The 72,089-nt window shown below is 41.2% G+C and overlaps 2 protein-coding genes across 3 annotated transcripts in view; one reads left to right on the top strand and one right to left on the bottom strand.

Annotated features, from left to right (window-relative positions):
* Window positions 1-9,155, bottom strand: part of ccdc86 (coiled-coil domain containing 86) — an 11,926-nt gene extending 2,771 nt beyond the window's left edge. Inside the window, exons 1-2 of the mRNA XM_039767763.1 lie at window positions 8,462-9,155; window positions 4,350-4,479 (exon numbers count right to left, since the gene is read on the bottom strand). Coding sequence (XP_039623697.1) covers window positions 4,350-4,479; window positions 8,462-9,081 — 750 coding nt within the window. The 5' untranslated portion in view covers window positions 9,082-9,155. The remainder of the gene's footprint in view (window positions 1-4,349; window positions 4,480-8,461) is intronic.
* A 2,832-nt stretch (window positions 9,156-11,987) lies between these two features.
* On the top strand, window positions 11,988-33,740 carry cldnd1b (claudin domain containing 1b). Of its 2 annotated transcripts, none has more exons than XM_039767423.1 (5): window positions 11,988-12,058; window positions 21,543-22,304; window positions 23,666-23,773; window positions 24,984-25,121; window positions 32,490-33,740. In XM_039767423.1, the coding sequence occupies exons 2-5, from the start codon at window positions 22,019-22,021 to the stop codon at window positions 32,708-32,710; spliced, it is 753 nt and encodes a 250-aa protein (XP_039623357.1). In that variant the 5' UTR covers window positions 11,988-12,058; window positions 21,543-22,018; the 3' UTR covers window positions 32,711-33,740. The 2 variants fall into 2 exon arrangements, with proteins under 2 accessions (XP_039623357.1, XP_039623358.1); XM_039767424.1 differs by lacking the exon at window positions 11,988-12,058 and adding an exon at window positions 12,212-12,305.
* Window positions 33,741-72,089: the final 38,349 nt, after the last annotated feature.

Raw genomic sequence — 72,089 nt, forward strand, 5'->3', positions numbered from 1 at the left:
CGTAAACGCATTTAATTTGGTTCAACAATAGTATTGTGGTCAGCTATCAAAAAGTACCTGATTAGAAACCAATGTCCCCAGGCAGTTCTGTACCACCACATTGTGTGTAGATGAGACACTAAATCAAAGCAGTCTGGCTATTCAAAGCAGGTGACTCTTTAGCAAGATAGGTAAATATTTATGTCCTGTAGATAGCCATCAACAATAACCTGTAGCAGAATTTTCCAGAAATTTGGCGTTTTCTTTAAAAACACTGGTTTATAGCCTGTTACACTAAGCAACAGACAGAAATGTCATTTTCTTTAAAACACTGAATTCTAGGCCATTGCACAAGCACACCACTGACAGCGGCTCAGACACTGGCTCTGTGCGGCTGACAGATGGAGCTCTCCATTTGGCACACACTGCAAAGCGCTTGCCTCCGCGCCACAGGATGCAGCGCTCCACTGTGCAAGCCTTCAACCTGAGACGCTTTGTGGCGTTAGTCCACGATAACTCAGCATGTCTGTGCGGGGTTCCTCCCGGTGCTCCTACAGGGGCGTAGTGGCTGCAGGTTTTTGTTCAAACCCGATTACATATTTAGAAATCAGTCCTTGCCAATGACGTATCTTATTTTACTTTATGGTTTGTGTGGCGAGCGGATGGGGGCAGTACCCTGTCAATGCCTGGAAGAGGGACTACACATCCTCCGGACCACAAGAGGGCAGCCGCCCTGGTTGGTATGGGGACCACGGGAACAGAGCATGGAAGCTCAACCCTATAGGGGCCCCGTGGTCACCGCCATGGGGCACCTAGATGCCTGAAAAACCTTGGTCATCAGCACTTCCGCCACACCGGAGGTGCTGGGGGAAGGATTACCAGCGACACCCGGAATGCTTCCGGGTGCTCAGCCAGCACTTCCGCCACATCAGGAAGTGCCGGTAGAATTTTGTCGGGAGGCACCTGGAGCACGTCTGGGTGAACGTAAAAGGGGCCGCCTTACTCCATTCGGAGAGCTGGAGTCGGGTGGAACAGGACGAAGCCTGGAGGAGTGGCACTGTTTAAGGCCTGGACTTGAGGGTGACTGGTGCTGGGGCACTGGGTTGTGTGCTAGTGGACATTGTCTATAGTAGTAATGTTTAATAAAGGCGTGTGTGGTGGTAAACCATCGGTGTCTGCCCGTCTGTGTCTGGGCTGTTCCCCACACTTGTTAGTGAATTTATTCTGCCATGTTAGGTCATTCTTTTATCATACATTTTTTTTTTCTTTCCAAGCACATCATCCGACTGATTTGTAGTCTAAAGTGGATTAGACTTTTAGTTTTCCTCTGCAGTTTCCTTCTAATTATTTCATTAAACCAGACAGTGAATACACACAAGTGCAAGTGGAAACCAATGAGATGGAGAACTGCTGGTTTCTTTGTCATTTGCAACTTAATTCTAATTATGATAAATTAAAGACCTGTAATTGCAGTTATTTAGGCCTAAAAGAAGCAATTAAAATGTAGGGAATGTTAACATACAAGACAACAAAAAGGAAACCTAAAAATGTTGCTCGAGGAACAAGTGCTTCATCAGAAATAACTGACTCCACATTAAGAAACTGGATTGGAACAAAAACCTTCAGCCACCCCACCAAGACCAACTTTGCCCACTTCTGGTCCAAATACATATCGGTTAGGTGGACTGGCATTGCTAACGTGTGTGTACTTCCTTCTGGCCATTACTGAACTTTAGGAATGCCAGTACCCTGCAAGCCAAATGAATAGAACAACAGGTTTCAGTGGTGCTAATGCGATGACAAAGGTTTCTCTAATAACCAATTAGCATTTAAAATGAATAATTAAAGGATAGGCTAAGGGAGTTGACCACTAGGACACTAAAAATGAGGCTTGGCCATCATATGTGAATAATGGAGAGAGAAAAAAAAATCATAATAGACATTACAAATAGTAGCTGTGTCTTGGATGTGTTGTTAAATCAGTTTAATGGTATCTTGATAAGAAAAAGTTATCGATTTCAATCAAAAATATAAAAGTTTCTGGGTATACCCAGACTCTCGACTCTTCTCTTGTTTATTCCTCACAATCACATATGTCTGTTTGCTTTCCATTGCTTTTGTATACTGTTTCTGTGATTACCATATAGCACACTAGCCTTAATAAGTTCAGATGCTAAATAACAGTAAATTAAAAATTAAATTAACTTGACAGTTTGCAGCTCTACCCAACATTGATTTTTCTTTCTAGTACGTTCATTGATTTACATGACACCTGTGGTTCCCAAACCGGCTCCTGGAGACCCAACTGTGGCTGCCAGTTTTTTTGTTCCAACCAGATGCACAATCGGTGATAATAATCGATAACAACTCATCTCATTTAATAAGCTGGTCTTTCTTTACTCTTTTCTTATTCTGCATTCAGAAAAACACAACAGTATGGTTTTTACATTTATAAGACAGGAAATGTAAACGGACGGCAGTGAAACCTCCCCTTTATTCAAAAGCTAAACATCGACCTCAAAACTGAAACGTAATAAGTTCCAATTGTACGTATGTATCTCTATAATATTCCAATTTCTGTACATATCTATATATTTTTTTATCCCAATAAATGTGATGAATTCGTCAAAACACTTCAGTTTTCCTTTGTCATGCCGTCCATTTAATACACATGTACCAACATTTAGAAATATTTCTGTTTTTTTCTAAAGCTATAAATGCTTAACTCTCTTTTGTTGTCTTCCTACTATTTTCCCCTTTTCCGTTGTAGTTTGCTCCCTTTATTTAACCCTAATCGTGACAATTAACATCCAGCACGGCAGACACCCGGGATGATGAAAGCAGCAACGACTCGTGTCAGACCCGCTAATCTTTATATGGAATACGCTACCGTGGCTGTCCGTTTGTCTTTCCAAGATTTTAAATCACGTGTGGCTCACAAACCGTTTGACCTATCGACCTGAGATTTGGTACACACATACTACGTGATGTCTACTATCCACTTCCGGGGTGATAGACCTCCAAGGTTATTCCTCTTTTTATTTTTATTTTATTTTACTGTAGAATCAGCTCTCAGCAGCGACCAGCTGGGCAATCATGTGGCGAATACGTATAAGGTGTCCCTACCACCTTCGTCGTCACTTCCCCTACCTCTTCATATCTTAAATCATTGTTGAGGCAGATTGAAGACTTAGGTGCCAGCTTAAGAGGAAAAATTAAGGAAAACGTACTAAGTAATTGCAACACAAACACTGACTTAAATCAGTTTTATGCAAAAAGATGCCAACAAAAGAAGAGAAGAATCGGGCCGTTAAGGTGGAGAAAAGAAGAGCTGATCAAGAAGGAGGAAGAGCATCAACCTCTGACCAAACAAATGCTAAACGTACAGAGAAAGAGGATAAAAACTAGGAATGATCAAGTCCGCCGTTAATGGTCTTTAGATAGAATACACTACCATGGCTGTCTGTCTGTCTGTCTGTCCAGGATTTTAAATCACCTGTAGCTCTCAAACCATTTGAGCTATTGACCTGAAATTTGGTAGACATATACTACGTGAAGTCTACTGTCCACTTTCAGGGTGATGATTGGCCTCCAAGGTTATTCCTCTTTATTTTATTGTAAAATCAACCCTCGGCAGCGGCCAGCAGGGCGGCGCATGTGTAAGGGTGCCATTCTCCTCCCTACCACCTTCACCGTCCCTTCCCGTACCTCTTAGTATCTTAAATCATTCTTGAGGCAGATTGAAGACTTAGGTGCCAGCTTAAGTGAAAAATTAAGGAAAACGTACGAAGTAATTGCAACAAAAACACGAACTTAAATCAGTTTTAATGCGAAAAGATGCCAACGAAAGAAGAGAAGAAGCAGGCCTTACGGTGGAGAAAAGAAGAGCTGCTCTGGAAGTAGCAAGCGCATCAACCTCTGAGCAAACGAACGCTAAACGTACAGAGAAAGAGGAGAAAACTAGGAATGATCAAGTCAAGTGGATTCACTGCACGTTATCGTTACTGGTTAGTAAATAATCAATTAAATAACCAGAAGACCTGGACAAGCAGAATGAAAATTAGGTTGAAAATACTGTTAACATCTTAAAAATCAAACTACATATTCCCCATATAACTGCTAAGTACATTTTAATAAAAAATCTACCAAACTTTGTTTGCAATTTCTACACTGACCCCAAAACACCTAAACTGGGAAATAGCAGCTCAATTAATTAGGCTAAGAGTCCAATGAAAAACGGAAGTTGGTTGGAACAAAAACCTGCAGCCACAGGGGGTCCCCAGGACCAAGTTTGGGACCCACTGCATTACACAGATGCAATTTAATGCTACCATCATAACTGCCCAGCTACTCCAAATACAATCACGAACCTCTTTCGCTTTGGCTTTGTCTTCTTGCAACTGCCTGGCCAAAAGTTTCATCATCTTTGTCTCTTGTTTCTCTTGCATCTTCTTTTCCCAGGAGGTGCAGAGCGACTTGGTCTTCAGCATACTCGAAAACCTAAGGTGAGACATTGAAAAATGCCAAGTGAATGCACTGAAAGGTGAAAAACGGTTAAAACTTTGATACGTGCATGTAAAGCTCACGGCCGTATCACCAAAACACCCGAGAGAACACGAGCAGTTGGGCAAAGAAGAATTGGGGAAAAAATGACAGAGCTGATGGAGAGGGAGACCTGTGCACACAAACTCCAATCTGTCATGGCTGTCAGTTACCATGCATTGGCTTGAAGGGTGTGGACGCGTATGCGGCCTATTATCTTTTATATTTGTAATTCATTTAGAGAGTGATTCGTTTTCACTTTGCATTAAAAGGGTCTTTTTCTGCTGACCCATGTAAAAAAGCTAAACTGTGATTCAATGCTGCATAATAATAACATGTGAAAAGTTTTCTATTCTTTATTATGTAAAGCACTTTGAGCTACTGTTTGTATGAAAATGTGCTATAGAAATAAATGTTGTTGTTGTTGTCATATTCAGGACGTTGTCACATATCCCTTGCATGCAAGGACTGCTTGAAGTTTGCATTTACAAGCTCAAGTTGGGATGCGCCAGAGCTCACCGAGTATACAGCGCCGGTCGCTTGCATTACAGGCTGTGACGATGTGGGTTCGGCGCCACACTCCCATCTGCTGTTTGGAAGTCCTTGAACCCAACACCGTCGATAATGTCACCGAGATGAGCTAGACAGTGGAGGCAATAGCAATTGAGCAAGTGGATGGTACAAACGTGCACAATGCTTTTATTAAAATAGTCAAAAAAAAAGTGTTCAATAAAGTGCAATTCTTTCAAAGTTGAATAAATAATCCATAAGAAACTCGTGGAGGTTTAAAAAATAAACAAAAAAATCAATCCTTTTAAAACGAGGTTAAAATGTTCATACAGGAAGCAGTTTTTTAAAACAAATGACAATGCCAAGCTCGGTGCTTCTTTCCTGTTAGCATTAGCGTCTCACCTGCTTCTCCCATACGGGCCCCTTCAACAGGCAAGACGCTCTCTCTGCAGCTGCCCTTTTCTCCTACATCATCCACACGAGACTGGAGACCTCCCGATCCCTGGCACTCATCCCAGTCCCAAAGCTTGGTTCATACCCAACAGCCAGGACGCTCATGTTGGGTAATCAACCACCAAGCCTCCCGACTCCCGCTGCCTTTCCGGCCTTCTGCGGCCAGTCGCCTTTCCCTGATCGCTCAGCGGGAGCCACTTCAACTACGACTCCTGGGCATCGGCCTAACACCCAGGCTTCCTCGCAGCTGCCCATGAGCGCTCGTTCACCCACACACTCTGTGTGTCTCTCTCTTGCACCGACTTGCTCCCTGTAACCTCCTTCCTGTCTTTTCCTTTTTTTCTCTCCTCCCTTTCTCAACCGACTCGCACTTCTTTTTATATTGCGAGGGGCCATAGCAGCTGCAGCACATTAGCCACGGGAACAATCACGGATGTGGGCAGCTCCTCACCTCTGCACCAGGTGAGAAACGCCCACACCGCAGATCGCCCCGCGGCTTGCTATGGCCCAACGCCCCCTCACTAAGCTGCCATGAGTGCGGAGATTATTTTAAAAACGGCCTTTGCTGAGCGAGCTGTGGACCCAATACACCACACAGGCTCCGTGGGTGTGAGTTACTCGTCGTGACCAAAGCTCGGGAGAGACAGAGAGAGAGATGAAGAGCTCAGGGTATTGTGGTGTGATTTGGTATTTCATAGCTGTTTGGAACTGCTGTTTAATTTGTTTATCCTAATTACTGCTACTTTGTGGCCATGCGTTGAATACTAGCTGTGTAAGCCCATGCAGTAAACAGCCCAGGGTCCTAGAAACTATTGGAATCGTCAAAAGAAAAAAAAAAAACATTAACGATCGATCTTTACTTGTCCCCAGGGTGAAATCTGGTGTACATTTTGAAACGAACAATGGAAATTTTCCTTGTTTTTAAATGTTGGTTGAGAAGGAAAGAACCCAAAATCAAATACTTACTACACATTTTTTGCTCTCAATCTACAACTTTATTTTCTATTTTCTTACTCTTTCCCTGACGAACCCAGAATCAACAATACTCTGCTCAATGCTTGTATGGACTGGGTGTAGGGCAGGGTCGTGGGGGTCCAGCGGCTGTGGGGCATCTGTTGGGGAAGAAAGATTCACAGATCTTGACTTTGCTGACGATGCTGTGATCTTCACAGACTCACTGGAGGCTCTGATCGGGGCGCTCAAGAGACTGAGTGAGGGGTCCGAGTGTCTTGGCTTGTGAGGGTCCTGATAAAAAACAACGGCCAGGCCGTTAATGACCTCTTGGGCACGGCCATCAGTGTGCCTGTCTGCAGAGAGTGTCGACCTCGTTCATGTCTCTGGTGACTCTTCCTATAATAATAATAATCATAATAATAATAATTCTTTGCATTTAAATAGCGCTTTTCTCACTACTCAAAGCGCTCAGCAATCGCAGGTTAAGGGCCTTGCTCAAGGGCTCAACATAGCAAAGTCCCTTTTGGCATGTTACGGGATTCGAACCAGCAACCTTTCAATTGCCAGTGCAAATCCCTAGCCTCACAGCTAGCCTATGAAGTCAGTATACGGAGTGGGAAATCATATCATGAGGTCGCTGGAAAGGGGTGTGTGGCACTCCCGATATTTATGCAAAAGGACGAAGGTCCAAGTCTTTACAGTCCTGGTGCTCCCTGTTTGTGAGACATGGCCGCTATCCAGTGACCTGAGACGAAGACTGGACTCCTTTTGTACTGTGTGACTCTCCGGAAAATCCTTGGGTACCGCAGGTTTGACTTTGTGTTGCTCATGGAGTCCCGAATGAGGCACATGACCTGCATTGTGAGGGAGCGTCAGTTACGGCACTACGGTCATGTGGCTTGTAAGATCCTCATTGTTGGGGACCAGAGTGGCTGGACCAGGCCAAGGGGTCGCCCACGTAACACATGGCTGCGACAGATAGAGGGTCATTTCCGGAGGGTGTGACTGGACCATGTGTCTGCCTGAGGGATTGGCAATCGGGATCCCGAGTTGTTTCGTCATGTACTGGGTACGGCAACACACTGTACCAGTGCATGCTCCCCAACTTGACTTGACTTACTCTTTCAAAATAGCCGGGAATCACCCAGGTTCCTCCCACAGTCCAAAGACATGCAGGTTAGGTGCACTGGTGATCCAAAAATTGTCCCTAGTATGTGCTTGGTGTGTGGGTTTGTGTGTGTGTGCCCTGCGGTGGGCTGGCACCCTACCCTGGGTTTGTTTCCTGCCTTGCGCCCTGTGTTGGCTGGGATTGGCTCCAGCAGACCCCCGTGTCCCTGTAGTTAGGATATAGCGGGTTGGATAATGGATGGATGGATGTTAGAAAGATGTCTTTGTATTGTTCAGAAAAGAGAAAATTGCTTCGTTGGTTTGAACTTTTAAAAAGTTCCACCAGGACATTAGTCAAACGGAGAGACCTTACAGTGGAACGAGGAGTGAGCCCAGGTCAGCAGGCATCTCTTGGCCATTCCACCATGAAGAGGATTATATGGTGGGGTGAAGGGACTACCAGGTGCTCTTTTGTTACAAGTACATAGCCACAGAGCCTATTAAAGACAGGTAATATAATAATTTTAAAAAATGTCTGCCATCTCTTGCCCTACATGTACCCTTTCCTCAGTATCTGCATGTGTCGAACATGCTTAGCTTCAGGTGGGCTGTTCTGAAGTGCACTTTGCACCCGACTGCCAGCCTACTGTAGGAATGAATGATTTGCTTAACCCTCTCGGATTTGAATGGGCTTTCATAATGAAATGACCCCCCAAACACACACACTGCACATGGTGCAGTCACACATCAGCTCAACATGACACGATGACCCTGCATACTCGGCACCAACAGGGCCTCACATCAGGTACTCCTTTATAAAATATGCGTTAGCTCAACTGAAGATCAACCGATGGATTAATTCAGCACGTAAAAGCTGCCCCTTAATGCTATACCCTTGCCAATTACAGATCGTCACCTCTTTTTTGTCCTGTCTTTCCAGACGCGCCCAGACTTCGGCTTCCCCAGCGGAATCGGTACTTGGTTGTTCGTGACGGGTTTGCCGTTGGTCAGCCGGTCCTGCTCCTTTTCACGTGCGGCTTTCGCGTCGTCCTTCTCCATTTTCATCCTTTTTGGCTCCCCGCCGTCCTGTTCCTGTGGGTCAGCCGCCTCATCTTTCTTGTCCTCTTTGGCCAGACAGCCGGGTTCTTCGTTAACCTCTCGATGCGCCTCGCCACTGTAATCGGTCGGTTTCGACTCGACTGCCTCATCTTCGGCTTCTGCGTTTCTCTCCTCTTTGTCTCTCGGGCTTCTGGGCTCTTCGATTGCCGGAGATGTCGCTTCTTCTGTAATCTGTGGTAAAGTTTCCGAATCTTTCGAAGTTGTGTCCTCTACTTCTTCGGACTGAAGCCTCTGCGACTTTCTGGCGGGTCGGCGGCTTGTCTGGGACGTCTGCTGAGCAGCCTCTGTGACCGAAACCGGCTGAGATCGTAATCGGCGGCCACTCCGGGTCTGCAGCGGTTCCTCCAGCTCTAGACTGGGACTCGGATCAGAGGAAGGATTTTCGACAGTTTTAACCTTAACACTCCGCCGAGACATGGTAACTCTACACAAATTACAAGGCAAGTCACACGTGGATCAAGCGTATTTCCGGGAGACGCACGTTGCTCTCCCTTGAAAGATCGCAAATGCAATATCACAGAAAGCGTCTGCTGCCACCTAGCGGCCTGAATGACCAATCTCGGTAATGCAGTTTCAAGAATTACTTTAGGTTAGTTAAATTATATCAGGGTATTTGCGTTAGCGGCTGTTGGTCGTGTTGCAAATAAAATTAGGGTATGCTAAAATGAAGTTTATATTTAAAAAATGGAAACATTTTTCATCATCATTCAGTGCTGTCTTCCATATGAGAGTTCGAATTCACAGCTGAGGATCTTTACCTTTCCTCATAAGTGCGTCACATCTGTCAAAATCAGACCGTTTCTTGATATTCGTCAGTCATCCTATTATTGGTCTGCCACTAATTTCATTTAATTTCTATTTGTCCTTGAAGCAGGCAACTCTGCATATTCTCCCACCTCAAAAGATGGCCACAATATGCAGCTTTCTTCATCTTGATCATGGGGAGTATATATTTCATTGAATTTGCCAAATTTACAACATCCTCATTTTCACTGCCCAAGGTATCTTCATCAGCTTCTATAAAATGCTTCTGTCTTCTTCATGCTTGCTTGATTGAAGGTCCACGTTTCACGGCCATATACTAAAGACTATATCTTAAATTTGATCATTCTCTTTCTGTGTTTAGAATAGTGGACTTTGCTATAAGAATGATGTTCATGCTTTAAATGATCCTCTAGCTATTAAAATTCGTTTGCTACTTTCTTCATTGCATTATCCATCATCTGTTAGTATATGGTCCATGTATATAAATGTTCTAAGTTGTTTCCCCACCATATTCCCCCTGGGGACAAATAAAGTTATAAATAGAGACAAACAAAAATTGACAAATAAACAGATAGTCCATCTGAAGGTAAGCATGTTCAAGCCTGGCTAGTATTTAAATGGGAATACCAACCAGGAAAAAAATGAGGTGTTGGTGAGGCCAGCAGGGGGCGCTTACCCTGTGGTCTGATTTGGATCCCAATGCCCCAGTGCAGTGACATTCCTGGTCATAAAAGACTTTATAAAAAATGGGATGTATCCCAATGTACTGGATAAATTACCCAATGCAAACTGGTTATTTTGTCCCCTAATCATCCCCTGTCTCTAATCTCTTACCCCTTTACCACCTAACAGCCATCGTGTGGTGAGTGTACTGGCGCAAAAATGGCTGCCTGTGGACGCTGCACATGAGTGGTGGTTGAAGTGGCTCCCCACTCACTATTTAGAGTACTTTGAGTAGCGAGAAAAAGTGCTATACAAATGTAAAGAATTATTATTAGTAGTAGTAGCAGTAATAAGTTCTGCATAACGCCCTAAGTAAAACCTTTACATACTTGTCTGAAAAAAAAAAAGTTTTTCGCTCCCATCAAAAATTTTAGGAGCTCTATTTATAGATTTAAAGGTGCTCTATCCAAAACCAGTGTTTGAGAGACAAAGGTTACACATATAACTGTGTTAAATCTATCTATCTATTATATAGCACCTTTCATCTCTCTATTATATTGTGCATTTCACATCTATCTATCTATCTATCTATCTATCATTCTTGTTACTAGCATGTGTCACCACAAGGGGACGCTACTGAACCAGAAAACCCACAGACACTGTAATATACAGTAGAATTCCAGGTTCAAATACATGATTTTATTTGTCATAAATGCCTTCTTTTCCAGAACACCAACAAAAATGCATAATTTACAATTCTCTCCTTCCTCCTCCAAGAATGTTGCCCGCTGCCTCTCGACTCTGACTCGATTGAAGTGAAGTGGCAGGCTTTTTTTTAAACTAGATGTGGGAAATGCTTTCCTTCTCACGTCCAGGTCTCCCTGATACCAGGGCAGTGCTCCCCTGGCAGCGCCCTCTGGTAGTATCCAAAGACCCCCAACAGGGCTACATTTCCAGACTCCAACTCCCATGCCACGCTACAGGTGTCTTAATCTTGTCCAGCCTTGAGGGACACTGCCACCTGCTCTGATGGAGAATTAACTGCTCCCAGTAAGCGCGTTTGCCCAGTTCATCCATTATGGCCTCCTGGCGGGGTATGAATCCATCCTTTATCCCTGCCGGGATGCCCGTCCTTTCTCCCTGACACCTACACATGCTGTTTGTTTTCATTGCATTCATGGCTTTCCCCGCTTCATCAGTAACATTTTAAATCTCCTGCATCTCTGTTTCTATTTCTACCCTCAAAACAGTGTCATCAATATATCAAAATGTATTAAAACTACTCCATCGAGCTTTATTACCTTAAAATGCTGCTGACGATATTTTCAGAATATAAATTGAATCGACATGTTGAAAGAACACATCACTGCCGAACTCATCCTCTCTTAGTCCAAATTTATTGCGATAAACCATCATTCTGTTCGAATAAATTCCTTTTGATTTCAATACAGGAGTTAAGAAATTAATCTCAGATCTTTTCATTTACTATCCAGTTCTTATAAGCAGTTAATTATTTTTCTAATCAATGAAACACAAATGTTATATATTACAAATCTAGGTGCAAGAAAATCATAAGGTAGCAAACGATAGGACTCGTGCTACTGTATTAATTACTGGATAAACTTTCACGTAATTAAAGCTATACTTTGAATCGTCTATGTTCTGCTTCTTATTTTTTAGCGTGACAAAGTTTCTATCAGTATAACAGTTCATTTAAGTGGCTGCGTTGTGTACTTCGCATACTATTCCATAAATAGCTTTAACAAAAATAACAGCACTTGACAGGCAAAGAATATGCGAAAGTGTCGTTTCCCAGGGGCGGAGTTTCGTGGGGGCGGGACGTGACGGGGCGCGGCACCGGTGGCTCAAACCTCGTCCTCGAGGCGCGGTGACGTCAGCCACATTCGCGCGACACAGCCCGCCGGAAGTGGGAGTGGGGCTCTCGATCGGAAACAGATTTAAGGAGGTGAGCGGATATTTACGTTAATTTTTTTAAAACGATAAAAAAAAATCGCGTGTTACTGTTTACAAAGAGCAGTTTGTATGCCGTAACTTTTCAGGCTAGCGCCTCTCGATGCAAGAGGGATATTTCTAGGCTAAACATCATGTAATTTTTCTGCTTGGTGTGCTGACTGAGACGGACGGCTTTGATTTCGTTTGATCAAATAGACGAGCTGTGCGTGAGGTTTGCTGAAACAGAATAAATAAGTGCGGTAATACTCAGATCACGTTCATGGAGGATTGATGTTTGATAGCAAAATTCAAATTCTTTTTCTGTATGCCATCCCGAGACCCGCTGCGTCACCCAACTGAGTTTGCGGCTGTTGCTTGACTTCTCCTTAGGAACTTGTTCAGTTTAATTTTTAATAGCTGGTGTAGTATGAATTTTTCGGAATGCTACGTGTTCTTGCTTTATAAAACTGTTGGATACTGCACGGTGGCGTAGCGGTATGAGCCGTTGAAAGGTAGCTCCACGAGCAAGGGTTCTACTCCTTAATTTCGCGATCTTTATGTCGTATCCAGTAGAATTTCCCGATAAGTAACCTGCTATCAATTGATTCGGCGGGGGTGGAGAGCCTGTTAGGAAAGCTGATTAGTTGATTTATTTATTCGAGAACAGAGATGTGCGAATGCCAGCCGAGTGTAAATCTCAGCAATAATAAGGAAGATGTCAATGTAACCCACTCGTTCATGAAACACAGCCGATACTTTATGGAATATTTTTTATATTTGCCATAGCAATCGTTTATTTACATCTAAGTGCGCTCCGTGGCTCATTAACTCCGGTGATGTTACGTTAAATTCTTCTCACCGTCTTGCCTTATTTCTTTAGGAGTCTCTCGTTTCTGCACATTTTTTGCTTGTAGTTGGATTATCCTTCCTTTTTGTCTGCTAAAAAATGTAGTCTTGAAAGCAGCGTTGGGCTCAATTTATGAATTAACTCTGTAATTTGTTCATTTCATTTCAATGAAATTCTGCCGGCGCATCTGTGTGATTAGTTCGATTTTTTACTATTATTAGGGTTGTCCAGCCTCGATCTTTGAGGGTTACTGCAGCTGCAGGTTTTCATTCTCTCTCTTTGCTTACTCAGTGACCACTTTTTGTTGCTAATTAACGTTATCTTCTCCTTCATTATAATTGACTCAGACCCCTCAATTGTTCCTCTGTTCTTTAATTAGCAGCCAAATAATACCGAGATACAAAACGAGACAACACGTGACCAGCTAACCAGCGTCTGTCATTCATTCATTCATTTGAAAATAGAGAATAGGCTGATCTGCCCAGGTCCACAAATTCCCATGGTGGGCTTAGACAAAAGAAAATTTTAAAAATGTCTGCAGTGGCAGAATGAGAGCACCAACAAGACAAGGAATTAAATGCACGAAAAAACTATAACCCTGTGGTGGGCTGGCACCCTGCCCGGGATTAGTTCCTGCCTTGTGCCCTGTGTTGGCTGGGATTGGTTCCAGCAGACCCCCCGTGACCCTGTGTTCGGATTCAGCGGGTTGGATAATGGATGGATGGAAAAACTATAACCTCCATTTAACTTAAAATAATTAAGGCAGTGATTCACACTTGATATTTTCAACCTGAACCAATATAATTCTTTTTATCTTATCGAACCCACAATTTTTAAGTCGAGGCAAATCATTTAGGGTCATTGGGTGCAATTCACTCTTTTTTTACTGAAGTAAACCTGTTCTTTAAGTTGTTACAATTTAAAATGGTGTATTGGCCGTAACCTGTTTTTATGTTGTTAGAAATATTATGATCATAACACATTCCAATGCTGTACTTTTTACATTTATTTAAAAATCTAGTGCAAATACACCAGCATTTTGCAGTGTAAGTCTTAAATATACAAAAAAAATGATTAAACGTTTCTACAGCTTTCTTGAAAGTATGTTTTATTACGAGTTCTTTAAGCAGTTGAGAAACAGGGATACTCTGTTATAAGTCTGCTGCTGAAAATGACCAGACCTGTATCGCCACGTCCACTCCACACAGGAAAGTGTTCTTCTTTTTTGGCAGTTGGAAAGCCAGCACGCTGGAAAGTTCGACCAGGAGAAAATACAAACGGCTCCTCAAACACAGCACACGAACAACCTAAAATATTAGGTTAACTGAAATAGGACTTTTTATGCTTATTCCCTCCACCATAACTTACTTTGGTACAAACAATTTTTTTTTTTACTTTGATTGAGATCTGAAACCAAAGCTACAACACTGAATGACTAATCTTAAGTTGCTTGAAAGAGAAAATGTACGTTGAATGAACAACATCAATGTTATACTCTTTTCAGTGTGGCGGGTTTAATTAACAAGAATCAATTAGGACACTAGTTGGAGTCTGATGCACCCGTTTCGCCGGTCGTCTGTTCAGTCGTTTTACTTCACGTTTTGTTTTGGCTTCAGTTAAAAAAAAGAAATTATTTAGTGGGCTGAGTACTTAAATGAAGGGAAGTCAATCAACAGCAGAAATTATGAATAAGTAAGAAAGTCACGGGGAGGAAAACCTGCAGCCACTGTGGCCCTCCGTGATCGGAGTTGGGCAAACAAAATGAAAGTTTCAATGTAAGACGTATGAAGACCGGTAAGGTAAATTAAGTAAACTGAGAACCTGAGGTTTTGTATATGCAGCTTATACCAGTACAGGCTTACAAAAATAGCTTTTCTATTTTTATAAGTGTGAGGTACTAAGTAAGGTGGTGTGAATTGGTACTGTCTAGCTTGCTTTAAACCATATAATACAATAGCTGGTAATTTTCACAGATACACTTAACGTTTTCAATGCTATAGCTTTATCTTTATTGCACAGAGCCACCATTACATTCTCAAATTTCACATCATCAAGGCTGAACCTAGTGAGTTCTGGTTGTCCTTAGTATGGAATGGTAGGCTTAGGTGACTTGGTACCTCCTGTGTGGCTGTGGCTGTGGATGGAGCTTTGGTATCCATAAACGTAAAAAGCTTTGTTCTCTTATTTGGGGGTTCAGAACAAACTTGTGTATTTGGAAATGTTGGTAGAGAGTGAATCTTGTTCATTAGTAACTCCTTGATGTTGTGTTTTTCTTCACCCATCCACCAGTAAAGTCTGAATCCTGGGTCCAGGGTGACAACCAGTCCATGTCTTCAAACCTTGCCAGATGTTTTTCAGTAGAAGATTGAGTTGTTGTTACAATTTTGCTTGGTTTCAAGGTGGCCGCTACATGGTGAAGACCTCGGAGCATTATTTACATTAATAACATTTTGCCGAGGAGAAAGAAACTAACGACGCCTGCTGCCTAATCCCCACTAATTCCTTGTATTCATCTGTTATTGGTGCCAGGATACGGTTCAATAGGAGGGCAGCTGGTACTTGTTGAAGTGTGGCATCTGAGTGAGTGTCTGTTATCATAAGAACATAGCAAGCTGGTTACGTTTGCAGATGATACCAAGATAGGTGGATTAGCAGATAATTTGGAATCCGTTATATCATTAAAGAAGGACTTGGATAGCATACAGTATGGGTCGGTTTGTGGACGATGAAATTTAAAGTCAGTAAATGTAAAGAATTACACATAGGAAGTAAAAATGTAAGGTTTGAATACACAATGGCCGGTCGGAAATTCGAGAATACACCTTATGAGAAGGATTTAGGAGTCATAGTGGACTCTAAGCTATCGACTTCCTGACAGTGTTCAGAAGCCATTAAGGAGGCTAACAGAATGGCAGGTTATATAGCGCCTTGATGTATGGAGTACAAGTCACAGGAGGTTCTGCTCAAGCTTTATAACACACTGGTGAGGCCTCACCTGGAGTCCTGTGTGCAGTTTTGGTCCCCAGGCTACAAAAAGGACACAGCAGTGCTAGAAAAAGTCCAGAGAAGAGCGACTAGGCTGATTCAGGGCTACAGGGGATGAGTTATGAGGAAAGATTAAAAGAGCTGAGCCTTTACAGGAGATGAAGAGCAGACCTGAATGAAGTGTTTAAAATTATGAAGTGAATTAGTCCAGTGGATCAAGACTGTGACTTTAAAATGAGTTCATCAAGAACATGGGGACACAGTTGGAAACTTGTTAAGGTTGAATTTCACAGAAACATTAGGAAGTTTTTCTTTACAAAAAGAACGATAGACACCTGGAATAAGCGACCATGTAGTGTGGTAGACAGCAAAACTTTAGGGACTTTCAAAACTCGACTTGATGTTTTTTTGGAAGAAATAAGTGGATAGGACTGGCGAGCTTTGTTGGGCTGAATGGCCTGTTCTCGTCTGGAGTGTTCTAATGATAAGAAATTTGTCCAACGAGAGGAGACCATTCGGTTTATCGAGCTCGTTTGTTTAGCTTACAACTAAACTGTCCCAGTATCTCATCCTGAGTCTTCTTATAAGGCTGTCAATGTTTCTGCTTCAAGATCACGTTTCAGTAGTTTGTGTAAAGAGGAGCTTCCTGGATTCAGTTTTAAACGCTCTTCAACTTTAATTTCCACTGATGTCTTTGAGTATGTGACTCACCCTTAAGCCGAAAGAATGTTGTTGGATTTAATTTATCAATGCCTTTGAGGATTTTAAACACCAGGGTGAGGTCCCCACATAGTCTCATCTGCTCAAGACTAATCAGATTTAATTCTCCGAGTCTGTCACAACAGGACGTGTCCTCAAGCACTGAGATGCACTTGCTTGGTCTCCTCTGCACAGCTTCAGGTGCTGCTATGTCTTTCCTGTAGTGTGACGACCAGAACTGCACACTAAACTCCACATGTGGTCTTGCAGGTGCATGATGAGTAGGTTGAGCGTAACGTCCCCTGACTTAAATTCAACAGTTTTTATGACATAACCCTAACATTTTATTCTATAAATTGCTTGTGATTCAAAGCTTATCCTGGCAGCAAGATAAGGCTGGAAGAAATCCTTGGCATGATCACACACACACACGTATTTAGCCAGCTTTGAATCAGTATTTTTGTCTTGACTTTCAGAAAGCATTTGATAAGATGCCACACAAGAGGTTGGGCATCAAACAAAGAAGTGGGAGTTCATGAAGTTGTTGTTTAGATGGGCACAAAATTGGCTCAGACACAGGAAGCAGAGGGTGACGTTAAGAGTGGTATTTCATAGGGGTCAGTGCGGGGTATACTGCTATTTTTAACCATTTAAATCATATCATAAATCACATAAATGATATAAATCATAAATGATTTGGATAGGAATATAAATAACAAGCTGATTAAGTTTGCTGATGATGACAAGAAGGTGGACTGGCAGATAATCGAAAATCCATGGAGTCATTACAGAGGGACTTGGACAGCAGACAGGCTTGGGCAGATTTGTGGCAGATGAAATTTAATGTCAGTAAATGTAAAGAATTACACGTAGGAAGTAAAATTGTGAGGTTTGAATACACAACAGGAGGTCTGAAAATCGAAAGTACCGTTTATGAGAAGGACTTAGGAGTCGTAGTGGACTCGACACAATCATCTGCCAGACGGTATTCAGAAGACATTAAGAAGACTAACAGAATGTGAGGTTATATAGCGCCTTGATGTGTGGAGTACAAGTCAAAGAAGGGTCTGCTCAAGCTTTATAACGCACTGGTGAAGTCTCATCTGGAGTCCTGAGTACAAAAAGACATAACAGCAGCAGAAAAAGTCCAGAGAAGAGCGACTAGGCTGATTCCAGGACCACAGAGGATGAGTTATGACGAAGGATTAAAAGAGCTGAGCCTTTACAGTTTAATCAAAAGATGATTAAGAGGAGACCTGATTGTAGCATTTAAGATTATGAAGCGAATTAGTCCAGTGGATCAAGACAATGACCGTAAAATTAATTCATCAAGAACACGGGGACATAGTTGGAAACGTAAGGGTAAATTTCACATAAACATTCGGATTGCTTTTCTTTATACAGAGAACCACAGACACTTGGAATAAGCGACCAAGCAGTGTGGTAGACAGGATGAGTTTAGGGACTTTCAAACCTCGATGTTAATTTGGAAGAAGTAGGTGGTCAGGACCAGTGAGGTTTGAGGGCCGAATGGCCTGTTCTCGTCTCGATTCTTTTAACTTAACCTATCTTGTTCATCTTTCGTTATTGAGACGGAAAACCTATGCAGACAAGTACAGAGTGGTCCAGATCTAATTATGCAGATCCAGATCATCTGGATGACTTTGATTTATGCGGGGACAATTCCAGTTCGGTGCAAAGACGATTCTTCATGTCATCAGTTCACACACTTCTCGATGGTCCGGGATTTTTTGGGTGATTTACTATGTAATAAGTTATAGCGTAATGAAAATTGTATAATTAGATCTGGACCACCCTATAGAAAACAAGTAAAATTCATACACACAACATCTGACGAGAGGATGATAGAACCGCAAGGTACACTTGGCCACATCCGGGGAACAGTCTTCCACAATCTACACGGACCTCTAATGTTCTTTTGTGAACTTGATGATACAGGCAGTGATGTTCTTTTTAGACCACATGGTTTTCTTCCTTTCCAGAGATTATGGATATTACTGCTAGTCGGCTTGTATCTTATTGTTATCATCTTATGAACATAGACGTTGAGTTAAAAATAAATCAAGCGATCTGCAAATCTAAAACCATTTGTTCTGGACTGGAACTAGTACTATTTGGTGCTCTCCTGTTTACTTATGTATGCATCTTTGTAGTTGCTAATTTTCAGATTTTACTCCATAAATACACTGCAAATTCTTGTCTGCTCCTTCTCAGTTTGTGGTCATCAGTCTGTGTTCTTGTTTTTTTATGTTTCTGCTGCTGTACGCATTTGAATTTCCCCTTGGGATTACTAAAGTTTTGTCTAATCTAATTTTAGGACAAAGGTGACTGTAATTCTTGTGGCATAAAAGCAACATCTGCGTTAAATTCCTTCACGCGGCATTCATCACGCCTGAGTTAAATACGTTCAAAATGAGGCATTTCTGGTGACCTGGAATGTTCTTCATCACTATTATAAGTTAAAGAGCCATTTTTGTTCACCTAATGGCCTTTTCTGTTCACTTACTTCTGTATTGTAGCGACGTGTTCAAGACATTTGGGCGAACATAAACCAGACGCGGGTGTAGCTATTTGGCTCCGCTAACGACATTCACACTTTTGTTTTGCTTTGATTGTTCAGTTATTTAATTCTGTTATTAATAATTTACCATGCTTGCTTGCACATTTTATTTTGTGCTGTTAATGTAATCCTCTGTCTGAGCTGCCTTTATGCAGCACATAGTTACACACAGCTTACTGCGAGAAGCCAATGTTGGCACAGCATGCAAAGAAGAAAAAAATCACAAAAGCCATTTCAAGTACTGGATTTGTGACAAAAATGCAGCTATAGACCGTATTTCGCTAATTATCTACTTGTGTTAAAGCCAGAAATGAAGTTCCAGAACAGAAAATAAATAGCAAGCACAGGTTGGGTTGCATCTGAGCTCGTATATATTCATATTCGTGTGTTTCTGCATGCATTCGGAGCTTTTGTGTTAAATCAGTTGATACACACGAGGGTTGTACTGAGTGTAATACAGTGCATAACTACTTATTAGCACTATTAGAGACGTGTACAAGCAAAAGGAACCCTTTGTTTGCAACTTGGTACAATTCAAAATTGTCTCCACCCGTCACCACTTCTGAACCCACACCTCAAATCCACTTTGGGAAAAACTGTCTTTGGAAACTCCCTGGTTCGGCATCTGATGGCTTCTTCTACTTTGCCTGTATCATCGAAGCTGTCGGTGGCCATCCGCTCCATGGTTTGTCTTTAGAACTGGTTTTGCCTTCTTTAAACCTTTTCACTCATTTTTGAACATTTGAACAATCTAGACGGGAACGGGCCATTTAGCCCAAAGGGCTTACCAGTCTCACCCACCCAGTTCTTCCAAAATAAGGCCTTTCAGCCCAACAGAGCTTGCTAGTCTTATCTACCCAATTCTTCCAAAATAGGACCATTCAGACCAACAAAGCCCACCTGTCCTATCAACCCAATTCTTCCAGGATAGGACCATTCAGGCCCACCCAATTCTCCCAGAAAAGGACCATTCAGGCCAACAAAGCTACCCTGTCCTATCCACCCAATTCGTCCAGAATAGGACCATTCAGGCCAACAAAGCTCACCTGTCCTATCCACCCAATTCTTCCAAACTAGTAGCTGTTGGCATCAGAGGTAGCCTGCAAAACTGGATCTCCAGTTGGTTAACCGGCAGGAGACAAAGAGTACAGATAAGAAGAGAACACTCCACATAGAGGAAGGTTATCAATGGCGTTCCCTCGGGGTGTATCCTTGGAACTTTTACTTTTTCTGATTTCTATTAATGACATTGATCCTGGTATAGTTAATTAACTTAACGAAATCGATTCAGAAATATGCAGAAGCCATTAAAAAGCAAATAAAATGTGAGATTATATCATAATTTAAATCAAGAGTTGTTATGCTCAAAATATATAATGCACCTGTAAGACCTCATCTGAAGTACTGCGGCTATTTTGAACACCACAGTACAAGAAAGACATAGCAGCACTTGAAGCTGTGCAGTGGAAAGCAACCATGCACATCCCAGGATTTAAGAACTTGTCCTACTGGGCCATAATCAGAATTAAACCTGTTTAGTCTCGAGCAGAGAAGACTGCTGGGGGTCCTAATCCAGGTCTTCAAAACCCTCAAAGGCATTGACAGAGCAGATCCAGCAATGTTCTTTCAGCCTTAGGGTGAATCACATACTCAAGGACATCAATGAAAATTATGGGCAAGTGCCTTTAGTACTGAAGCCAGGAAGCACTTCTTTAGGTGAAGAGTTGTGGGACCCCCGAGACATGGAGTTGAAGCATAAACTGTCGTAGAATAAACTTTGCTCCATCTTCAAAGGTGGCAGCTACAGGGCCCAGATGAGAATGGAGAACATTTCTTTATTTGCACAGAATTCCACACACGTGTCTCAGTCCATGGAGTGAGCAATCAATTAAGCAGTTCATTTATTTGTATACTTTTTCTAATTACCGCCACCTCATCTAATACATCATGTCATCTGACACCCCTTTTGAATTTTAAACACACCCCTTCCCTTCTCTTAGGTTTGCCACACCCCTGTCTTTGAATAGTTGCCGCCCACTTCCACATCTCTCTCTTTGCACATCTCGCCCACCGTACTTTATGAACCTGATAGAAAAATGTGTTCAGGTCTGCCTAGAAAGTTTATAATCAGAATTGTGTCACTTGAGTTTTATACAGTTTACAGTTTAATAATGCAGGCACAGAAATTTAGTGTAAGCTCAAGTCAAGACTCTGACCACAGCAGCATTTTTCACCACAATGTCAAATTCTGTGTCAGAAAATTGAATTTCCTATATCATACTGCTGCAAAGTGTCTTCTGGGTTGTCCGAGTTTCTGAATGCATTCATGACTGACAAATGAAAATACAAACACTAATTATATAAATATATTTTTTTTATTTACAGGGAATCGACCAATGCACCTCACACACAGAGTATGAAAGCAATACGAAAGAAACAGGCAGTGCAACTTCATTATGGAATCAAATAATATTCTCTGGTTGAGGATCTAAGAAGGGGACACCAGAAACTACCCCAGATGCTGAAGAAAAAAGTAACGTTTATGAATACAGGGAACTCGTAGGTGTAGGTCCCCTAATTAAAAGTAATTCAGGGTACCTGCTATATAAATTGGGTTGAATGTTATTTTCAGCAAAGATGAAGATTGTATAAAACGCAGAGCTACTGGACTTTAAAGAAGCACAACTACAAAAGGAAAACTCTGGAAGTTTGATGGATCATAAATGGTGTCTTGTGGAAATGTAAATGTATATTTAAGAGTGTTGCATCAGAGTCTTGCCAGATTTGAGATCATTCAAGTATATCCAATAGAGCGATCAAACTCTTCCAGTATACACCTAACTGAAGCCTAGACTACCAAGATGATGGACAACCGTTTTGCGACGGCCTTAGTGATTGCATGCGTCCTTAGCCTCCTGTCAGCGGTGTACCTCTGTGCTTCAATAGGAACAGACTCCTGGTATGAATACCACAGCCCACCACTAGTGAAAGACAATAGCAGTGTCGATGTTTCCCAGCGCTGGGAAGATTTTAACGAGATGGATGAGAAAGCATATAGTGATGTGCTTTTCCAGATGAATGGGACTGTTGGATTATGGAGAAGGTGCATTTTAATGCCCAGAGACTTTCACTGGTATCAGTCCCCAGGTATGTCTGTATGTCTGTCTTGTAGTCCCTTTTATTATTTAGATTAGAAAGAAAGAAAAAATCTAAAAGACTAAAAACCATTCTTATTAATATATATTAGTGTTTTCTATTAGTAAATCAAATATTTATATCATTGCATATGTTGTATGATGTCTTTCATATCTGTGCCTTTTGTAGCTGTCTATATTGAACCATTAATTCTATATCTGCTCTTCATTTAATAATTTTCATATGTCTCACTGTGTGTGTGTATCTGTTATATAGTGCCTTTCATATCTATCTATTATATAGTGCCTTTCATATCTGTCTGTCTGTCTTCTTTCTCATGGCCATGAGCATCAACAGGTAATTCAAATGAGGCAATTCCCTTATTATAAAGAAATGACATGACAGGGGATCATGTCCACAATCTAAGGGCCGTTCTTCAGTCTCATGAAATAACATTGGCAACCTGCAAATCTTGCTCTTCACCAAAGTCTCATCCTGTGCTTTGACTTCGTAAAGTCCTTCATTGAATGATCACAAAAGCTCAGCTCACCTAGATTGAGACTTGGCTTCCCTGGCGACCAGGATGCTCACGTCAGGGAATTCACCGCCCAAGCCTCCCAACTCCTGCTGCCTTCTCTGCCTTACGTGGTCAGTCGTCCTTTTGCCGGTCACTCCTGTTCCTTCCTACAATGCTCAGCGGGAGCCACCACTTCCAAAAATTCTAGGTGTTGGCCAAACACCCTGGCTAGGGCTCAACTGTCCAGCTGCCTGCCTGCCTGCGAACCTTCGCTCGCTCACACTGGCTCTCTCTCTCTCTCTCTCTTTCTTCTCGCTGCTTCCTGCAACCTCCATTTCTGTAACTTTCTCTTTCTTCTTCCTCCTCCTCCTCGGCCGCCTCGCGCTACTCTTTATAACGGGGACGTGATTCACCTGTGGCAATCGGAGGCTCCCAGAACCAATTACGAATGCGGACGACTCCTCACCTGTGCACCTAAGTGAGACTCGCCCGCACCGCAAATCACCACAGGAATCCCTTCAGCCACACATCACCACGCCCTCTCGCTAAGCCACGAGTGCTGTGATTATTTATTAAAAAATGGCCCTTTGGCATGAGCTGTGGACCTGCTATACCACAGAGAGTCAGTGTGCCATATCAGAGTTTGTTCTGCCCTGGTGTCTCCTGTATAAATGTCTCCGAAAGACCCCCTCATTGGAATATGTGAGTTCCTAAAACTGACTATCCATCTCAATGAATCATTTTAGAATTGTCATTGGTTTGGGATAAGGTTTGCGAGATCTTTACCTTTGCCACATCTAAGAGAGCCCTTCGATTTGGTGTTTAACCTTTTGTGGGTGCCTTGTTCCTTTTTCAGATCCTCAGCTGGTGACGCAGTGTGTGAGCTTCACACTTCCACAGCAGTTCACACCAAAATACAACGAACCTGGTAACCACAACAGTGGAGACGACATGCTAAGAACCTGTAAGTTAATACTGAATTATTTTTCACAATTTATTAAGAAAAGTATATGAAACATGAACACATATTTACATAATTTTTGGGACAAAGTCACATTTTTCCTTGATTTCCCCCACTACTGCACAGTTTAAAATTCAGATGTGAGTAAAGCGCTCATTGCAGTCTTTCATGGAAGGGGATTTGCACACTTTTCTGCCTGGTAATCATATCTGGATTGTTTTATTTGTAATTTTAAACTGTGGCACAGAAGGGGAAATCAAGGACAAAAATTTCTTTGTCCCAAATATTATGGAGGGCTCTGTATCTACACATCTTACTTGTGAACATAACAACCTTGTACTCTTTTAGGGCAAATGGCAAGGGGTAATAATCAGCTGCAGACGTTGGCAAAACTCACCATCACATTTTGGGCAGACCCTCTTTAGATTGATTGACTTGGTATCAACTTTAGCTGATATCCAGGGCAGAGGGGTAATAATCAGCTGCAGACGTTGGCAAAACTCACCATTGCATTACGGGCAGACCCTCTTTGGATTCATTGACTTGACATTGACTTTAGTTGACGTCCAGGGCAGAGGGGTAATAATCAGCTGCAGACGTTGGCAAAACTCACCATCGCGTTACGGGCAGACCCTCTTTAGATTCATTGACTTGACATGTGTGAGGAGCGCAGAGTAAATGACTTCTAGAATGGCACGGATGTCGGGCAAAAGAGCAAAGCGAATGGGCAAAACAAAATACTCTGTGGCCATTGCTGATTTTTTTTGCTTGTTATTGCTTATTATTATCAGACTCTGACTTATCAAACTCCAATCTTGATGCAAGTGATCTGAAAATCAAAAAAGAAAGGCAGGTATCTGTTTTTTTTTTCTCTCCATTAAGTGCCTTTCAGAATATAAATGGTTAGAGAAACAGGTTTGTAGTAAGTATGTAAGCCATGTGACAGCTGATCTTGGAAAGCTACCGTTTCATGTTAAATGCATACAGCGCTTGCTTTGTACAGTATGCTTTTTGGGAAAAATATTTAGACCTGGGAGAAAAGGAAAAACAAAATGAGCCCTGAAAGAGTTAATAGTCCTGTACAATAATTTGAGGAATATGTTAAATTGTCATAATTTCGTAAAATTGGTTGCTTCTGTGCTGTTGTTACTACCGTTTGGGCAGTACAGTAGATTAAGTGTGCCTCACTGCAATTGTCTCTTTGTGTCCACAGACCTTTGGCGCTGCCAGTTTCTCCTTCCATTTGTCAGTCTGGGCCTCATGTTCTTTGGAGCCCTGATTGGTCTGTGTGCTTGCGCTTGTCACAGTTTGTATCCTACTCTTGGGACAGGAGCACTGCATCTATTGGCAGGTAACTATGGTCCTCGATTATGAGAACTGAGAATACAGAAGTGGAGTTGTGGCTGGAAGACATGCATTGTGACATCATCTCACAACATCAAAGCCGTATTGTTTTGATACAAATGACAGTTTTTTTGAGTTCATTAATATCTGATTCCAGCTGCGGTTTAATATACTCTACTGAAATTTGTAGTTTCTTTTAATCTGCTACAATGTGCAGCTTCAGTGTAGAAGACATACAGTCAAAGTAAAAAGTATGTGAACCCCTAGGAATTCTCTATTTATGTCTAATTCCCATATAAGACATGGTCGTATCTTCATGTCAGTCCCAATAATGAGCAAACACAGTCTCCTATAACTAAAGATACACAGATTTTCAGAGAATTTTTGACCATATTGAATGAATCATTCAAACTGTGAAACTCAAGGTTGGAAAAATTAAGTGAACCCTAAGCTAATGACTTTTTAAAAAGCTCATTGCAGTCCGAATTTAGCACACATGGAATCCATTTAATGAAACAAGTTCAGAGGTGTACCCTAGAATGACTTTGATTGATCACAAACACTATAAAGTTTGAGTTGGAGCTTTTGACAAGAAGTATATCCAGATGGGAATCATGCCTCACACAAAAGAGCTGTCTGTGGAGCTAGGGTGGTCCAGATCTAATTATCCAGATCCAGATCATCTGGATGACTTTGATTTATGCGGGGTCGATTCCAGTTCGGCGCAAAGACGATTCTTCATGTCGTCAGTTCGCACACTTCTCGATGGTCCAGGTTGATTTACTATGTAATAAGTTATAGCGTAATGAAAATTGTATAATTAGATCTGCACCACCCTATACATAAGGCTGGAAAGGGTTACAAAGTCATCTCAAAGATTTTAGACATTCATCAGTCTACTGTTAGGCAAGTTGTCTATAAAAGGAGACCTTTTGGTATTGTGGCTACTCTGCCTAGAAGTGGGCCCCTGCCAAGATGACCCCAAGAGCACAACGCAAAGTCAGCAGTGAGGTTAAGAAGAACCCTAGAGTGACAGCAAAGGACTTGAAGGAGTCATTAGAACTGGCTGACATCTCTGTTCATGAGTCAACTATACACAAAGCATTGAACAAGAAAGGAGTCCATGGCAGGACACCAAGAAGGAAGCCACTGCTATCAAAAAAGGGACATTGCTGAATGCCTGAAGTTTGCGAAAGAGCACTTGGACATTTCACAACGGTACTGCGAAAATTTTTTGTGGAGTGATGAAACCAAAATTGAGCTATTTGGGAGGAACAAGCAGAACTTCATTTGGCGTAAAAAGGGCACCGCATATCAACATCAAAACATCATCCCTACAGTAAAGTATGGTGGAGGGAACATCATGATTTGGGCCTGCTTTGCTGCACCAGAGCCTGGACAGCTTGCCATCATGAAGTTTTAAGATAATGTGAGGGTGTCTGTCCGTCAACTTAAGCTCAGAAGAGGCTGGGTGATGCAACAGGACAATGACTCCAAACATCACAGCAAATCCACAGCACAATGGCTTCAGAAGAACAAACTCGGCCTTTTGGAGTGACCCAGTCAGAGCCCAGATCTCAATCCTATTGCTGTGGAATGACTTGAAGAGAGAGAGACATACACAGAAGACTAGCTAAGAATATGGAAGAGATGAGGCAGTTCTGCAGGGAAGAGTGGGCTAAAAGTCCCCCCCACACAATGTGCAGGTCTGATCTGCAGTTACAGGAAGCGCCCGGTTGAGGTCATTGCTGCCAAAGGACGCTCAAACCGTTATTAAATCCCAAGGTTCACTTACTTTTTCCACTACCACTGTGAACGTTGAATGCATTTGCAAAATAAAGACATGAAAGAATGAAAATTTTTTTGGTGTCATTGGCTTAAGCTCATTGTGTAGATCAGTAGCTGTGACTTGGATGAAGATCAGATCACCTTTTATGACCAATTCATGCAGTAAACCAGATCATTCCAAAGGGTTCACATACTTTTTACTTTGACTGTAGATTGCGGATTCCACTAAGCCTTGGGCAGAGTATAGGCTCACTTATTTTAATAGAAGCTATTAAATATGCCTTTCCCTACAGCACTGCTTCCCACTTTCATTTCTTATTCAGATTTGACATCCTCGCCTTCTGGGTGTTTTTAGTTTTCTCTGATTTCAAGCCTTACTTGGAAGAGAGAAACAGTGAAAGTGAACAATTCCTTAACCAGCCATTGTGTTAGAACTGGCAGGCTTCTTTCTGTTTGTTAAAATGGCTTGTGTTGCTTTGCTTTGCATATTCAAATTCAGGGTTGACTTGCGGCTTTCATCATTGTAGTAAAAATCTAATGTAAATTTTATGTTTACAGTGGTGTGAAAAAGTATTCAATCCCCTAAGTTTCTGTATGACAAAAGATTTGTACACATGCTGTATTTATCCATTTAGTATTGTGGAAGATGGCGTGGACACCGATGGTTCAAACACCCACACACGTTTATTATACATATTATATACAATTGGTTCTCACACACAACCCCAAACTCCCCAAAAGTCCAGGCCTCACAATGCCTGTTCTTGGCCTGCCTCCTCTCCTCTCCTCCGAGCTCAGTCCTCTTCCACCCGACTCCAGCCATCGAATGGAGGGAGGCGGCCCCTTTTATACACACCCTGATTAGCTTCCGCCGACACTCCCCAGTGTGGCGGAAATACCGGCTGCGCACCCGGAAGCACTCCAGGTGTCCCTGGTCTTCTTCCCCCCAGTAATTCCTAGTGTGGCAGAAGTGCTGAGAACCAGGGCTCCTCAGGCATTGGGGCGCCCCCTGGCAGTAACCACGGGCCCTTATAGGGTTGAGCTTCTATGCTCTGATCCCATGGTTCCCAAAGCCACCAGGGTGGTCGCCCCCTCGTGGTCAGGAGGAGGCGTAAGCTCTCCTCTGGTCCTCCTGGGCGTCCTGGCTGGGTACCACCCCCAGCCACTCGCCTCAGTATTTTTAATGTGAACTCCTCTTATGCTCTAACATCATATTTCCAGATTCAGAATAAACCATTTTCTGTAGATATTTAATTTTTGTCATGCAGAAAATTAGGATGGCTTTCAAGCAGGGTTAAATATTTTTGCACCCCACTGTAGATGCAGTGAATTCACTTCACTTTCCACACACTTTACCGTGTTGTTGATTTTATTTGAAATGGTTCAATTTGCGATTTATGCCCATCAACCACCTTGTACTCAGTGACCCATAATGACAAAGTGAAAACTTCTTTTCACAAAGGTTTACAAATTTAATAAATAACAAAAACTAAAATCAATCAGTCCTGTGAGTATCCAAAGCCTCCGCCGTGGCATTCCAAATTGTGCTCAGATGCCTATTGTTTGCTTTAATTCTTCTTGAGATGTTCCTAGAATGTGATTGGAGTCCACCTGTGGCAAACTGAATTGATTTAATCATGAATTGATCATTTAGAAAGACGCATGTGTACCTGCGTAGGAGATCCCACAATTCATACTGCCTATCGAGGCAGAAACCATGCCATTAAGTCCAAGGAACTCTCTGTAGACCTTCGTCATCAAATTGTGATGAGGCAAAGATCATGGCAAGGAGATCAGTCCATTTCTAAAGCTTTGAGTATTCCCAGAAGCACAGTGTCCTCCGTAAATGTGAAATAGAAGACATCTGGAACTTTCCTAGAGTAACCAGACGAGATGGGCCAGAACCCAGCGGTCACTCTAACAGATCATCAGAAATCCTCTGCTAAAATGGGAAAACCTGGCAGCACTCAATCAAACAGGTGTTTATGGTAGAGTGGCTAACTCTTGTAGTTTGTAATGTGGCAATTATAGGACTCTTGAGGGCATGAGGATTAAGATTCTCCTGTCTGATGAGCCAAAAATTTAACTTATCCGCATGGTGGTAACAGCAGCATGCTTCTCATTGCCAGGGATGGGAAGGCAGGTCAGAATTGAGCGAAGGAACAATGTAGCCTCAAACTGCAGTGATGGTTCACTTTTCAGCAAGGCAATCACCGAAAATGTCTGACTGTCCTTGAGTGGCCCAGACTTTAAAACTCACAGAACATCTGTGGACAGAATGGACGATGGCAGTTTACAAACTCTTCCCAACATGTCTAACAGAACTTAAGTGGATCTGCCAGGAAGAATGAAATAAACTGCGACAATCCTGATGTACACAGCTGGAAGAGACACCCCGGGAAGACTCTAAGCTGTAATTGATACCAAAGGGGCTGCCACACAGTAGCGAATGAAGGGTGTGAATACTTCTCAGAATGAGAGATTGCAGTTTGTGAGTGTTAATAAATTTTAAAACCTTTCAGACAAAACATGTTTTCACTTTGTCATTATGGTTTATTATTATGTTAATTAAGTGCAGATTGATGGGCAAAAATGTCCACTTAAAATCAAGCCTACAACACAAGAAACGTGTAAGAACTAAAAGGGGTCTGAATGCTTTTGGAATCCTCTTTATAATACAACAGTAGCATATACTATACTATAGTGTAAGAAGGCAGGAGACCAGTCATTCAGATGAAGTGGTTGATATCATTGTACTTATTTGAATGCACCATTTTAGTTATTTGCATGTTGTATGTTTTTTTGTTTGAAGGCAAATAAGAACTTTGAGTTCACGGCTGCCTAATTGAATACGCTTACAAGCTTCATCAAAAAAGCCAAATTAGCCCTGGGGACAAATAAAGATCTGTCTGTATGTCTGTCTCCCTGCCTGCCTGTCAGTCTATTCTGTACTGGCCTTCATATCAATCTACCTGCATGTCCATTTATCTATTATATAGTACCTTTCCTATCGGTCTGTCTGTCTTTCAAGTCTATTATATAGTGTCTTTCATATCTATCAATCTGTCTCTATGTATGTCCGTCCGTATCTCCTTCCAGTTATCTATTATAGTGCTTTTCCATATATATATATATATATATATATATATATATATACTAATAAAAGGCAAAGCCCTCACTGCTGACTCACTCACTGACTCATCACTAATTCTCCAACTTCCCGTGTAGGTAGAAGGCTGAAATTTGGCAGGCTCATTCCTAACCGCTTACTTACACAAGTTGGGCAGGTTTCATTTCGAAATTCTGTGCGTAATGGTCATAAGTGGAAGCTATTTTTCTACATATACTGTAATGGATTTGAGCTCGAAAGCCGTGGGGGGAAGAGTTTCGTGTGGCATCATCACGCCTCCCACGTAATCACGTGAATTGACTGTCAACGCAGTACGTAGAAAACCAGGAAGAGCTCCAAAAAGGGCTGAAGAAAACGTGCAGTATATAATTCAGAAGGCAGCGAAACAATAAGAAGCGAGCGAGTGACATATACAGCCATATTCATGAGTGCTGCTACTTCGGAAACAAAGCACGATGTAAACCTAAAGTTTAAATTAAGTTCATAGACAGGCTGCCGCTCGCGTTTCTCATGCCCACGGGTAATGCGGGATACAACTTTAATGAGAGGACGCAGGATATAAACGAGAGTTTAGATCACTTTGTAACTCCAAGTAACTGCAAACCAATACTGGGCAGGGCACATGCATCATTTTCAAAACATTAACCGAACAGTGTTTTTTTAATTTATTTTTCTGAATACGTTTTTGTTAACTTAGTTCAGTTCAGAGTCGTTTCAATCAATAGATTTTGATTTTCACTTTATATATTCAGGAGTGAGTTTATATACTCCGATGTTGACTTTATATAATCAGGAATGACTTTATAAATTCCGATGCTGACTTTATATATTCAGGTTTTGACTTTATATATTCCAGCGCTGACTTTATATATTCTGACACTGACTTTATATATTCAAGTTTTCACTTTATATGTTCAGAAAAAAGTTTTGACTTTATGTATACCGACGCTGACTTTTTATATGTTCAAGTTTTCACTTTATATATTCCGACAATGACTTTATATATTCAAGTTTTGACTTTATATATTCGGGAATGTCTTTATATATTCTGACGCCGACTTTAGATATTCACAAAATCAATTTATTTGCATGTTTGGCACCCTATAGTATTTGTGTGTGTGTGTATATATGTATGTATGTATGTATTTATATATATATATATTATATATTTTATATACAAAACAATTACATTGTCAATCATGTTACGTTATTATTAAAATGTTTTCTTTTCTTTTTACTTCTCGCTGCCAAGCTGGTATTTTGATATATATATATATATATAGAGAGAGAGAGAGAGAGAGAGAGAGAGAGAGAGAGAGAGAGAGAGAGAGAGAGAGAGAGAGAGAGAGAGAGAGAGAGAGAGAGAGAGAGAGAGAGAGAGAGAGAGAGAGAGAGAGAGAGAGAGAGAGATGGATGACAACAACACTCATATCAAAGACAAAACAATTACATTAACAATCATGTTACGTTATTTTTAAAAATTTTTCTTTTTCATAACTTCTCTAACACACTTCTTCTCTGCTGCGAAGCGCGGGTATTCTGCTAGTGTGTATGTGTGTGTGTATATATATATATATATATATATTGCGAAACTATAAGAAAGAGACAATACTCTCATGAAGGTTTGGGGTTTTGCCTTCCCCGTATACTGAAAGGTCCACTCGTCTTGTAAAGACTTTTGCATTCATACAATGAACTACAGCCAGGACAGGGTAGTATTGAAACAGTCTGATTTATATACGGGACGGACAGAAAGTTATGTACAACAGGTATGATGGGAAAATCCAGGAAACGTCAGAGATGATGTGGAAGTGTGGAACCGGAAGCGATGTCATCAGAATGGGATAGAGTAGCCGTTGTCGTAAACACGGAAGGGAACTCGAGTGTGTGTTTTCATAAAGGTTTGTTTATTTGTCTGTTTTCCTGCTGAATAAAAGAGAGAGGTGTTAGTTCTCTGTTCCAAACCCATTTCCTGTGAATTATAACCCTTAGTTGAGCCGGTCGGCTGCTCCCTACTCGTGCGTGTGTGACAATATATATATTTATATTATTACTATTATGTATTATCTTTCCTGTCTGTCTTTGAAGTCTAATATAATCTATCTATCTATCTATCTATCTATCTATCTATCTATCTATCTATCTATCTATCTATCAATCTTATAGTGCCTTTCCAAATATAGTCTGTCTGTATGTCGTATCTTTCATATCTATCTCTCTGTTTGTCTATTATGTTGAGTCTTTCATATTTGTCTGCCTGTCTGCCACAAATACATTTTAAGGCCACTTTTATTGTTGCCCTTTTTCATGGCAGACATAAAGGCAAAAATTTTTTTTTTTTTTTTGGGCCATTTCCATTTTAGTACATTTAAATGCAAATAATCTTCTATTTTTCTTGTTCTATTAAGACATTTACTTGTGTTTTTCAAGTCTAACATTTTTAATTTTTCTTTACAGGAGTGTGTACTCTGGGCACAGTGGGCTGCTACGTGGCTGGCATCGAGTTGCTGCACTGCAAGGCAAAGTTGCCACCAGGGGTAGAGGGGACGTATGGATGGTCCTTCTGTTTGGCAGCTGTGTCTGCCCCACTGCAGTTCATGGCAGCTGCCTTATTCATTTGGGCCGCCCGCACAAATCGACAGGAATATTCACGCATGCAGGCTTACCGAGTTGCATGAGCCTGAGAGACAAGTGGACTTGTAGCCATGTGAATGCACTGTTTGTGTACTGCAGCAGTGGCGCAGTGGTCTGGCCGTGCACTGATGAACATTTGAGGTTTTGCTTTTTGCTGTTTGGTTGGATCATGGCAGGAGAAAGAAAGGTTAGTTTAACAAAAGGAGTCAGGTGGGTTACAAAATTCAGTCTTACCATTTAATTGATGGAAATGCAAAATGAATTGTCTTTCTCCTCAGGTCTAGCTCTTTTCTAATTTTAGGTTTAAACATTTCTTGTTATCTCCATAACACTTAAATTTTTGATTTCATATCGTCAACAGATGTGTGAAAACAAATAGGAAAACGTACTTAAACCATGAGATGATCCCAGATTGCCATGCCTGCGTTAAATTACAGATTGCAGTGCGGTATGAAGACTGTAATCATAGGTTTAACGTGCATATCATAGATTGTAACTTGCATACTTAAACTAAAAAATGTACAATATAGACATGTTCTTTCAACAACTGAAATTTCTTCAAGCTAAATTTATTTTACTTTTCTCAACCATCGTGTTTCTTGCCTAGCAACACTGAGAGTAAGGCCGGAATAAACCCAGAATGGGATGGCACTCCATCAAATGCCATACTTTCATGCCATTTCTTTTTTTGAATAGGTGAATGTCTGGTTTTACCCTTCGAGGGCACTAATAAACCATAAAAAATTTTTAACAAGGGGCAGGTAAGGTAGTAACATGCTCTCTCGGCTAAAGTGAGAAATATTCTGACCTTACACAGAAAGAAACGCAAGCGTATTATTTGCACAGTGAGTGTGTTAAATTGCAAATTTAGTTATGGGGAAAATTGAGAAATGGCAATTTAATAGTTATTTTCTCTTTTTTTCCTCTACTAAATTTAAAAGGAGATTAAACAGACCAATGCCGCATTTCAGTTTTAGTTCATGATGAGCAAAGACGTAACTTCTTTCGGCTGCTCCCGTCAGGTGTCGCCACAGCGGATCATCTTCTTCCATATCTTCCTGTCCTCGTCATCTTGTTCTGTCACACTCATCACCTGCATGTCCTCTCTCACCACATCCATAAACCTTCTCTTAGGCCTTCCTCTTCTCCTCTTCCCTGGCAGCTCTGTCTTTAATATCCTTCCCAATATACCCAACATCTCTCCTCTGCACATGTCCAAACCAGCGCAACCTCGCCTCTCTGACTTTGTCTCCCAACCGTCCAACCTGAGCTGACCCTCTAATGTCCTCATTTCTAATCCTATCCATCCTCGTCCCAACCAATGTAAATCTTAGCTTAGTGAAATCGCTCCTTCAGTTTGCTTTACAATTAAATGTCATAATAGGAAAACTTTGTAAAGTAAAATTTTGTAAGTTTTTTAAGCTCAATAGTATCCTAAGGGATATTCCACCACCAGAACCACTCTTACTTTCCACAGCCAATCGTCTGCCCTTCCTTCCAGGTGGTTTGACGCAATACCGTCGTGCTGCCAGTTCCACCTCACACCAAGTAACACCATCTGCCTTTAGTTTCCCCAACTTCATAAGCCTCTCGCTGGTGGTCTCATACCCAGGTCATTGTCTTTTAGTTTGGGTGAAGTGCTCTGTAGCCACACACCCCACCTCTTTGCACGCTCTGCACCCTAATCAATGGTGCCATGCTGTTGCCTCATCGAGAACAAGGCTGTACATGGGACGATAAAAATCAGTGTGCTGATGGTGTGGACTTTTGCTTGAGGTGAAACACAATTTGTTTTGCAACTTATTTTCTGAAGCGAAACTTCACTTTCACTCTGAATTCAATTTTGCATGAATCATTTAGTAAACTACTAGTTATGTAGGCTTCAGGCGCTATCCCGAGTTTCATTCGTTCAGTGAAATTTTCACATCGACAACTTTGTTTTCAAAGAAGTGTGATGGTTATTTAATGCAAGATCGCCCACATGTCCATTTTCTGCGTTTGATTTTGCTAGATTATAAGAAGCCATACATGCTAAACTGACCATTATTGCTAAATTTGTTAATTCACTCTTCTTCTGAACCTTTACAATATGATACAATACAATTTATTTTTATATAGCCCAAATCACACAAGGAGTGTCGCAATGGGCTTTAATAGGCCCAGATTTTTGATAGCCCCCCTAGCCTTGACTCTCTTAAGAATTACCAAGAAAACCCTTGTAGGAAAAAAATGGAAGAAACCTTGGGAAAGGCAGTTTAAAGAGAGACCCCTTTCCAGGTAGGTTGGGCGTGAAGTGGGGGTCAAAAACAATGGGGTAAATACAATACAATACACAGAACAGAACATCGTCAATACAATAGTACAATAGAAATATTACAAGTACAGAGCAGAATTCAACAGTAAATGATATCCCATAATACGATTTGGATTTGTTCAGAGTTCTGGATACCTCGACCGTCAAGCTGCCTCTCCCTATTGGCCATTCCTCAGCTGATTCAGCACTGGGTCAGCCAATCCGAAGAAAGAACCCCTCCACCCCCCTGATTCCGGCGATCCTCCAACAGAGATGACTTAACCTTAGTAAAGTACCTTATTTTACTTACCTTTACATAATTACAAGTAATTCAGGAAATAACCCCAGCCAAGAGGCCAGATTATCACAGGGCATACACACATGTAGGCATTCTCACATGCTGGGTAAGTTTAGAGAGTTCACCTAATAGGTATGTAATTTGGTGCTTGGCAGACAGAGAGAATTCGCCAAATCCACTCCAATCATGTTTGTGCCAGAAGATGTACAGCTGTGTGAGGCCGCAATTTCAGTGACCCATGCAAATGCAGAACTTGCTAAAATGAGCTTTTGGAGGTTTTTCAAGCTTTGTAGGTTAGAAAATAAGAGAGATTTCTCCCTAAGGGTTATTCCACCACAGAAACCCGCTCACTAGGACTTTCCTCAACGGCTCTTCAGAGATGCCCCCAAAGTTTCACAGCACGTTCCATGCAATATCATCGCATTTTCTTGCCTGGATGTTCATGTTGCCACTTATTTCAGGGCAGGTAGCACCATCAGTTTCCCCAACTTCATAAGCTGATTGGCGGTGGTCACATACCCACGCCATTGTATTTCAGCAACGTTGGCAGAATTTCAGTAGACATCCCTATCTGGGATGCCAGTTGTACATACATGCACTTACTAATTCTTGCATACTGAGTAGCTTAGAGAGTTTACCTCATACACACATTTTCTGGTCAGAGAGAGGGAATGCTCCAAATCGACTCTAACCAGGTTTGTGCTAGAGGCAGTATTATTAATGCCCTATTCCAAATGTAGAATTTTTGGATGTTTTTCAAGCTTTGCAGGTTGGAAAGTAAGAAATATTGCTCTCTAAATTTTAGTCTGCTGCCAAAAGCACTCACTTCAGTGATTCCTCCAAAGTTTCATAGCTCCTTCCTTGCGGTTCTATGTAATGTCATCACACTGCCTTGCCTGCATATTGATGTTGCCCGTTCCAACTCACACCACTGATTTCAGGGCACAGATAACACCATCTGCTCTCAGTTACCCCAAATTTCATAAGGTACTCACCAGTGGTCGCATAGCCACGGCAACACTGGGAGAAATTCAGGAGACAACCCTAGCCAGGAGTTCAGTTCATCAGTGGGCCTACAAGAACATACTGATTTCTCGCACACACTGGAGAGTTTGGAGAATTAACCTAACGGACACATAATTTGGAATGGTGGGGGAAACCTGTGCAGATAGAGGGCATGCGCCATGTCCACTCCCACCAAGACTGTGCTAGAAGGTATACAGCCATGTGAGGCCACATTATTAACTAGAGTTACTGCTTGTGATGTTTCACCTACAAATGTTGTTCTGTTCATGGCAGAAAACTTGTGCTTGTTCGGCACAAAAAGCAATTAAAAAAACGTCTTCCCCATGAAGGAAAAAGCTATCTACACATGGCAAGCATTGATTACATCTCTCTTAATAAAATTCAGCCGCAAAAATGCCGTTTCCATCAGACCTGACTATTATTTATTGTCTACATTGTAATAAGGCGAGAGGTCAGTGTGTCACATCACAACTTTGCTAATTCAGGTATCCATGTTTCTTGAGCACCATCACACCGGGAACCACCCCTTGGGAGGGCATTCACCAAGTTGCTTATAATTCCCATTTGTCATATAGCAAATGAACACAGCAAAGCACTGCACCGACCTAATCTATATATTTGTTAATAAAAACTAAAAAAAACTTTAAGAAATACAGTGCTAGTGTTAATTCTCTTTAACTGTATATTTGGCCAAATTTAAATTTATTAACATAACACATTTTTAGTTTAATAGTATCAGTTGAGGTTTTAACAGTTTCGATTTAGTTTTGAGATACGTCATGAGACATTTTTGTCTGAAATTGAGCACTTCCTGGCTCGGCAGTAGACAGATACCTAATTTCTTGACCTTTTGCGTGCAAAAGGTAAAAAAAACAAAACAAATAAAATATAAACAAAGTGACTGAAACTCAGAGCAGAGGCAAGAATCCTAGTTAAAAATCAGGCAAGACACGAATTTCACTGGCAAAGAGAGTGCTTTTTTTCTGTGATTTAAAAGATTTATCTGCAGATCGAATAATGCATGGTGCCAACACTGACCTTTTATCCCATCATGTAGATCGAGGTCTTGACCTTGGAGACCACGCCCCTTGGAAACAAGACATGACCTTAACAACCGTTACACAAAATGGTGTCTAATATAGAAAAGAATGTAAGAACCTAAAATTCAACCCTGGTCTCGACCAATCATTTAAATCCTTTTCAGTCGGCCAATAGCAAATGAGCACAGCCATCACTTCACTGGTATTATCTATAAATTAGTTAATAAAAACTAAAATAATTTTAAGAAATGCAGTGTTACTATTATTGTCTTTTAACTGTTTATTCGGCCAAATCGAAAGTTATTAGTTTGGTAATACTTCATGTGGCATTTTTGCCTCACATTGATCATATCCTGGCTCAGCAGGAGACAGACAACTAATTGTTTGAGACGAATCAGGAGTTGCGTGCAAAAACAAAACAAAATATAGATTTACAAAATGTACTGTAAAACACTCGGAAGACAAATGGCAGATTTACGTTCATCATTCTTGTATTCTTTTATTTTTTTTTTGGTTGGGCACAGTTCCCATTTATTCATTTGGAAGTGAATATAAAATAAGCTTATCTCTTGCTTACATTTCCATTGAAATTAATTCTGCATTATCAAATAGTCAACATAATAGGCAGGAGAAAAGAGAAAAATGATAATAGACTGAATGTTGTACCTCATCTCATATCCATTTGCTAACCTTCTGTTCCATGAACCAAACAGCAAAACCTCTTCATTTTTCTCCGGCATGGACCCTTAAATGGTGTACTCTGTAAAAGAAAAGCTTGAAAAACACCGAAATTGTCTTGCAGTCAAGGAACCACTCCAAAGCAAAAAAACCACTTGAGGGCTGTAGAGTCTCGATATTTCAGTGATCGACCGCTACTGGTCCTTTTAGCAGATCTGAATCTTCCATTTAACCTTTCTGTACAGTATCTGCAGAGCAATACGGCTGAATTTCATTCTGGTCACAGGTTAGGATTTATTCAGCTAAGTTGATTTTCTCGTAAAGATTTCTGATGTTGCTATTCCTGACAACTCCGATGTTAAGAGGATGGCTTGACTTACTGGGAAATTTTTAAGCTGAAATCTGACTGTTCTTCCAGATTTTTCACATGTGCACCAAGGCACCATGCGCTAGTGTAGCATTATTTTCAGGGTGTTGAACGTCCCAAGGAGCTTGCATACGTGTCGGTAAGTTTGGAAATTAGACTTCTTTGTTTCTGTACTGAAGGAGAAGATGAAAGTCCTTCTCATTGGAGTGTGGGAATCTACTTTGTGTGAATATGTCATAATGATTATAGTAGGTAATAGTCATTTAAAATGTACAAAATGAACACTATTTATTTTCATAATTCTATTTTGAATATGTTTAATCAAAAAGTGAGACAGAGTTGTTTATTGCCACCTGCATCCAACAAGAGTACCGGAGATTAAATTAGATTTTTTTGCCAACATTTGTATTGCGGTCAGGTAGCTTGTGTTCAGCACTGCTAACTTACAAATCCAGAATCCTGGGTACAAATTATATGCCCAGTTGTTAATTGGTATTGGGTTTGCACATTCTACCAGGGTTTTCCTGACATATCCCCAAAGATGTTCATATTGGGTCAAACAGAGAATTTAGTCTTCTGTGTTGTAAATGGGCCCTGAAATGAACTGTAGCCCTGACCAAGTCTTGTTCCTCTCCTATGCCTGATTCTGGAAAGATAATGCCACCCCATGAGACAACGAATAGGATTTGTCAGGTTTGAGATTGTTGTGTACCCAAGGCTGTTGTGAGTAAATAGGCTGTGTTATTGAATTTATATTTTGCCACTGGTGGCAGGGGATGGATTTTCAACCATCATTTTTTTTTGTCTTTCCATTTAAATCTTCTAAAGCAGCAAGGCAAAATCAGAATAGTAATAGGTGTAAATATTAAATCTTTGGATGGTGCAAGTCTCTGTCTCTTCTCCGCTAATCATGTGCCAGTAACCATTTGAAAGTGTTTACGTGCAATAACAGAACTGCATAGTCCAGTAGGGAGGCACATGGTATCCTTGGTGGATGTACTAAGTATTATCATTTCTTATATGCGCATACCTACTATTAAAGTAACACAATACTATGTAATTTTTTTAATAAATGTGGTTTTCCTGAGCATAATTTTGTGAATCTATATGGCCCATCAGGCTTCTTCACAAGCACTGCAGGGCTGGTCCAGGCTGAGATGGAAGGCTCAGTCACCTGTAGTGCTGCTACAAACAATGTTCAGCTTTCTTGAAACATACAGAATGACTTCTGAGGGAAGTTCACAATCCATTACACCTATAATCACAACCCAGTAATGAGAATTGTAGCTACCTAATTCCAACTGAATTATTATTTTTGGACAAATTCTAATTTGTATTTGTGTTACCATTCAGAATGTGACCTTTTTTTAACATGTGTGTTTTGTTTATATATATATATATATATATATATATATATATATATATATATATATATATATATATATATATATGAAATTATTATTTTTAATGAAGATTTATCCCTGTGCACATTTGTAGTTGGCAATCAACGTATCGTTACCACTCCATGACTCTTTTGCATGTCATTGTGCTTTGTTCTAGCGTGTTAAATTGTAGAAGTTTTAGCATTATCTGTGTCTAGAGGCACTATTGCGTGTGCCTGTGAGCACATAAACATGAAGGTTTTTTTAATGATAATTAAAGGTTTGTTTTATGTGTAAGGAGATTTCAATGTTAAAGAAGCATCTATCCCTTATGAATTGATTGTCCAACCTTGCTCAATCGTTAATACTAATAAAGGGAGAAAGGATATGTGGATTCCACAAAATAATTTATTTTTGAATGATTGTTCATATTGCTTTGAAAAGAAAATTGTTTATTAAAGTCTAAATGTATCTTTAGTTTAATAATAATCTGAATAATCTGAATTAATAAATCTCAGGCATAGTTTTTTAAATGGATTGTTTGACCATGACTAGCATTTCTTAGTTCCATAAGATACTGATTTAAAATTTTTTAAAGCAGATGAAAATATGAAGGAAGTGTCATTCGGGTTAGTTGATTTATGAAAGTACTTTTCACACGCCTTTAGCTAAATGTCTTGACTTAGTTAAAAGTCGTTTATATTTTGTTTAAGAAAATGTTAGCGATTCTGCTGTTATATTTATTCATGTTTTGTGACTTTTCCATTGGTTGGGTTGATATGAATGAAGTAATTTTTAAATGTTGGTTTAAAAGGAAATAACCACTTTATTATAATGTATAAATTTACTTAATATTTCTTCTCCATAATTGTTTTCTACAAACCTGTGTTTTCAATTTTGAAGTTATGTAGCAATAAAGAATAACATGATTGTAGGTATTGCCATGTGACGACTGTACTACAAAATAAAATTCTGGAAATTGAGAACGTTTATCTTTTCAGTTGGCAGCACATCTAGTATACAGTATATGATATATGTGTGCAGGTCTGGATTTGGGGGGCATTATTGAGGAAAATGCATTTGTATTACAAACTAAATAAAATAAGGCTGCCAAGAGGCTTGGGATTGTTCTGTTTCTTCTCCTGTCTATAAGATCATTGATGGACATCTATTGTTAGTTTGGTTTTATTTAGATTTTATCATTTTTATTCAGCAATTATGTGATGGAAAGGTCTAAATTCTTTTCAAGACAGTGTTTTTGTGTCCAAGTTGTTCTTAAATCATTTTTTTGGAAATCAGGAGCTAATTATGAAGTAAACTAAGCTCAATATTACCGGTTTATGTAGTCACCAGCTAAAATATTTGTATAAGGGGTTAAGATAAAAATATATATATATATATATATATATATATATATATATATATATATATATATATATATATATATATATATATATATTTAAGTGACCATTTTGTCATTACTGCCATCATCTTCACTACCTCTCTATCAATTTGTCTGCTCTCACGAGTCGAGAATTTGTTCCTTTTGTATTTGATGGGATTCCACAAGTGTGGTAAGTCTTGCTGGGTTTGTAATCATTAATGCCTCATCTTTTTATGTCCTGCTTTAATATGCTTTTATGAATAAGTACGCCTGTATGGCTAAACGTTAGTGGACACCTGACACTCACACCTGTTTGCGCTTGTTTACCCTAACCCATTCCAAAACCATAGGCATTAATATGGATTTGTCCATTCCATAACTGTGTTCACTCTTCTGGGAGAACGTTCCACAAGATTTAGGAGTGTGTTTGTAGCGGGGCTACATAGTAGTAGGTATTATTTGTGTTTGTGCTGAGTCGCGTTTTGTTCACATCGTCCCATTTACTATCGTGTGTGTGTGTCTGTGTATAAGTTAATGTTGTCCCCAGAAAACAAATGGGGAAGGACAATGCGGGGAGACCAAAACTCCAAAACTACAATTTCCTGTTTCCACAATCATTACATCCGGGATATTTGTTATTTAAATGAGAGGAGGCAAGAAAATCGGAGAGGAGAAAGGAGTCATTTTCACATTCATCTTCCAAATCATCACCTGCAATCGGTGCACAACTTTACCGTTTGCTTTTTTCATTATCTGGAATTACAACAGCCAGTGTGGAGTAACCCCGGGGTTTGACTTCATTCAGCCATTGCCGAGGACTCACACGGTGAGATTTTTTTTGTATTTTTTCGGGAAGGAGCAAAATATCATTTCGGCCAGTAATCGTTTAATTCAGGACTTTAATAACTCTAGACTCATATACCACATCCACTCCAATTGCCATTTGTTTTGGTCTGTGTTTGTGTTTTGTGTTCTGTTTGTATTCATTTATTGTTTAGGGACAAGAAAAAATGTCCTTGTGTCCAAGTGGGTTCCTCCTCAGGATGTCCTCTCAAAAATCTCAGATGTCATACGTGTAAAATTAGGTGGCAACTTAGAAAAGAGCTGTTGTTAAAAAGCCAAGGTGTGTATATAGGGTTACACCTCGAAGAAGTGGCATCCCCTTCAGGGCTGCTACTTATCCCACCTTGTACTTACTGAGAGGCTCCAGCACCCCTTAGCCCTTCATACTCCCCACTGAGTGAGCCAATACACAACCTGATCCTGATATTTTACATTAGATAATGTCTTGAATCAAATCCAGAATCATAAATCTGTGTACTTAGTATCTGGCTGTAAGCCCCAGAGTTCCATCTGTTCATGTATTTGTCTGGGTGCTGAATAAATCTAATCGAGAAAGCAACATTTGGTGTTAAAATTCCTTGTAGGCATAACCTGGTGGATATAAACCCTCTGTGACCCCACAAAATGAGCAGTTTGACTAATGCCTGGCCTCATGTGAATCCATCTGTAGATATGAAGGGATGGTCAGTCTTTGTTACTCGCTTCTGTCTGTGTATTGGCAGAATATGCAGGGGTTGACCGGGCAGCCAGTGAGTTGGGTCAGTCCTGTGTGGTCCTTAGCCCGTATATAGTTGCGGCCCCACTTTAACTTTCCTGAAGGCTGCTAATAATGCATGGTTATCTCAGTTGATGAAATCCTTCTATGACACACTGAGTTGCATGGTCAAGATTGTGGGTAGACTCTGACTTGCTTGAGGAACGGTGATGGGATCAGGACCAGCCGACATACACTATAATGCCAAAAGTATTGGGGCCCCCCTCCAAATCATTGAATTCACGTGTTCCAATCACTTCCATGGCCACAGGTGGCATAACATTGATCCCCTAAGCATGCAGACGGCTTCTACAAACACTTGTGAAAGAATGGGTCGCTCTCAGGAGCTCAGTGAATTCAAGCCTGGTACCGTGATAGGATGCCACCTGTGGAACAAGTCCATTTGTGAAATTTCCTCACTACTAAATGTTCCACGGTCAACTGTTAGTGGTGTTGTAACAAAGAGGAAGCAATTGAGAACAACAGCAACTCGGCCTCAAAGTGGTAGGCCAAGTCAAATCACAGATCGGGGACTGCGCATGCCGAGTCCCCAACTTTCTGCAGAGTCAATAGCTACAGACCTCCAAAAGCTCAAGAACAGTGCAGCGTAGAGAGAGAGTTTCATGGAATGAATGAGGTCTCCATGGCCGAGCAGCTGCAAAGTGTCAGATGCAGTGGTGTAAAGCCCACCGCCATTGGACTCTAGAGAGCAGTGCAGACGTGTCCTCTGGAGTGACGAGTCACGCAATCCGATGGACGAGTCTGGGTTTGGTGGTGGCCAGGAGAACGGTACTTGCCTGACTGCATTGTGCCAAGTGTACAGTTTGCTGGAGGGGGGATTATGGTGTGGAGTTGGGTTTGGCCCCTTAGTTCCACTGAAAGGAACTGTTAATGCTTCAGAATACAAAGCCATTTCGGACAATTTCATGCTCCCAACTTTGTGGGGCCAGTTTGGGGATGGCAACATGACTGCACATGCACCAGTGCACAAAGCAAGGTCTATAAAGAAATGGATGAGCGAGTTTGGTGTGGCGCTCCACTGAGCCCTGACTGACCTCAACCCGACAGAACAACTTTGGGATGAATTTGAGTGGAGACTCTGAGCGAGCCAGGCCTTCTCATCCAACATCAGTGTCTGACCTCACAAATGCTCTCCTAGCCCAGAATTCCCATAAACACACTCCTACACCTTGTGGAAAGCCTTCACAAAGGAGTTGAAGCTGTTAGAGCTGTAAAGGGTGGGCCGACTCCATATTAAAGCCTATGTATTAAGAATGGGATGACATTGAAGTTCATGTGTGTGTGTGAAGGCCGGTGTGCCAATACTTTTGGCAATATACTGCTTCCAGGGCTGGTCAATGCCTCCACTCCCCTGCAAACACCAGTGAATACTCTCACTGATAGCACCTCACACCATGATATCTGGTGTGGGATTTGTGTGTCGCACAGACATTGTGATCTTCGGCTTGTGTGCAGCTACTCATCCATGGAAACCCGTTTTGTGAAGTTCCAGACTCACAGTTCATGAAGGTCATCTGCACAAGTCAACATCCTTTGGTGAATTCCATCAGGTTTCACCCCCTCTGCCCAAAGAAATCTCACTACAGCTCGTTGGTTAACAATCCCACAATTTGGCTTCAACTCGACTAACAGCAGAGCACTGCGTTGTGCCTGCTCAAACTACCTTTTAAGGCATTGTGAATGTATTGTATTGCACCGGATCATATCTGCTGCACTTACCACATAATTTTCAAATTGCTTTGCTGTTTGATTTACCTTTGTAATTAAAATGGAAATGGTTTGTTTGATACATTTTTTGTGTTTTTGCGACCATTTCATTGTTTGCTTATTGTTCACGATTAATCAGCTTTGATCCAAACACAAAGCATCCACCACCTTGCCATCGTTATGCCCATCTCTTCTCTGTACCCTATTTCCAAATGTTTCATGCCTTAGCAGCCTGAGTTTCTTCTTTTTCAAAATCAAAACTCACTGATTGTCATGCTGGTTTGAGAACTGCTTTACATTAAAGGGCACCATTAACCATAACTGACATGTTCCACCCCCTAATTAGGTGCTGTCATCTTCCCAAGAATCCCTTGCCCTAGTTGACATGAGCCGAGTATAAAAAATGATGAAATATGACTCAAATATTTAGGGTTAGTTGGAGCTCACACAGGCTCCTGGTGTAGTTTTAAGAAAATATTGAAATTGAATAAAACATGGACTGTGTCCCAAGATGGACTGATGCACCAGTGAATGCCGATTCTTACCTCGTGTCCATTACTGCCAGATTTGAAATTTGTATCTTTGTGTACAAGTGTTTTGTATTTTCATGAAATCCATTAGAATATGAAAATAATTTTCTTTTAGATAAATAATAAAAAAAAAAGCCAGACGGTAAATAATTACTGAAAGCAAATAAGATAAAAATCTGGTAGGTAGTAGACCACAATGTTCATGACTGCTGGTCTAAAGAGTGTGAGTGCAAATTCAAGCAGCTTGTCACGTGTGCTCCATACAATGAAATTCTAGTTAAGTTTCTAGGGACAGCAATACAATGACAGCAAAAGATTGTGACAATGCGGGTTCGCTCCATGCTCCCATCTCGCTTCCGTGAGCCCTTGAAACCGTCACCGTCGGTAATGTTACCGATGAGCTCGGCAGTGAAGCACAACTTAGCAAAGAAATGGTACAAAAGTGCAAAATGCTTTCATTTAAAAACAACAAACAATAAATAAATGTCCATTAAAAAGCTCTGTCCATTAAAATGTCTTCCTCCGGCTTGGGTCCATGGGTTCTTTTCAAAAAGTCTGGCACCAATCCCGCTTGATGCTCTGTCTCTTCTTCTGTCCCCACTGCCAGCTCATTCCACCACTGCCACCAAATGTGACGATGTGGGTTCGCTTCACGCTCCCGTCTAGCTTCTGGGAGCCCTTGAACCCGTCATCGTCAGTAATGTTACCGATGAGCTCGGTAGTGAGGCGCACTACAATGGAGCAAGGGGATGGTGTAAAAGTACTAAGTGCTTTTAATTAAACAACAACAAAACAAGTGTTCAAATAAAAGTAAAGTGCAGTGCATCTCAAACGTCATTAAATAATCCATGAAAACAGAAGTGAAGTGGAGGTTAAAATCCAATAGAAAAAAGTCTTTTAAAAGCGACGAGGTTAAAACAATGCTGGAAGCAGTCTTTTTAAAAACAAAGCCTGGTGTCTTCTTTTTACCTGGTGGCTCCCCTGCTTCTCCCATCGGGCTTTGCAACAGAAGATTCGCCCTACCTGCAGCTATCAGGGGTCAGTGCCAGGGCCGCTGCTATTTTTAATATATACTAGCAAAATACCCGTGCTTCGCAGCGGCGAAGTACTGCTTTTAAATTTTTATTAAGAAGAAAAGTAAACCTTTTTAAACTGAAGGAAAATATACCAATAACTATCTGTTAAGGATCTCTTTGTATACCACGTTGTCAGTTCAGCACTCCGGCTGTAATATGACCAAGCTGTGCGAGCTTACTCTTGAGCATGCAACGTATAGTTGGCCATGTGAAAAGCAATCTTGCCTCAAATCGATGCCAACCTTTTGTAGGGTCTGTCACTGAGACTTATTAATTGTCATCGAGAAGCAGAACCTTACTGGAAATTGGAGGCATTTGAATTGAAATGGGAGATCAGAGGGTATAACGGGGATGCGAGGAATAAAAACTCTCTCCCCTGAGCAACTGCCAGTAAAAATAGTTGCCTCAGTTGGGTTCTTTTGTAGACACGTGACCTGAAGTCTCGTGCCGTTACAAAGTTTCGGTGGCTGTAAGTTTTTCAGTAACATTATTGCTGTCCCAACCTTCAAAATTAGATTATGCTCAGGAGTGCCTGGAGGATCCAGAGTGTGGAGAAACTCTAGCGACAGCGTGTCTATTAACTTGTGGATTTTTCTGTGAGTATTTGGCGGCAGTGTCACGAAGTTGTTTCCGCAAGACCGCGTCAGCTGCGGAGCTCAGCTCGGAGCGAAATGAAGTGAATGAAATGAGGTGAATGGGAGGGGAGATGATGACGTGACTCCCCCACCCGCCTTAACTGTCCATCCCTCCACAAACACAGTCTCTCGGCATGACAAACGCCAGCGGCAGCATGTCTATGAACTTAATTTAAAGTTGAGCTTAACACCTTGCTTTCCTATTCATTTGCATAGGCACAGTCCTTCACCAGCAATTTTAACTCCGTTACAAAGTGATCAAAAGTCTCGTTTATACCCTGCGTCTTCTCATTAAACTTGTATCTCACGAATATTGTATTCGTCACAGGCATGACAAACGCCAGCAGCAGCATGTCTATAAACTTAATTTAAACTTAAGCTTTACACCTTGCTTTCGTATTGATATGTCTACAAAGGCTTGTTCAGCTTCAGAGGGTTGTTCCTCTCTTACCGCATCAATAAGCAGCTCGTCTTCCTCTTTATCTGAGACATCACACACTGCATGTACGGGTTTACCTTTCTCAGTCCTGCAAACTTTAGCTAATTGGTTCAATTTACCACATTTTTTACACTGTCTTCCTTTAGCTGGACGTTGACTTTTTCCACCGTGTGCTTTTTTTCCGCAGTAGCTGCACTTATGAATATGCTTGTATGCGTCACTCGCTTCATATTCTTTTGCTGCCTTCTCAATTGTGTATTGCGTTTTTTGTTCAGCGCTCTTTGGAGCTTTTGCTTGTTCTCTGCGTACTGCGTTCACAGTCAATTCACGTGAGCTGCTCAGAGTACATTCATCGAAGGTTCTCAGCTGTGCTTCTGGTATCTCGTACGATCTTGCGATTTAATGTTAGCTAAGACCTAGCACTTAAATGTTTCTCTCGCACTTTCGCTGAGTTTGTGCCAAACACTAGTCTATCCCTGACCATCTCATCTTCGTTTGCATAAGCACAGTCCTTCACCCGCAAATATTTAGCGGCAGAGTGTCTATTGGATTGCTGCTGCCAGACGGCCTTATATGGGCAGGCATTCAATTACGTGGGAGGCGTGATGATGCGGGACGCAACTCCGCCTCACACGGCGACCGAGCTGCAGGCTATGGCCGTATATATGTACGTAAGTAAGTTCCAGTTATGACCGTTATGCGTAGAATTTCGAAATGAAACCTGCTTAACTTTTCTAAGTAAGGTGTAAGGAATAAGCCTGCCAAATTTCAGCCTTCTACCTACACGGGAAGTTGGAGAATTAGTGATGAGTCAGTGAGTTACTCAGTGAGTCAGTCAGTGAGGGCTTTGCCTTTAATTAGTATAAATAAAATAATTTAGATAGGAATATAAGTAACGAGCTGGTTAAGTTTGCATATGATAAAGAGATAGGTGGACTAGCAGATAATTTTGAATCCATTATATGATCTGTGATAATAAAACGCCAAAGACATCATAAAGGTTTGGGGCAGCCACCCATATATTGTTTTTTTCCCAGCTGCAAAAGGGTTTGTTGTATCATAAATCTCAAGTGCATTTCACAGAGTCCAAACTAGAACTGGCTATAGTAGCTCAAGATGGAGGCTTTAAAGGCCTGGAGAGGAACTGATGTCATCAAAATGGCCGGAACCAGAAGTGACGTCAGCAAAGGGGCCGGCTTCGGAAGCGATGTCAGCAAAGGGGCCGGCTTCGAAGTGACGTCAGCAAAGGGGCCAGCTTCGGAAGTAACGTCTTCTGAGGCGCCGGAACCTTGCAGGATTTCCCGGGAAAGGTCTGTAGGGAACTGAGAAAGACAGTCAGCGCACTCCGCCAGCCCCCGGTCAGATGTTTCATTACACTTACTCAGGCCCTTTAGCTGTCTCCTACTCGCACGTGTGTGACACATCACAGAAGGTCTTGGATAGCATATAGACTTGGGCAGATTTGTGGCAGATGAAATTTAATGTCAGTAAATGTAAAGAATTCCACATAGGAAGTAAAAATGTGAGGTTTAAATACACAATGGGCGGTTGGAAAATCGAGAGTACACCTTATGAGAAGGATTTAGGAGTCATAGTGGATTCTAAGATATCGACTTCCAGATAGTGTTTAGAAGCCATTAAGAAGGCTAACAGAATGTCAGGTTATATAGCGTCTTGATGTGTGGAGTACAAGTCACAGGAGGTTCTGCTCAAGCTTTATAACACACTGGTGAGGCCTCATCTTCAGTACTGGGTGCATAGGACATAGCAGCACTAGAAAAGGTCCAGAGAAGAGCGACTAGGCTGAGTGCAGGGCTACAGGTGATGAGTTATGAGGAAAGATTAAAAGAGCTGAGCCTTTACGGTTTAAGGAAAAGAAAATTAAGAGGAGACATGATGGAAGTGTTTAAAATTATGAAGGGAATTAGTCTAGTGGATCGTTATTTTAAAATGAGTTCATCAAGAACACGGGGACACAGTTGGAAACTTGTTAAGAGTAAATTTCGCACAAAGATTAGGAAGTTTTTCTTTACACAAAGAACGATAGACACTTGGAATAAGTGACCAGGTAATTAGGTAGACAGTAAGAAGTTAGGGACTTTGAAAACTCGACTTGATGTTTTCTTAGAAGAAATAAGTGGACAGGACTGGCGAGCTTTGTTGGGCTGAATGGCCTGTTCCCTCGATTTCCCCTTCTGCTCCACAGTTTAAAATGACAAATCAAACAAATCAGACATCGTGATCAAAGCTCACGTAGAGTTTCATTTAAGGGGATTGGCATACATTTCGGTCACACAATAGTGTGACTACAAACTTTCAAGGCACCATAATGTTTGGGACAATTGGCGTCACAGGTTTTTGTGACTCCTCAGGTGGGTTTCACGGCTTCATAAAATACCTTGGCTTGCTTCTACCCTTTGGAGTCTGTAGTTGGCCATTGTTCAACATGAGGACAAGAGCTGTGTCAATGAAAATCAAAGAAGACATTCGGAGACTGAAAAACAAGAATAAAACCTTTAAGAGACATCGGCAAAACCTTAGGATGACCACAGTCAACGGTCTGGACTATCATTAAGAAGAAAGAACAAACGAGTGGGCTCAGTAATCACAAAGGGACTGGTAGGCCATGGAAGACGCTCCACTGCTGATGACAGAAGAAACTTCACTATGGTCAAGAAAAAGCGCCAAACACTTGTCCAACAAATCAGCAACAGTCTCAGGAGGCCAATGTGTGTGTCAAAAGACTTCATGAACAGAAACACAGAGGACACACTGCAAGATGGAGGCCACAAAATAAGGATGGCCAGATTACAGTTTAGAAAAAGGACTTCAAAGAGCCTGCAGAATTCTGGTAAAGGTCTTGTGGACAGATGAAACAAAGATGAACCTCATCAGAGTGATGACAAGAGCAAAGTGTGGAGACGACAAGGAACTGCTCAAATCCAGACAGCAGACAACCTCATCTGTTCAACATGGCGGTGCTGGGAGTCTTATGTCTTGGGCATGTATGGCTGCCACAGGTCCTGGCACACTTCTCTTCATTGACGATGGAACTACTGACAGCACTGGCACAATGAATTCTGAGGTGTGTAGAAACATCTGATCTGCTGAAGTTCCAGTAAAGTCCTCCAAACTCAGTAGACGGTACTACATCCTGCAACAAGATGATGGGCCAAACAGACTGCTGAGGCCACACAGGAGTTTATCAAAGCTACAAAGATGAAACTCCTTGAATGGCCAAGCCAGTCACCCGATTTCAGTACAACTGAGCAGATCTTCCAAGGGACAAGATCCCTGAAACAAGCAGGAGCTGAAGATGTCTGCATTAGAGGCTTGGCAGAGCATCACCAGAGAAGACCCTCAGCACCTGGTGATGTCGATGAATCGCAGACTTCAAGCAGCCGTTGCAAGCTCGGATATGCAACAAAGTCCTAAATGTGACAACAGCTTTAATAGCCCTGCCACTGCTGTGTCCAAACATTATGGTGCCCTGAAGTGACCATGTAGACCAGTGGTTCTCAAACTGTGGGGTGGGCCCCCCTAGGGGGGGCGCGAAGATGTGGAAAAAAAAAACAAGAATCAAAAATATGAAAAATACATCTATTGAAACCAAAACAAATTAACTTAAACTACATTCTGATACTAGAAAAATAAATACAGTGGAACCTCGGTTTGCGAGTAACTTGGTTTACGAGTGTTTTGCAAGACGAGCTAAATTTTTTAATAAATTTTGACTGATAAACGAGCGATGTCTTGCAATACGAGTAGTATGGATACACTTTGTCTGCTGAGCGTCATGTGATCACAACTGAGCTGATGGTTCTTCTCTCTCGCACGCGTCTCACTCTCTCTCCTTATCTCACTCGCTGGCGCGCGTCTCTCTCTCTCTCTCCTTATCTGTCTTGCTCGCGCGCGCATCTCTTTCTCTCCTTATCTCGCTCGCTCGCGCATGCGTCTCTCTCGCGTCTGTCTTTCTCTCTTCTCTTGAGGGCAATCGTCTCCTATTCTCCGTCCGAGTCTGCGTGCCTCACTCATATAGTCAACATCCGTATGAGCGTATACTGTTTACTACAGCATTGTGACTGTGTGTGTGCGTGTGAGTGCGCATGCACGTGTGTGCTGTGAAGTGCGGGTCCCGTCTTGCGGCCCAAAACACGAAGCTGAGTCTCAGTACTTTAACAACACCAGTTTTATTCAGCTTGAAACAGCAACAGCGTGGTTATTTATTGTAGCGGGATCTTTATAATGTTCCTTGTATCACCCCTCGACGGCAGGCGCTTATAGCATGTCTGCGATCTTTTTGGATGCGCTTATACGGCGAACTGCTACAGCGTTGGGAGACTGCGATTGCTTTGGGACGCTCTTCCGCTTGTCGTCCTGTTGGGTGGAATCCCACAAGAGTTTAGAAACTCCCTCATACCATCCATGATTCTTTTTAAAGGTAAAGTGCAGGTTCATTTGTTTTATGTGTTTTTACTTTATATTTTGTATTAATCATTTTTATATGAATAGTTTTGGGTTGTGGAACGAATCATCTGAGTTTCTATTATTTCTAATGGGGAAATTCACTTTGACATACGAGTGCTTTGGACTGAGAGTACGTTTCCGGAACTAATTATGCTCGCAAACCGAGGTTCCACTGTAGAGTTAGATAAATGTCAATAAAAGTTAAGTAGGTATAATAAAATATGCATCTATGATATATCATTAATTAAAAAAGAACAAATTGGTATTAGTGGGCTCCTTTAAAAAAAATGTTAGGGGGGGGTGTGATTAAAACTGTGGTCGCAAATACATAAAGGTTGAGAAACGCTGACATAGACAAAGTGTGATGTGACCGAAATGTCTGCAGATCCCCTCAAATGTGCACTTTAATCACAATGTCTGAATGGTTTGATTTCTCATTTTAAACTGTGGAGCAGAGGGGTGAATCGAGGACGAATGTGTCTTTGTCCCAAACATCATGGAGGGCACTGTATCTGTTTCTCATTGGTCAGCTTGGCCCCTGTAATTTCTTTTGGATTTTTGACCTTCGTTGTTTAGATGAGCTTTACCAGGATGAATCACTTCACTTTCTGGCAGCACAAGTCTGATTTACAGCAAACTCAGGAGGTAAGTAACAGCTTTAGAATTTTTTTTTTTTACTTCTCCTCCTCTTCTTCTTCTTTTTTTTTTTTTATTTTGTCAGACATCTCCGACTTCTGACTAATTCTAACAGAAACTCGCTCGGCCCACTCGTATTCCTCATGGGTTTGTGGTTTCAGACTGCGAGTGTGCATCGCACGCAATCAGGGCAGTGACCTTCCACTCAACTCTCAGCCTTCTGTCCTTTGATAAGAAGGTAGTTGGCCAGCTTTTAACCGTTGATTTTATTTGTGTTATTAATGATTATAACAATATTACTGTACACTCTGCTTAAGATGAAATTGAGTTGAACTGTGAGAACATCCTCACAAGTTTCGTACACGTTTCTCAGCATTACTGTAGCGCTGGAACCATCAGGATGCTTTGGTTCTTTTTTGAACTGATTTCTTGTCCTATTGGAATAATGATTAATAATTAGGAACTAACATTCTTCTTATGAAAATCCATGATTGGGTGGAGTGGTGGCTCTGAGGCTAAGGATCTGCGTTGGTATCCCAAAGGTTGCTGGTTCGAATCCCCGTCACTGCCAAAAGAGATCCTACTCTGCTGGGCCCTTGAGCAAGACCCTTAACCTGCAATTGCTCCAGGGGTGCTGTACAATGGCTGACCCTGCACTCTGACCCCAAGGGGTAGGCGACAACTAACAAATTCCTAATAAGGTGAAATAAAGAACAAAAAAGCAAATAGATACCCAAGGTACCAGGTCATGACAGGTTTGTATTGGTACGGGGCATCATATTTAGTTATTTGGGCATTCAGGCTCTGTTTAGTTAGAGACATAAAAGGGGATAGAGCAGCATTTGCCAATCTATGGGTGGTGCCCCCCTCCCCACCGCTCCGATGATCACGCTCAGTTCACAGTGGCCAATCTTGGATGACCACCTTAACCAGAACAAGTGCTCTGACGATCGTGTTAGATTTAGCAAGTCAAGACAGAGGTAAAGAATTTAGGGGCAATTATTAAATCTCATCTAAATTTTAAATCTCATATTAATCAGATCACTAGGACAGCATTTTTTACACTTAAGAAATACAGCAAAAGTTAGAACTCTTATAACATTGCAAGATGCTGAGAAATTAGTTGACGCTTTTGCTTTCAGTCGGCTAGATTACTGTAACACACTCCACTCAGGACCACCCAAAAAAAGACTTTGATCAATTGCAACAAGTGCAGAATGCAGCTGCTAGAATCTTAACTAGGAAACGAAAATCCGAGCCTATTACACCAGTTCTGACGTCACTACACTGGTTACCCATGCAATTTAGGATTGACTTTAAAATACTGCTTATGGTGTACAAAGCCTTCAATAATTTGCTCTATCCTATGTGAACGCTGGCCCTAGCACAGACAGACAGACAACATATTTTGCACCCACACACCGTTTATTCGCACTATTTACAAATATATACAAAGTAGTCCAATCACGTGCACTCACAACCCCAGTGCCCTTGGCACTGAATCCCCCAAAGTCCAGGGCCCACAGTCTCTAGTGCCTTTCTTCCTGGCCGCCTCCTGTCCTCTCTCCAGCTCCGTCGTACTGCCTCCCGACTTCCACCAATGACTGGAGGGAGGCGGCCCCTTATATAATGCTCCCGGATGAGCCCCAGGTGTCCCCGGCATTCCCTCCTTAGCCACGCCCCAGCGTGGCGGAAGTGTCGGCTGTCCTCCTGGCAGCTCTCCGGGCGCCACATAAAGTCTTCCCCCCAGCACTTCCTGGTGTGGCGGAAGTGCTAAGCTCCAGGGACAATTTGGCACTGGGGCGCCGCCTGGCAGTGGCCACGGGTCCCTACAGGGCTGGGCTTCAAAGCCCCCTACCCGAGGCCTCCTGCATAATCAGGACGGACGCCCTCTCTCGGTCTGGAGGAGGCACACGCCCTCCTCCGGTCTTCCAAGGCTGCTCGGCCGGGCACCATCCCCGGCCAAAGACCACACGGGGTAGACCGGCATCGGGGCGCCGCCTGGCGGTGACCACAGGTCCCTACAGGGCTGGGCTTCCAAGCCCTGTACCCGTGGTCCCCAATATAACCAGGACGGATGCCCCCTCACGGTCTGGAGGAGGCACAAGCCCTCCTCTCCTCCTCCTGGGCATCCCGGCCGGGCTCCAGCCCCGGCCGGGGACCACACCTATATTTCAGAATGTCTGTCACCTTACACTCCAAATCATAACCTTAGATCTTCAAATGAGGGTTTGCTTAGAATTCACCCATCCATCCATTATCCAACCCGCTATATTCTAACCACAGGGTCATGGGGGTCTGCTGGATCCAATCCCAGCCAACAAAGGGTGCAAGGCAGGGAACAAATCCTGGGCAAGGCGCCAGCCCACCAAGCACAATTTAGGATTGCCAATTCACCTAACCTGCATGTCTTTGGACTGTGGGAGGAAACCCATACAGACACAGGGAGAACATGCAAACTCCACGCAGGGAGGACCTGGCAAGCGAATCCAGGTCTCCTAACTGCGAGGCAGCAGTGCTACCCACTGTGCCACCATGCCGCCCCTGGCTTAGAATTCCAAGAGCTAAACTTTAAAGAAGTGGTGAGGTGGCTTTCTGCTGTTATGCACTTAAAATCTGGAATGCAAGTTTACCGATAGAAATTCGCCAGGGTGATATGGTGGAGCACTGCTGAAACTGCTGAAACCTCATTATTTTAACGTGGCTTTCTCATAACTAAGGAGAAAGGAGAAGCGGTCGGATCATCTGCTGGTTTGCTGCTGATGGTGAGCTGCATGTTCTGCTTGTCGCTTGTCATTGTTCTAAGAGCTGGGAGCACATGAAGTGTGTCTGACAAAAGCACTCCAACAATTGCTAGGTTAGTTGTCCGTGAACTTGTTTTAAATCAGCGGTTCTCAACCTGTGGGGTGGAAGTAACAAAAAAGGGGGCACGAAGATGTGAAAAAAAGAAAACAAGAATCGAAAATATGAAAAATACATCTAATGAAACCAAATCAAATTAACTTAAACTACACTCTGATACTAGAAAATTAAATATAGAGTTCGATAAATGTCTATGCAAGTTAAGTAGGTATAATAAAACAAAAAATATAGGAATACATTTTATTAGGGTTTCAAAAAAACATTAGGGGGGCGCGATTAAAGTGATAGATAGGTGTGAAAGGTACTAGATAGATAGATAGATAGATAGATAGATAGATAGATAGATAGATAGATAGATAGATAGATAGATAGATAGATAGATAGTGTGGCCCACCAGGCTGCCACCGCTACCTTAACCTGACACAGACAAGCGTGGGACACAAGCTCAAAGCACACAGATTTTATTTTTTTCTTTTTCTTGTGGGAAATGCCTTCCCTGTTTCCCACAGGAATAACACAGTCCAAAGCACAGCACACAAACAACACTCCTTCTCCACTATTTTCCTTCTCCTTCACTCCTCTGGGCAAGCTTTGTCTTCCTCCTCCCGACTCTGGCTACCCAAGTAGTGGCTGCTGCTCCTTTTATAACACCCCTGGAAGTGCTCAGGGTGCTTGATTACTCATTTCTGGCAGGACTTCTGGGTGTGGTGGAAAAACTGCCCGAAAGGGCTCATCAGCTCTTGGCGGGGCCTGTGGATCCCAACAGAGTTGCACCACACTCCAACTCCTCTGAAGCCCAGCGGGAGTCTAAGGCACCGCTGCAACCCAGGGGGGTTGCCATCTAGCGTCCCAGGGGAGGTAACGCTCTGGCCACATTTGCTCCCCCCAGTCTTCCCAACTTGGAGGTGTCCTGGCCAGGTAAGGGCCCCGGCTGCACACTATAATATCTATCTATCTATCTATCTATCTATCTATCTATCTATCTATCTATCTATCTATCTATCTATCTATCATATAGTGCCTTTCACATTATCAATCTATCTATCTATCTATCTATCTATCTATCTATCTATCTATCTATCATATAGTGCCTTTCACATTATCTATCTATCTATCTATCTATCTATCTATCTATCTATCTATCTATCTATCTATCTATTATATAGTGCCTTTCACATCTATCTATCTATCTATCTAACTATCTATTATATAGTGCCTTTCACATTATCTATCTATCTATCTATCTAACTATCTATTATATAGTGCCTTTCACATTATCTATCTATCTATCTATCTATCTATCTATCTATCTATCTATCTATCTATCTATCTACTGTATGAATTTATTGAAACCCAGAAGCACAATGCCTTATAGCACGGGCACAATTTCCACAGCAGTGCCCTAAGATGTGACCCCCAGCTGACCCAGGCTGGCATGCTTTTCTAAATCATAGCCATCATGGTCACATCCAGTAAGAAACGAAGTGAAACTTTCTGCACACTTAGAGTGAAATGCTAAAGGTGAGGTCAAAGGTGAAGGATACAAATGGGGCACTGACGCTTTACAAGTGTGACTCAGACAGGAAGCGATGCAGACACGTTTGTGGTTCTCCAGGGCTTTGCTCTTCACTTTTGCTTCGGTGTCACTGTCTGGTCACAGAAAGGACAAGTTTTGAGTTGATTGAAAAAAAAAAGACAATCTGCACTTTTCTTTGAAGGAGTGGGAGTTTTACCGTTTGCTGTGATTTGAATCCTCATACTGATTGAGAGCCGAATGGTTGCCGCTTAAAATCTTGTCAGAGGAGTACCAAGAAAAGGAAAACAAAAAGCTCTTCTTTTAATTTGGTTAACTCCTGTACAATTTTATTTTGTTTAACTGACTTAAACTGAAGTTTCTGATCACAAAAATGAAGACGTTCTAAAAAAGAAAGGTGTACAGTAACAGCCACCTCTGGAGTTTGGCCGACTCCACGCACTGGAATCGCTTACTGGACAGAATGTGGACCACCCTGCTTTTTTTTTTTTTTTTAAGGGAGCCCTTCCTGAAGTTTCGTTCTCCCTTTATGCTATTGTAGAGTTTTTAACTGCTGTCTTAAACTGTATCTTTAGCAAAACGGGACAAACATCATAGGTGAAAGTTTACAACAAATATGCAATTCTGGTATAGTCGGAAATGTATTTTTACGTTTTTTTCAGAGCTGAACGTTATGTGCCTTTTATTCTTTTTGGGAGACGGCAGTTGGTGTCAGATGTTTTCAATGATTGGTACGCCACTAAGATTTCAGCCTTCACTGCCGTCCCTAACTGGAGTTTCTCCCCTCACACCCCACGCTGAACACACACTTGGACGCCGTCTCTCTTTCTGAGTGAGGCCTGCACCGCCTGTCACTCCTCACTACCCCACATAGGGGACTCACCGTCTTCAGCGTCAACAGCATATGGATGCCCCCCGGGTATGACCCACAGTTAGAATATACCCTGACACGTATAGGCTGGTACACCCTGTGGTAATGTGCCAGTTACCAACCAACAGTGGCTTACCTCTTCTATTGGGGTGTCCCCCTCAGCATCATAACACTGCAGGAAATGAATAGAAGTAATCCCCCCTACACCGGGAGCCTGTATTTAATTTATCTCTTCAGTCTCTCTAAAAATAAAGACAGAGCATATACATTTAAAATCAATGTGGAATTTATTAAAATAAAATGGTACCAGCAGAACAAACTATAATCCACCTCGATGAAAGGACAAGCGTCTCTGTGTGTCTGCATTTTATTTTCCCACTGCCCATTTCTAGCCAGTTTCAGACCCGCGTATCAGACGTGGTCCCAAGCAGCATGGCGGTCCCACAGGGGAATGAACTGGCAGCCGTTTACCTGGCACACGTCAGACTTGAGGCACAATACGGAATCATTTCAATTAAACAGAACTTTTCCGATGACACAGCCGTTAGTTAGGAGTATCAGCGGTGCCCAGGGGATTGAAAGCATAACACCAGTGGGAGTGCAAACTGGACCACCCGCAGCAGGTCAACATCAATAAGACAAATTGCAGCCTTCAAAAAGGGTCGAACCCACTCTGTACCCGGATCTCATCGATGATGAAGATGTGAAGGCGGTGAGGACCTCAGCGTGCATCTGAATGACACGTGGCATGTGGAGTACCAACACAGAGGGCACCTGATTACAAGAAGGATCATAGTCGCCTCTGTTTGCTGAAGTGGCTGAGGTTGTCTGCCGTCTGCAGGCCACTCTTACATGAGGATGAGGAGTTTCTCCTCATATTGTGGACAGGACCCTCAGTCGAGCCAGGAGTGGACCTCATAACAGCCACTCCAAGAAGAACCTCAATTAAAAAATCCCACATCCCATTCCACCCTAACACCTTGTCTCTCCCACAGGTCATTAAACAAAATTTCCCAATTATGCAGACTGACCCTTCAATGGGGTGCCTTTTCCCCAAACTGTCCCTTCATCTCCTTCCATCAACCACAGAACCCTCTTGTCTGCCACTCACTTCCTAGAGGAGAGCCACATTCTCCACCTGGCCCTTTGAGCTCTAACAGGAGCTGCTGTGTCACTTCCAAAGATCTTCTTGGTCCCACTGGCAAATTCAATATTAAACAATAAGCCACTTGCCATTCTTGAAATTGTTTTTACAACATTTCTTGTAGGAAGCGTCCAGCCACCTACACAGGTGAAACATGGAGACAGCTGGCAGAACATTTCAGGGTACACAACTGAGCCATTAAAATCAAAGACCCCACAAAAATGATTGTACAACACTTGACATCACTTGGTCACAGCCACACTGATCTGTCACTTTGTGTTCTTCCGCAGGACTTTAACGACACTTTTCAAAGAGTAACAGGAGAAGCTCGGCTCATGGTTAGGCTGGGATCACACATTTCTCCGGGTCTTAATGACGACTAACTTTTTAAATCTCTCACGTTGTCTTCCCTGCGGTGGGATGGCGCCCTGCCCGGGGTTTTTTCCTGCCTTGTGCCCTGTGCTGGCTGGGATTGGCTCCAGCGGACCCCCGTGACCCTGTGTTAGGATATAGCAGGTTGGAAAATGACTGACTGGCTGACTTTGTCGTCCCTAATGGCAGCTTGTTTCTCCCCTACTCTCACCTTTTCTCCCTTCACTCCACTGGTTTTCTTCTCTCTTTCTCCTCCTATATGCCACCTGCTCATTTCCATTTCAGTTGAACATCTGAAGAAGGCTTTACAGCAGAAACTTCAAGAGTGGAAAAAACTTTTTAACCTTTTTATCTTATGCAGATACGCGCCAGCGGAACCTCGCAACTCCACAATGATTTTCTCTCTCTCTCCCTGCATATATATATATATATAGTACATTTTAATACATATAAACATAATAATTGTGTGGCCCAACCGCCGCCACCTACTCAAAGCATCATGATGCACCAACATTGATGGACTGAAAGCCAGAAGTCTACGTGACCATCATCATCAGGTCCCTCTATGAGAACCCTAAATACAAAGAGGACTGTTTGACTTATGTTAGGTAGATTGCCCAGAGGGGACTGGGCGGTCTCGTGGTCTGGAACCCTTACAGATTTTATTTTTTTCTCCAGCCTTTGGAGTTTTTTTTGTTTTTTCTGTCCACCCTCGCCATCGGACCTTACTTATTCTATGTTAATTAATGTTTACTTATGTTTATTTTTTATTTTTCTATTCATTTTGTAAAGCGCTTTGAGCTACATTTTTTTGTATGAATATGTGCTATATAAATAAATGTTGATTGATTGATTGAACCGCTATTAACAACACTACTTGCACAGAAAGAAACTGTGTATCTCTTCCTGACCATAATGCAGGGGTCTCTGGTTCATTTCCAAAACCGCTGAGGTAAATCCAGAAATATCGACATGAAGTTTTTTTCTGTGGGTGATCATTCTAACCAATAATAAAGGATGTCGTCTTCTTCACTCCTCGTGGGTAAGCCGAGTAGAGAGCCCCGATGCGCACGAGCCGCATTCTACTGCAGGACTACGAAGAGATCGGCCGCGCGGAGTTCGTCGGGAGCGCGCCATATGCCTGGAGCTCCTCGGCGGCGCGCAAAGGTAAGCACTCTTCTACCTTGAGCGCGACTGATGAAAAGTTAGAAATGGTAACGATGAGCGTTTTGAGTGTCCATGCTATAACTAAAGTGAAAATATTTATCATTTGATTTAAAAGAGCGCTTTCGTGTTGCCTGTTTTTATTTTTTTTATTTTTTTTTATTTCGTTAGCCTTACCGTGTGTTCTTTAATGTATACCAATTCCTTGTGAAAAGCGGTGCAAGGCACCTTCTTGTTGTAAGATTCCAATGGATTTCGCTGTTCCAATAGCAGACAAGTACGGTTAATTACACTTGTTCTCAGTAACATGCAAACACGCAAATGTGTATTTATTTACACTTTTATGTTGACGTGTGTTTGACATGTGAAGTGCGGTGGGTAGCTGCTGATAAAAGGACGATTCCCGAACCTAATGATAACGTCGACCGTATCGTTTGGATACACTTATTTCACTTTGCCTTCTTGTAATAAATTCATTCAGCGGATGCTCTGGTGTTGAATAGACCGCAGAAACGTGGTCAGCACTTCTTTTATTCTAAGGGCACGACAGACTGACGGCGAGGATCGCGCATGAGCAGTAAAGTCGGCTAACGCATTTACGGAAGTGTAGAGAATACAGCGCTGTAATTTACATTCTTCTTTTTAGAGGCAGAAATTAAAACATTTCCATTCATAAACCATAAAATCCATCTATCCGAGTCACAGGATGTTTAAATCATTCAGGTAGACAGCGGGCGCAAGGCAGAAGCAGACCCCGGACGGGACAGCTGCCCACCCAATCCTCTTACAAATGTTGGATCTGTTTGGTGGGTTTCGTGGTCCCTCGTAGACCTGTTGCTTGACAAAGAACCGCTGCATTCTGGGAAGGGTTCTTTGCATATGAAATTGGGGATTCGAGCTTTCAAAAGGACATGTCTGTAACTAGCAGGATATAACAGATCAGGGCAACCTGAACTCAGCCAGCAAACATCTTGTTAAAAGTTTGGAGCCCACCAGGATTTCACAAGTTTGTTAAAAATCTATTCTTGGATATGGAGAATGCTATGGATCTAACTGGTATCGTGTTGTTGTTTTTTTGTTTGTTTTTAAAAATGGTATCTGTATGGCATCGCTCTGAAGAACCACCCTGGCACCTTTATTTTGGAGAGTGTTGGGTGCCCTCACCCAGACGGAGCAAATTAGAACTAGCGGTGGTGCCCTCTTAAAAGTCATGCGTCCAAAGTGACACATTATTGGCACGTGTGGTTTCTCGTAGCTCTTTTGCTAAACAGAGAAACATTTCATTTTGGGAAGAGGTCTTTCCGTATGAAGTTGGTTCTTTATCCTTTGAAAAGCTTCCTATAGTAATGCGGGGTCGGGGGTCTGCAGGCTACCTAGGAGAATACAAATGATCAAGAAATCCTGAAATGAGCTCGAAGGTGTGATTTAGACACGGGCCCCCACTGTGATGTCACACATCTGCTGGCATCTGTCCATGGAGTCTTACAGATCTAAACGAGTAATGGTTCTTTCTGGACCCTTCGGCTGGATGGTTCTTTCAGGATGGGTGTTGAGCTACTGCTTAGGCACCATTATTTTTGAGTGTTTTGTCACGTTCACGGTGCGAAATTCTTACCTGCGTGTCCGACATTGGACAAAATGGACAATTTCCTTTTAATCCATCCATCCATTATCTAAATCCGTTTATCCGGATTCGGATGGCGGGGAAGCTTGGGATCTCTATAGGACAGGAACAAATCGGGGAGCCATCAGGGGCCAATTTAGCTTCGCCTTTTTATTTTAATATAAATAAATCACTGCTCATCTTACTTGCCATACACCTTAACCCTGTTTCCACTTCTTCATTGTTTTATACTCTAAAACGCTGTCGCTGGGGTTGAACGACTGATAAAGAGCTGGAGCAGCCAGTGTTTATATTACATAAAATAAAAAAATAAAAAGAACAGTGTTTATTCATCCCGACTAATTAAAATGTCACGAATGACTGGTATATAAAAAAAAGCAAACTACCCGGAGAACCAAAAAAATAAAGTCAAATTAAAAATGAACAGAACCAACGAATGTCACCGGATCGCCCCTTAAACTGTTTGTGAAAATGTGTCACATTAAAGAAAAGCGTGCTAATGTGATCACGAATAACCGCGAGGCGCCTTTGTTTTTATGGATTTATAGCCTTCGGTCATCGGTCAATGATTATGAAGCTTAGACGAGCCGCTCTCTGAATCCGACGTCGTTACAGAAACCGCTTTGTGTTCGGCAAGCCTTAATAATATGAAGATGGCGTGACTTTATGACAATCAAATCAAATAAAAATAAAGATGACAGCACGTTGCTTTTGCAACACTTTCGTTTAAAATGTCGTCTTCATTTCTATCCTTATGCACTCTCATGGATGCGTGTACAGTGTACATTTCAGGACATTTGTCAGGAGAGTTCGATTGCCGTTGAGTCATCTGTGCTAATAATAATAATAATAATAATAATAATAATAATAATAATAATAATAATAATACATTTTATTTCTATAGCGCCTTTCACATGCTCAACTCACTCGTGATGAACACATTTCTTAAATTTCAAAAACTCCCATTTAAAAAGCATGAGGGACTTTCCGAAATCTTCAGTCCTCAGACACACGCACCATTATGAAGCCACGCCTTACTCGTTCGGTGCGCTTGAGTGCGGTGAGTAATAAAATATTCGGCATGTATGGACAAACCTGCTAATCCGAGCCCGGTCCAAATCACTATGGGAGACGCAGCAGACTGACTCAGGGTATCGATAAGGTGCATTCAACGGTTGATAGGGTGGTCCATCCATTTATTTACTGTGCCCATTTGTCCATAGGGAGTTCGGTTCCCTCGTAAGACGTATTCTGTTTGTACCCCAACACTGAACCCTTTCTTAGCTCCGGGATAGCTAACTGCGCAAACTATTTAATGTGGCAGAGCCAAGGTGCAGGAGGAACACTCGGAATGAACAATAAGGTTCAAAGTGAAATAATAATAATAATAATAATAATAATAATAATAATAATAATAATAATAATAATAATCCTGAAAGTAATTCGAAAATTCCTTTGACTTCGTTTCAAATTGCTATCCTCATGGCTCTTAATGGTCCTGTATGGCATCATATGCAGCACTCAAATAATAAAATGTATATTAAGTAGAAAAACCTGACGGAAAAATAGTTGTTTTTTTTTTGCAAGAATTGTGTTTATATATATTTATATATAAGGCCACCCGAATGCCCTAATTTACATCACTGTCTACCGAGATCTTCAAACACATACCTACCTGAGCGAGTCCATCACACGGGACCCGCAAAATCAGCGTCGCCAGTTGAACTGGATCTGCGGAGCCTTAGGATTATGAAAGTAGAATCGGTGCAAAAGAAAAATAAATAAATAAATACATACACACAGGTAGCACATATTAACTCTACAGAATCAATGGGTACGGTTTTGAAACTAAGACTGCTAATCAGTGAAGCGGTAGCGCCACTGTGCCGTCCTAAATATTTATAAAGCAATTCTAAAAAAAGGTGGTTTGGGAGACAGACCTCGAAGGAATCTACATTATTCTACATTAAAAAAATATATATATAATAATTTTGATTTTCAAATCTTCACGTGTCTTGCTATTTTCTTGATTTAAGACAGTTTGCTACACTTTAAATCTTGGCTGCTAATGATTTGTCTTACTGACGACGCTCTTCAGTCTTAGTGTAATAATCAAATAAACGTGTGTGGGTTTGCGTGCCAAACTATCTTTGCCAGCTATTAGTGTACAGTGTACAGTAATGCAGGTGGCGTTCAGGGGTGACTAATGAGAAAAAATGAATTGCTTGCTTTCAGGGTACTTTGGTATTTATAATTATATCCAAATGCACATTTATTTGACTGTATATATATATATATATATATATATATATATATATATATATATATATATATATATATATATATATATATATTTCTGAATGAATCCTCATCGATGGTAGTTTTGGTATTATAAGTGAATAAAACTGGAATTTTCTTGTTACAAAGCATCACTAATACAACCAGTGTGTAAACACTTTTAAAGATATCGTTATTGTTGTTTCCAATTGGATGAACTAAATAATGAGATTTATTTATTTGTTTGTTTGTTTGGTTATTTATTTATTTATTTTTTATGTTGTAGTGGTGGTACTGGTGTAAAAAGAGTTTTGCTGCTGTTCTGCTTTTTTTGTGTCATCTGATCTTGCAGACGTTAAGATGAAACTGACTTCTCACCCACCTTTCATTGTTTCAAAATATGTAACTTTTTAGAGTGAATAGTTTTATTTGCAAACTCCAAGATTCACTTTGTAAAGATTTTATTTCTCTCAGTATAATCCTTAAATGTCTAATTATTGAATTATTTCTGAAATGCAACTTATAAGAAGAAATAAAAAATGTATGTGCATGTTGTTGTTTTTTTTAGTGAAATAAGAACAGAATAATGTTTGTGAACATCAGAGGCTAAAAGCAGAAATAGTACAAAAAAAAAAAAATCTGAATTCTGCATAATAAGAATTTAGAATTTAGAAGTCATGTTCTCCTTACTCGTGTCTCTCAGTGTGGATGGCTGCTGAGGCTAATCGGTGTTTTTCAGTCCCTGACATTTTATTTCAGAAGTTTTCTTTGATGGTGCCCATTAATTAATCATTCATTTATTTAATTTGATAAATATATTTGTAAACTTTTATTTTATAATTTTTATTGTTTTGTGAGGCATCACCTTTCCGATCTGTACTAAATTATTTTTGCTTTAGCCAGACTCACTTTAGAGCTGAGACAGACGGCCTTTTCACTATTCACACACATTCCTGTTGTTCTCCAGCACAGTCTGACGATTTGTTTGTCCCTCTGGAATTCTTTGTGGTTCGGCATTTTCAGCCGTGTCCTGTCAGCACAAAGGCCATCGCTTTATTCTGGGACTTGGTGTTGTGAATGCAACATCTCTGGAAGTGATGAGCACATTAACATCTGACACTGCCGTTTGTTCAAGAAGCAGACATCTTTATATTTTATGAGCATAAATCTAGTGGTAAAGAAACACAAAGAAGGTCACCCCATGTTATGTTATGTTATTTTAGATTCGATTAGATTAGCCCAGGTACTTGGGGAGGGTTGTCATCAGGAAAGGCATCTTGCCGTAAAAGTGACTCTGAAACCTATAAAACATCAACCCTACATGGGAGTAGGAAAAGATAATAAAGAGAAAGAGAATTAGATTAGATTATTAGAAAACAGTGATGAAGAGGGGACATGGTCAGTATTGAAAATTATGAAAGGAATTAGTAAAGTGGATCTCAGTTATTACTGTAAAATAAACTCATCTACAAACATTCAAAGACATCATTAGAAACTTGTTAAGGGAAGACTTTGCACAAATGTTAGAAAGTTTATCTTCACGCAAAGGACAACAGACACATGGAATAAATGACCAAGTAGTGTGGTGGACGGTAGAACTTTATGGGACTTGGAAATCTTGGCTTTATGTTTATTTGGACAATTGAGATAAATAGGATGGGCAACCTCAATGGGATGAATGGCCTGTTCTCATCAAACTAATGTTCTACCGCTCTTATATTATATTATATTATATTATATTATATTATATTATATTATATTATATTATATTATATTATATTATAAATTTGATTTGACTAGATTTGATTTGGTTTGATTTGGACAATCAAGGTGAATAAGATGGTTGAGCTTGTTGGTCTGAATGGCCTGTTCTCATTAAATTTGTTCTAATGTTCTAATTATATTATATTATGTTGTGTTATATTATAATTTATTAGATTAGATTCGTATAGTCAGGGTGAAATAGGATTGATGAGTTTACTGGGCTAAATGACCTGTGCTTGTGGCTAAAATTATTCTGTTGTTATTATATTATATTATATTATATTATATTATATTATATTATATTATATTATATTACAGGGGGTCCTCGGGTTACAACATTTCGACATCCAACGTTTCGAGTTTACAACACTTACTTCCATAAAAAGTTAAAAAAATTGAGACATGAGAAGGAATAAAGGTAAACGTTTTTTTACACTCATTCTTTCTGTTACTACAGTACAGTATATTTATGTCCTTTTCTTTTTTCTCAGGCTTAGATTTAGTGTTTTTATGTTCTAGATTATAATTTTGCAAATGTGTTAAGATAGGTAAGTGACTTAGGCTAGAGTGTGTTTCGACTTACACCAAAATTTGGGTTACATCACTGCTGTAGGAACGGAACTGTGTCGTAACCCGAGGACCCCCTGTATATTATATTATATTATATTATATTATATTATATTATATTATATTATATTATATTATATTATATTATATTTGATTTGGCTTGATTTAATTTGATTTGGTTTGATTTGGACAATCAAGGTGAATAAGATGGTTGAGCTTGTTGGTCTGAATGGCCTGTTCTCATTAAATTTGTTCTAATGTTCTAATTATATTATATTATATTATATTATATTATATTATATTATATTATATTATATTATATTATATTATATTATATTATAAAATATAAAATTAGATTTGATTTGATGAGATTACATTAGTAAAGTCAGAGTAAATAGGATTGATTAGTTTACTTGGCTAAATAGCCTGTTCTTGTCAAAATTGTTCTAATTATATGATATTATGTTATGTTATATTATAATTTATTAGATTAGATTAGATTAGATTAGATTAGATTATAGTAGAAGCAAACAGAGACGAGGTAGTTGCCTGATCGCAGCGTTTCCATTTATGCCCCAAGTCAGTCCATTGATGTCAGCTAAATGAGATCATGAAGAACACGGGGACACAGCTGGTTGCTTGTTCAGGGTAAATTTCGCGCAAATGTTAGAAAGTTTTTCTTTACACAGAGAACCACAGACACATGGAATGAGCAATCAAGCAGTGGGTAGTTGACAGTAGAACTTCAGGGACCTTCAAATCTCAAAGTGAGTTGATTTTGAATAATCGAGGCGAACACGATGGATGATCTTGAAGGTGTGAAGGGCCTGTTCTCATCACAATTGTTTTTGTGCTCTAATTAGATTCGGGTCGGTTTCTAATGTTTCACTCTCTAAAACACTCACCAAAATAAATGAATGTTTATTGCCAACTTTGATCAAACACGAACAGTTTCTTGATTTATTGGCTCCTTTTCAATGATACGAGCAGCATTTTATCTCCCTCTTGATCTCTGTTGATATGAGTTTCCTTTGTATGCGCTTTCCTGGTGTCAAGTGTGAATTTTTTTCTTCTTCTAACAATAACACCTTAACCACAAAGCTTGGCAGGAGACTCAAACGCTGCTCAAACACCCAATTGCCGTGTAATCCCGGCAGTAGCAGACACGCTCGGCTCGTGTCTCTCGGCTCGTGTCGCTCGGCTCGTGTCGGGGTGGCAGTTTGAAATGCTCAGCTCTGACTGAGGCGCTCAGATTCTCACGGCTGTCATCTTATATAAGGAGTTCACTTCAGAGCAAGTCTGTTAATGCTCCCTCTGATTTAACAAGTGAATTATTTTTTGTTTTTCTTCATATTGTGTTATATAATTATTTCTGACTTTTCTGTCACTGTAATAAATGGATGCGGTATAAGATGCTCCACTTGCCACATTGGCAGACATTTGTAAAACTATTACATTTTCCAAGAGACGCACGATATTTCTTTCTGCTTTGTGTACTTGTGTAATTTTTACAGTGTACTGGAATATTTTGCACAAAATAAAATAAGTAAATAAATACATGCATACTCCAAAAAAGTGACAATAAATGACAGAATGACTCGTGCAAATAAATAATGACTGTGCAATGCAGTGTGATTGTGTTGTCTTTTTCTTTATGTATTTCATTATTTCTATTGTGGGGTTTTCCAGCCGCCTCCATGTTGTAGTGTTATGAATTTGACTCCTGCGTCCAGTTGGTGTCCATGTGAACCTTCTGTGTTCTCCTGTTCCTCCAACGGCGTCCAAGTGAAGTTAGCTGACCGTTCCAAATGGGTGGGTTTGTGTCAAGACCCCGAGATGTGCTGATCGCTAGTCCAGTGCTTTTTCTTACCTTGTATCCACTGTCCTCTGGCCACCTCTAACCTTGAATTGGACCTTATTCCTCCATTGTAAAGTTCATCGATTCTTGCTTGAAACTCACCGGTCCTTCGTCTGGGTGCTGGTGCATTGCTGCCATCTTACAGCTTCGTTACTTCATATATCATGCTTTCATTTTGAGCCACCAGTGGGCAGTGTTTGTCTGCACCATGGCCTGCTCACTCAATGCCCACTCTGTTTTCTGTAATCATTTCAGCCCTACTGACTCCATTAAATCCATCATTTTAAGTGAAAAAAGCTGGAAGCCTCGCTTCCTGTAAAAAAAAAACTTCCATAAGAACATGGAATGGGTGGCACGGTGGCACAGTGGGTAGCGCTGCTGCCTCGCAGTTAGGATACCCGCTTCCCTGGTCCCCCCTGGGTGGAGTCTGCATGTTCTCCCCGTGTCTGCGTGGGTTTCCTCCCACAGTCTGAAGACATGCAGATTAGCAGATTAGGTGCATTGGCAATCCTAAATTGTCCTTTGTGTGTGTGTGTGTGTGTGTGTGTGCCCTGTGGTTGGCTGGTGCCCTGCCCGGCGTTTGTTTCCTGCCTCGCGCCCTATGTTGGCTGGGATTGCCTCCAGCAGACCCCTGTGACCCTGTAGTTAGGATATAACGGGTTGGATAATGGATGGATGGAAAAACATGGAACCCAGACAGAAACTTGTTAAAGGTACATCTCATCCAAACGTTTTAATCACACGATGGACATACAAGTACATTGCCCTCCATAATGTTTGTTTCTTGATTTTCCCCTTCTGTTCCACAGTTTAAAATTTCAAATCAAGTAATTCAGACATCGTGATTAAAGTGCACATTGCAGACTTTCATTGAAGTGGATTTGCGGACATTTCAGTCACACAATACTTTTTCCGCACACTCCACCCATTTCAGAGTTTGAATCTGACACCTAATTGTGGTGATTTTCCTTCGTTTTGAAGGGAAATCATTTTTTGGACCATTTCTTTTACCGTTCTAGGTTTTCATATTCATCACCATATCAGAGGTCCCGTCGTTAGGGCAAATGCACTCGTTACGAGGTCGTGACACAACAAGATGGTCCTCCTGGAACATCCTTCTTCATCCTAGCTGTGGATTCAAACTGCTCGTTCTTTTTTGATCTCATCTGCCGGCTCACTCTCAAACCGAGTCTACTGTACTTGCAGACATTACACGGGCCAATTGCGCCGCCATTTTAAACTGATCCATCTATACCTTTACTGAAATGCTTAAATCATTTTTAGGATTGACCATAATCATTTAGAATCCTAATCCAGATCCTAGTCCAAAATCCATTGTTTTCAGACGGCAATTCCTTAGCACAAAGCCCCAAAAATTATTGCAAACCCACAAGAGTAAAGATCAGTTGGCTTGTAAACCAGAAAAGGTAAACAAAGTGTAATTAAAAAATAAAAGATTTATTTATCAGAAATGCTTTGTAGCACAAAAAATCCTCTATGGAGCATAAAAGACTCTGAAGTGGTCACCTTAACACAATAGGTGATCCACTGGCGAACAAGACCACCAAAGAACACAAATCTAAAGAGGGGTTGAGAAACAGAGCAAGAGCGGTCAAAAAATAAACCAAACAATCATCTCAAGAGAACTCACCAATGGCCGGTGCATATAATGTACCACAAGGGACTGTGTGTTCCATCTGCCTTTAGAGGGTTGAGGGCAGTCCATTGATAAAGATGGGCAGGGTGGCCCCGCCTCTTTGGGAACCACCAAAAAAAATACATGGAGTATAAGAGAGCAGCTATAGGTGCAAAAAACAAAAATCGGGAATGGTCTTCCCTAGAATTTCTCATATGCTCAGATACAGGGATGGATATTTGAGGAGTAAACCGCAAGACACTGAACCATCAACAACATATCAAATCAAATTAATAATATATTGAACAATTATTATAATAGTAAAGCTTAATAAATCTCTGCAGCTGCATGAATAAAAGGTAAAGTACCACTTCTGGTTTAACGGAAATAACCCAAAACTCGATAGAAATCTCCGTTTTGTGCTGTCACACACGTGCAATTGGGAGGCAGCTAAACAGCGTGAATAATAGCAGAACCATGCCGGAACAGGGGGTGGTGAGCTGCACTGACTTTCTCTCTTAATCCTCTGTAGACCATCCAAGCGAAATCCCGTTCGCTTTGGCTCCAATGATGACGTCACTTCTGGCACCGACGCTATTGATGATGTCACTTCTGGTACCGGTGCCATTGATGGCGTCACTTCTGGTCCCAATGACATCACTTTCTTTTCTGGAGCAGTTAGTGATGTCACTTTCGGTCCCGATTACAGCACTTCCTGTCTCAGCCTTTAAAGCCGCCATATTCTCATCCTAAAATCAGTTCTGTTTTGGACTCAAACCTTTGAACATCTCAAACTAATTTACCCATTTGCAGCCAGAGTAGCTGCCCCAGCCCCTTTTTGATGTCTTTTGACTGTTATTGTGACAGTACTTAATACTTGTATGCAAAATTTGGCTGACCATAGTGGAGCTGTTCTCAAGTTATCATGTTTACATACACGCACACACACAGACATAATTCCAGAAATATTATTTTCGGACTCGGGGAGGTCTAAAACATCGAGATTTGTCAAAATCTTGAAATGGAATTTTAGGAGGATTCCAATACTTCCCTATACGAGAATGTCAGGGAGGTCTAAAACGTCGAGATTCAACAAAATCTCTATATCGAATTTTTGAACGATTACTATACTTATCCCTTTACGTCATATACGAGAAAGTAAAAATGAAATAATACACAAAACAACACATAAAAGTCGAATAATACCCAAAGCAAATAAAAAACACAGAATAATGCAAATAATGAGCATAAATAACAATATTAATTAACACAAACAAATGAATTAAGCATAAGCAAAAAAGACATGAAAAAGGAATTTCGGCACCAACCAGGGGTGGAACCCTGGCTCAAATTTAACAGCCACAGTTCAACAATTAATTCATGTACAGATAGCTCAGGCCTCCAGTTACAGTATGTTAATTACTTTTCAACCAGCTTTGTTTTCCTGTCTATTAAAAAAGAAATCTGTGTCTTTAGGCGGCGTGGTGGCTCTGAGGCTAGGGATCTGCACTGGCAATCAGAAGGGTGCTGCTTCAAATCCCGTAAATGCCAAAAGGGACTCTGCTCTGTTGGGACCTTGAGCAAGGCCCTTAACTTGCAAATGCTGAACGCTTTGAGTAGTGAGAAAAGTGCTATATAAATGCAAAGAATTATTATTATTATGTGTACATATTAGTAATTTGTAAAGTTTCTATTTGCATTTTACCTGCTAACTTGTGTACCCTCACTCAATGAAGATGGCTGGACAACAAACAATCTGAATTGAAATGAACTGAATCCGGCTCCACATATAAAGTGTTCATTGATTATCCTGTTTAGGTTTGCCTTAAAGGTATGAGATTGGTCAAAAATATGGGGAAGAATTTGAATGTAACACTGGTACCAAACCAATTTCCAATGACCACGAGAGTGAAGGAGGACTAATCTCAGGGACGCTGTCATCACTTCTGCCCATCATTCAGCCTCCAACTGATAGTTACCCTCTCCATTGAGTGCAGGCTGAGTAAAACGAATCACTGACCAAGCAATTGGTTGAAATTCCAAAGTTATGTCTGCCCACCCACACCTTTATAAACTTTTATAATTTAATACAGACCCTGAAACTGAATTAACTGAGTTCAAAAAAGGGATGTGCAGATATATAGAGAGTCATCTTGGTGCTGTTCTGACCCCCT

This window comes from Polypterus senegalus, chromosome 10 (genome assembly GCF_016835505.1).
Source record: "Polypterus senegalus isolate Bchr_013 chromosome 10, ASM1683550v1, whole genome shotgun sequence".
Taxonomy (NCBI): Eukaryota; Metazoa; Chordata; class Cladistia; order Polypteriformes; family Polypteridae; genus Polypterus; species Polypterus senegalus.

Bases quoted from the DNA above. Each gene is read 5' to 3' on its own strand.
- cldnd1b (XM_039767423.1), top strand. From the start codon at position 22,019: ATGATGGACAACCGTTTTGCGACGGCCTTAGTGATTGCATGCGTCCTT. The intron at 23,774-24,983 runs GTAAGTTAATAC...TTGTGTCCACAG, and splicing joins AGACGACATGCTAAGAACCT to ACCTTTGGCGCTGCCAGTTT. The intron at 25,122-32,489 runs GTAACTATGGTC...TTTTCTTTACAG, and splicing joins AGCACTGCATCTATTGGCAG to GAGTGTGTACTCTGGGCACA.